The following is a 72,089-nucleotide window of genomic DNA, read 5'->3' as shown; positions in this document are numbered from 1 at the left end:
TGTTATGGATAGGCATAGTTTTCTTTTACTGAGGTTAGGGTCAGAATTAAAGTTTGGGTTAGGCATAGTTATACTGAGGTTAGGATTAGGATTAAGGATAGGTATAGGCTATTTTACTGAAATGTAAAAGGTCTGGTGTCCACTCTGTATTGGTGCCCACACTTCCTTAGTGCCCAGTCTTCCGAGGCCTGGTGCCCACTCTTCTCTAGTGCCCAGTCCCTTTAGTGCCCACGCCCCAGTTCTGGTGATCATGTGCACCACCTACCAGTGCAGTGCCCAATCCAATCTGTCAATTAAATGTGCATACCATATTAAAAACACGAGAAATTGCATTTAAGTCACATATAAAAAAAATATATATATGGAATAGCTGTGTGACAATGAATTAAAAATGTGCAGCTCAATTTGAAAACTTAAATTAATGTGGTAAATAAATATAAAACGTTATTATAATATATACAATAATAGCCTATCATGTATCATTTATGATTGTCTTTGTTTTGTTTCTATTGATGATTATGCTGTTGTTTTCTGTTTTAAGTCAAAAGGGTAGGCATTATACAAGCTAAGGCTTCAGCGAACACATTTTTGGTCTAGCTGTAGTAGTATCAATAATGCAATGTAGATATACTCTGTTACAAGTAGAAGTTCTGTATTCAAAATGTACTTGAGCAAAAGTACAAAAGTATTGGCATCAAACTATACTTAAATTACCAAAAGTAAAAGTAAAAATAGCTGATCTACAAGCTCACAATGAACACTGTGAGCTTGTAGATCTGCTATTTTCAAATGGCCGAAATATATATAGGGCTGAAGTGGTTAGTGTGTTTTGTAATAACAATCAAAATCTACAAAGTAACTATTAACTAAAGCTGTCAAATAATTGTAGTGGATTAAAAGTATAACATTTCCCAGTGAGCCATAGTCGAATATTAGACGTCCGTTTCTTTTAAGACCTAAATTAGCTGGTCTAGAATCGGTCTATAATGTAGACCGAATTTAGCCGACTGAATTTAAAGCATTATTCCATAAATATCGATTAAAAAAAAACAACTGTAAGTTGCATAACTGATCACCAATTGGACAAAAACAATTTGAATAGCCATTGATCATTATACAGTATAGTTTAAATTTAGCCAAGATTTAGACGTTTAAATCAAAACCAAATATAAACGTCTACATTTAGACCAGTTTTAAACAATGACATTTATTTTATTTTTTAGACATGTTTTTGAAAAAGGGTTTTATTAGGACGCTACAAAAATATGTAGGTATTTTTTTACTTTACTGGAGTATTTGCAATTTTCAGTACTTTTACTTCTACTCCATTACATCTCAAAGGCAAATATCATAATTTTACTCCACCACAATTATTTGAAAACTTTATACTAGTTAGGCCTACTTTGTAGATTTTGATTATTATCACTAAAGATACATTAACCACTTCAGCCCTATAAACATTTTCGCCATTTGAAAATAGCAGATCTACAAGCTCACAATGCGTTGCCACGCAACGCATTGTGAGCTTGTAGATCTGCTCAGTGTCCACTCTTCGTTACGTCACCGCACACGCCCATCGCAGGCGGCTTTGCGGGTGAGATCAAAGCCAGCGTTCAGCCCATAGAGGTATAGGTTCAGCAGCCCCGCCTCACCCGGCTCCGTTCCGTGAGCAGAAATTGGACTTCCGGTTTTCGAGCTAGCAGAAATAAGGTTTCTGGCTGCCTTCAAAATAAGATAGTGATTTTTTAATGTTTTTTAAAAGACACAAATCTATTTTAAAAATACATTTATGATGTATGCCTTTGAAATGGCTCATACTAAAACACTTCTAAGTGGCAAGTTTTAAAAAAAAAAGACACAATTGTATATAAAAAATACATTTATGATGTACAGTATGTCTTTTTAAATGGCTTATACTAGATCACTTCTAAGTGCCATGTTGTTCCAGTTTGAAATTGGCTATTGACCCCCATTAAATGTGCACTTAGCACTGTTTTGCACTTTAACTGGATATTGATTTGTGTGTGTTACATATATGTATTGTTTCTCTATTGTTTGTCCATTGTTGTAATAATGCTGACACTAGGCCAGGTCACTCTTGGAAAATGATGATGATATAATATTGTTTATTGCAGAAGCAAATAAACAATGATAAAAGAGACCACAAAATATGCTACAAATAATAATAGTCGATAGTGCAGGTGAGATAAAAAAAAAAAAAGAACAAGGATTTGGGGTTCATAAAGTTGATCTCACCTATTTAAAAACTAAAATACAATACAAATACAAATGTAATCAGAAAAAAAACATTACAAATGTATATTATTTAACAACATATATACAACATGGAAACACAGCATAAAAAAAGATAGAGGACAGAAATATTAGTAGATTTGTAGTTTGTAGCACTTGTGACACACACACGCGTTCAGGGAGACCCCCTCTACAACGCCACACTCTCCGCTAAGCGGGAGAGGTGTAAAAAAAAAGTGTGGCGGACCGTCCAGTGAGGTCAGGGGTCAGAAAAGTGCCATTTTCAGACAGTGGACACTGGACCGGAGACGGCTGGGGATGCCAGCACTTGTGACATACGCACGCGTTCGGGGAGACCCCCTCTACACAGGTCAGGGGTCAGAAAACAGCCATTTTCAGTGCATAGACTCCACAAATTGGACGCTGGACATGAGACAGCTATTTGCCGTGGCACTTGATGGCGTCGTAATGCTACATTTTACACTTGGTTGCATGCTGAAATTAGCCAATCTACTGCTGTGACTTCACGTATCAAATTGAATAAAATACCTTTTAAAAAGTTCTATTGATGTCACCTCCTTATGACTCCATAATAAATCAAACCTACTCATTGGCTTTTTGGAAGAGGATGCAAGTCCCAGGAAGTGCCACAGAATCTCATCAGGAAGTTTTAAAGCATATTCTGTGTATACAGTACTGTTGCGTTGACCAGTTATTGATAGATATGTGTGGATACTCCCACAAAACAGACATGGCTATGGACAAGCCTTGCTTCTACTTCAGTTTCCCAGTTTGACATCAGTATATCCATGTTCCATGAAAATCTGCAACTCTCTTCTACACTATTATTTTGTGTTATTGTGCTTGTCATAATTAGAAACAATTGCTGGCTGTATAGGCTATTAAACGCTGACTCAAGTAACAGTCTTGCTCACTCAGAGTCAAAGTCAAATGACGGTGATAGGTATTACTATATAAACTAATGCGAGAACTGCAGTATATTTAACACAACCCCAATTTGACTCCAGTAAACAACACTGTCATTTAACATTAAAGGGATAGTTCACCCCCAAAATGACTTTTGTGACTTGAATTCATGGAGATTTTTTTAGTTTTTGTCGCATTCCTAAGCCAATAATATGATGACCGGCGGTAGCTAATGGCGTCTCCTACCATTAGCATCTTTACGCCGGTTATCAAATTATTGGCTTAGGAATGCAACAAAAACAAAAAAATCTACATGAATTCAAGGCTTTATGGGGTGTGTAATTGATAGAAAATAAGTCATTTTTTGGGTGAACTATCCCTTTACAATAGTGTATACGTTTTGAAAGTGACTATAGCAGAACCCCACAATTTTTAACATTCACAATTATAAAGAATATAAATAATGAATGAAAATAAACTTTTTAAGTGCATACTTTTAGTGGCATGTCTATTACATGTGTACCAGCTTAATATCAATCAGGTAATGGATGTGGAGCCGTTTCAAAATGTGTGACATTTTCAAAGAGAACTCTGGAACTAATCTGAACAAGAATCAAGAGGGATTTATTTGTCACTTACTCAATACAGGTACAAGCAGTGAAATGTTGGGACCTGTTTCTACAGAGACTGTGCTAACACAACCAATGTCTTTTTAAAATTATAGATAACAGAAATAAAATTAAAGTACAGATGGAATGGCATGCATGATAAACCTCTTAAAACATGTATGATAATCTGTAGCAGCAGTGCCAAATGTGCAAAAATAGAAGACAGCAACGCATTGCAGGCTTGCAGGCTTATGCAAAGGCTAAAATGTAATTAGATACCATGTTATGTAGACAGATGCCAGGCCATTGTTGACCTGGCATCCTATAGTTTGAATAGTTTCAATGTAGAGATTATAGATTTTTTGGGGGGATAGGGAGCTGTTAGACTGATGATTATTGGTTTACATATGATCCTAGATTACTATTTCTATGCATTTGATGTATTACCTTGCTTACTGTAAATCGCTCTGGATTAAGAGCGTCTGCTAAATGCCTAAATGCCTAAATTGTAAATCGCATTGTGAGCTTGTATATCGCCTATTTTAACTATTTTAAAATAGTCCCAGTCCCACACGTACAGTCCCAGTCGGCAAAGTGTCACCTGGTACTACCAGGTGACCAATTGACACTTATTTGCACAATGTGCACTGACAAGTGATTCTGACGTATATCTGCATGCAAATCGTCTATTTTCACTATTTCAAAAATGTTTTAGAGGGGGTCTGAAAATGGCTGTTTTCTGACCCCCCTGACCTCACTGGACGGCCCGCCACTTTTCAAAATACACCTCTCCCGCTTAGTGGAGAGTGTGGCGTTGTATAGGGGGTCTCCCTGAACGCGTGCGTATGTCACATGTGCCCCGGCAAATAGCTGTCTCGTGTCCAGTGCCCAATTTGTGAAGTCCATGCACTGAAAAAGCCCTTTTCTGACCCCTGACCTCACTGGACGGCCCACCACACTTTTTTTTACACCTCTACCGCTTAGCGGAGAGTGTGGCAGTGTAGAGGGGGTCTCCCCGAACGCGTGTGTATGTCACAAGTGCTGGCATCGGCAGCCGTCTCCGGTCCAGTGTCCACTATTGTCTGAAAATGGCAGAAAAGGGCACTTTTCTGACCTCTGACCTCACTGGACGGCCCGCCACACTTTTTTTTACACCTCTCCCGCTTAGTGGAGAGTGTGGCGTTGTAGAGGGGGTCTCCCTGAACGCGTGTGTATGTCACAAGTGCTGGCATCGGCAGCCGTCTCCGGTCCAGTGTCCACTATTGTCTGAAAATGGCAGAAAAGGGCACTTTTCTGACCTCTGACCTCACTGGACGGCCCGCCACACTTTTTTTTTACACCTCTCCCGCTTAGCGGAGAGTGTGGCGTTGTAGAGGGGGTCTCCCCGAACGCGTGTGTATGTCGGCTGTAGTCAGGCCGTTACTCAAGAAACACAACCTTGATCCATTGGTGCTGGGTAATTATAGACCAATCTCTAATCTGCCATTTCTGGGAAAGGTCTTAGAAAAAACTATCTTTCATCAACTGGATGTGTTCCTACAGAACAATAAGGTTCATAACAAATTCCAATCTGGCTTCAGGAAAGGTCATAGCACAGAAACAGCACTTGTAAAAGTAATTAATGATCTTAGGGTGTCCGCTGACAACAAAAATATATCTGTTCTCCTACTCCTTGACTTAACCGCTGCTTTTGACACGATTGATCACAAAATTCTACTACAACGCATGGAGTACTGGATTGGTTTGTCAGGCACAGCCTTGTCTTGGTTTTACTCTTACCTAACAGGCAGAAGCTATTTTGTCAGCCTAGCTAATTTTGACTCAGACAAACATGACATCTGTTCTGGTATTCCACAGGGCTCAATTCTGGGTCCCTTATTGTTCTCCCTGTATATACTACCACTGGGAGAACTCATCGCCGATCACGGAGTGAACTTCCATTTCTATGCTGATGATACCCAGCTGTATCTTTCGGTAGCTCCAGACGACCCCTGCGCTCTAGACCCATTGTTGACCTGTCTGTCCAGTATAAAATGCTGGATGAGTGAGAACTTTCTTAAGCTAAATGAGGATAAAACAGAAATTCTCATAATTGGCTCCAGTGAGCAGAGAGAATTAATAATAAGTAGACTTGGTAACCTGGCTGTAGAAAGTAACACCACAGTAAAGAACCTGGGGGTTATTATCGACTCTGAATTGAATTTTAATGCACACATTAATCATGTCACCAAGATTGCTTTCTTTCATCTTAGAAATATTGCGCGAATTAGAGACTATCTGTCGTTAGACGACGCAAAAACGCTGATCCACGCTTTTGTTTTCTCTCGGCTTGATTACTGCAATGCACTCTACTCTGGCCTGCCTAAGAAAACAACTGACAGATTACAACTTGTTCAAAATGCGGCAGCCAGAATTTTAACTAAAACTAGAATGAGAGAACATATCACTCCAGTTCTAGCTTCACTACACTGGCTCCCGGTTGTTTTTAGGATTGATTTTAAAATTCTTTTAATAGTTTATAAAGCTCTAAATGGTCTGGCACCTTCCTACCTCTATGACTGCCTAGAGAGACATGATCCAAACCGGACCCTCAGGTCTTCAAGTGCTGACCTACTCGAGGTGCCTAAAATGACATATAAAAAATACGGTGAAGCAGCATTCTGCTTTTACGGACCAACAGTGTGGAATAAACTCCCATTACACCTAAAACAGGCAGCCTCTGTCGATAGCTTTAAAGCACAGCTCAAGACCTATTTCTTCACTCTTGCTTTTAGCTGACTCTTTGGTTGATTTTTAAGTCCTCACTGTATTGCCTATTTTAATGTTTTATGCTTTTGCTTTTATTTTATTTTATTTTTTGTTTGCTTTATTGTTAAATTGGTTGTAACTGTAACTGTATTCTTGCTCTGTAAAGCACTTTGCGCTGCATTTCATGTCATGAAAGGTGCTATACAAATAAAGTTTATTATTATTATTATTATTATTATTATTATTATGTCACAAGTGCTGGCATCGCCAGCCGTCTCCGGTCCAGTGTCCAATTTGTATAGGCTATGCAGTCCTTTGAACAGCATTTATCCATTTAGATAATGTTTTAATGTTTTAAAAAACGTTTTTGTTACACAGAAACATAATATGTGTTATATAGCTTCGTTTAAATGCTTAATTTATAGTTTTAATGTGCAAATGAACCGTTTTTCAATGATTTTCAATGGTTTCTTTTTACTCTGAGGATACTCTTATTCTGACGAGATCGTCAACCGGAAGTCTTATTTCTGCTCCGTTATTTCTGCTCACGGAACACAGCTGCCTCACCCCCACACACACACACACACACACACAGAGCGGCAAATATGAAATAGCGTTTATGACGCAGCTCTGTTTAAATGTTTGGAAGTAAAAAAGAGTGTTAAAAAGTTAACTAAACCACTCATAATGTAACATTATTCCACATGGACGTCGAGTAGAGTGTGGGACAAGCTGTTAAAACGCTAAAACAAGACAATTATCTCCGAGCAGGTGAGGGTTTTTTTTATGGAATTGCGAGTCATTTCACAATTGCAACTAGTAGGATGTGTGAAGTGAATATGTAATGTGTGTTTTATTGAGCTGTTTGTGACGCTGACACACATTGAAATGTTATTAGGCAAAACAATGTAAAACATCACAATTACATTTATAATACTTTGTCTAAAAGGCCTTGTTTCCATTGAGGTCCTTGGTATTCATTTCATGACAGGCCTAGTCAGTGCTGGAAAGTAACAGAGTACATGTACTCAAGTACTGTAGGCTACTTTGAGTACAATTTTGAGATTTTTTTTACTTTACTCGAGTATTTCCAATTTGCAGTACGTTTACTTCTACTCCACTACATCTCAGAAATAAATATTGTACTTTTACTCCACTACAATTGTTTGAAAACTTTAGTTACTAGTTACTTTGTAGATTTTGATTATTATTACAAAACCTACAGTAACCTTTTTAACCTACAGTAACCCATTTAGTGTGGCACAGTGGTTGTCTTATTTTCAAGGACCCCCATAACTCTGAGAGTGTACATTTGGTTACATTTTTACACTCTCAGAGTTACACACAAGGGGCCATTTGGGAACCAAAATGGTGTGTTTCTAGTGAGCCAACATGCACAATATCAGCACCCTGACCAGAATGGAACAGAGCCTTCATTAGTATCATTGGTAACACCTGTGAAGGAAGTACGGAAGGGGCCCAATTCATTCCCAATATGGCTGCTGTGCATAGAGCCTATTGCGGTTTGTAGCGGCCTGGTTAAAGGGTGACCAGCCTTCAATTTGGCTAGATATTGAAACTGCACAGTGTGATTGTCCTCTCCGGCATCTCTTGTTTCTTACAGACCCTAAAACAGTGAAGAAACTTTGTAAAACCCCAATTGTTTCCAACACGCTTAGGGCGTGGAGGGTGACGAGGCTCCTGGAGGGCCGAGCCAAAATAACATCACCTCTCACCTCAATTTGGGGGAACCCAGACTTCCCTCCTGGCCTTAATGACCCTGGGTTTAATTCTTGTAAAGGTCTGAGGGTCCTATACTCATGTCGTTTGATCAAATACTAGAAAAATATGGTAAATTTTTTCATATTTTTTACAGGTGAGGGATTTCATTCTCAGGCGCACACAACACTATCAACTAACATAGGTACCTCTCCAATTGAAAGAGCACTGACAATGGATTTTACAAGGGGTTTTATTAGCATTCTCTATGGCCCGTTAAGATCCAATGTGACTGTTAACACCCTGGATACTAAGAGGAACTCAGAGTTACAGACCCATAAGGGTCTGTAACTCTGAGGGTCTGTAACTCTCACACACACACACACACACACACACTATGATCTATGTTAATGTAACTCTGAGTGTGTACAAATTTGGTTCATTTGGTTCCATTTGTACACTCTCAGAGTTACAGACCCATAAGTGTCCATTTGTTCCTAATCTATCATTTAGCTGGGGACCCCCCATTTGAAAACTTGTGAAACAGGACATTCTGCATAATGAGTACTTTCTACTTTTGGGACTTAACCCATTAAGACCTGAAGCCGATTCTACATGTCTCCTAAATCCCTATTCTATAATATTCTGAAAAATGTATGTTTCTATATCAGTGGTGCTCAATCTGTTTCATGTCAAGGACCCCCAAAATGATATGTATTTGGCCACGGACCGCCATCTCAAAATATTTTGTTCCAGGGGGTCCCAGAAGCAAAGATTTCAGTTAAAAATGTTCGCTTTAAAAAAATACATATTCAAAGATTTGCACACATGTTCACGATTTTTCAAAAATAGCAGATCTACAAGCTCATAGCGCGGCACTCAGTGCCGTGCTATGAGCTTTTAGATCTGCTATTTTTGAATAGCCAAATGTAAAATAAAGCTTTTTAGCTCAAATCAAAAAATGGTACAGATGCGTTCCAGGTCTTAAAGGGTTTTAAAGTACATTTTGATACCAACACCACACACACACGGACGGACGGACGGACGGACGGACGTTTGGAAGTGACTGATCAATTGTGTTGCAATGTTTCCTCTGTGTGCATAATGACATTTTTAAAGCAACACACAAGGACTAAAAGGGTTTTAAATATGTTTATTGAGGCTGTTGACCCTGTGAGGAAGTTAAATGATGAGTGGGTCACGTGTCTCTCCTCTGCAGAGCTGGTAGGGTAATCCTGTTGATTGGGAAAGGGCTGTAGAGCGTGGTTCTCAAAGTGCGGGGGGTTCCAGGGGGTCCCCAGCAAAATGTGTTAATATATATTCACAATCTTTTTTTTTGTAACCACTTTAACCTTTTATACTTTGGCTATTCAAAAATAGCAAATATACAAGCTCATAGCACGGCACCGAGTGCCGCACTATGAGCTTGAAGATCTGCTATTTTAGAAAAATCATGAATATTTGTGAAAATCTTTGAATATAATATTTTTTAAAGCAAACTTCTCTCACTCTCACTCTCTGACTCTCTCAGAGAGAGAGAGAGTGCCCAGAAGACTGAGGTTCTCAAGGAGATGGCAGGAGACGCAGCTGGAAGGCTCAACCCGAGGATGCCCTTAGAGATGGAGATCACTCTATCCATGGATTTGTCTGCCTGGGGGGGGATTCCTCCGTGCGGTTGACCCTGGTCTTAGGTGGACCTCCACTGTGGCTCGATTGCTGCTCGATCAGATTTCTGTCGACTACGGTGGTCTCCACTGGTGGTCTCCGCCAAAGACCTTGTCCCGGCGGGGGTTTCCTCTGAAGACACCTCATAGTAGGACCTAATTTTAGGAACTAATGTTTCCTTTTCCTTTGCTGGATGCTGCAGTTGCTTCATGCTGCAGTCTGTTGGATGGTGCTTGTGGCGTATGCATGTTGGATGCTGATTGAGTCGTATGCGTGCTGATGTGGTTAAAGATGTTGCTCTGCTGCTTTTTTTTCCAGGTTGTGGAATCGACAATTGTATATGTATTTATTGTTTTCAGGTTGAATCTACAAGGTAGTTTTTTTCAGGGTGTAGTACGACTATGTTGGTAGTGTAACCCTAACACGTTTCTTTCAGGTTGTAGTATGACTATGTTGGTAGTGTTGTGGCTGTTATTTTGTGTGTGTGTGTGAGAGAGAGAATTTGGATTCAATATATTTTTAGACATAAGCCTCTGTAAATCCAGGCCTGGACCTGGTCATTTCGTTCCGTTCACACTAATCACATGACGCTGCTACATTTTAATCAAGACAATCTACGTTTTTCATTTAAAAGTTTAATTTCTTGCCCGAAGAAGAACAAGATCAAGATCACCATACCATGGTGATCTTGATCAACAACGAGATGCACATTTTGAATGAAAAAATTCTACCCAATGGAGCAACTATTTTTGATTGCTCGCCCACATTTGGAGTTACATCATGGCAAGGTAGCTATACAATCCAAAATCAGAATGTGGTACTTATGATCATATTATTTTATGAACAATCTAATGAGCATTTTTCTTTCTTTCTTGACCCAGATTGGACCAGGTGCTGAAGACGATGAGAGATTATCGCCTCGACATACTAGGCCAGGGGCATTCAACTAGATTAGACAGGGGCCCAAAATTGTTAAATGAATTGAGGTCGGGGGCCACAGGCCTATGAAAACAAAAGAAAACTAGACGCGTCGCAATTCCGGGGAAATTGCAAAGTGTGGTTGCGCTGACGCCGGTCGGACTATCATAATGTCGTCTGGACAGGTTTATCGCAGGGGTCCATAGATCACGTGTACCGATTTGTGTGAGATTTGGAAAAACATTGTAGGAAAAGGAGCAAAAAGTGTGTTTTGAAGAAAATTCAAAATGGCGGAAAATCTATCCTGACGCAAATGGGCGTGGCCTATATGGGGAGCTGCGTAATGACCCAAGGAATCTAGGGAAAAAGAAATTTTGATTTTACGACCTACGGTTCAAGAGTTAAAGGCCAAAAGGTAAAGTGGGCTGTTATAGCGCCACCATGTGGCCGATTGGTGTGATTCTTTTCATAATAATTTCGCAAAAAACTATTAACCTCCCCTCCAAATCTTGTAACTGTAGCCCTTACGGTTTCCGAGAAAAAAATACTTGAATGGGAGTTTTTGCAATTCCCATTAAAGTGGATGGGGAAATTTAATGCACAAATAAATCAATATCAAAAAATCTATCCTGACGCAAATGGGCGTGGCCTATATGGGGAGATGCGTAGTGACCCAAGGAATCCAGGTGAAAAGAAATTTTGATTTTCGGACCTACGGTTCAAGAGTTACAGGCCAAAACGTAAAGGGGGCTGTTATAGCGCCACCATGAGGCCGAATGGTGTGATATCTTTTTCAATAATTTCGGACAATATTATGAATTATCCCTCCAAATCTGATAACTCTAGCTCTTACGGTTTCTGAGAAAAAAATACTTGAATTTGAGTTTTTTCACTTTTACATTAAAGTGGAAGGGGGGAATTTAATGCACTAATAAATCAATATCAATTAAACTATTTAACCAATCTCTTAGCAAAATACAAGCGCACGATTCCCGATTTAGACGGTCATTTTGATATATGGCACAACATTAGGGGATAAAAACTGTGGGAGGAGATGCGTCTGAAAGTATTGCTTATCTAAGTTTATCAATAACAATAGTCTGGTTGCCCTGTTGGGCAACCACACTAATAACCAAATGTTCATGGTTAACCGTTTAACCGGTAACTGTTAAGACATTTGTAACCAGATAATACCAACGGTTAAATGGTTGATATTTATTTTTCATTTAATTGTTAGTGCAAATTCGCCCCCCCTCCCCGACATAAAGTGGTGCCTGGAGGCAGATGCACAGCAACCACTGCAATTCTGCCTTAAGTTAAACACAGGGAAATAAAGTACCATGCGCACTTCAAGAAGCTGACAAGCTGACATAGACCTGAAGGCTGTGGGATTTCCTTTTCAAAACATTTCACAGAATAACACCATGTTTTGCAGTAAAACTATGATCTGAATTCAAATGTTTTCTTCAATCAAAAATCTTGCAGTTTGATAACTGAGGTAATTATGTACTATGCATGATAATGCAGCAGGGCACCAGTCCAAATCAGAGGCAGGACACAAGGTATACATTTTGATAAGTATAGCAATGGTCACAATGGTGCCGGTGTAAGTTTGTAAAGAAAATAATTTTACTATCCCCCACCCCCAACAGTGGATACTGACAAGACTCTGGTCCGCACCAGAGGCCGGACTCCCGAGGGTACATTTTGATTCACTCTACTGATTTATAGTAGTATGGGTGTAAGTAATATATACTTACACCCATACTACTGTGTGCCCCCTAAACAGTTCGACGCAGTCCAGTGCAGACCAAGGCCAGGACCCCACAAGGTAAGTTTGAAAGATTATAGCAGTGATCACAATGTTGACTGTGTAAATAAGACTTTAATTGCCCCCCCCCCCCCCCCCCACAAGGTAGGTGTTCTGAGTACAGAGGTGATCACAAGGGTGATTGTGCAGTCGGCGACTGAAGTTTTCGTCATCAACAGATGATATTCGCAGTACAGAGAAAAATGTTTTACATTTTATTTGATTATATAATAGATCTGTATGTGAAAGCTGTAACATTAAAACATTTTTTTTTTTGCAGATGACAGCAACATCCGGCTTACTAGACTAGCCAGGGATGTTCTCTCACAGAGATCAAACTGTAAGTGTAGATGGCAAGGCTGACAGATTTTGAGATGGCATAGCAAAGATTTAATTTGGATGTATAATTTAATTGTTTTCCACCCAAGTGGACCGTGGCTATAGTTTCAATCAAAGAAACAGGACTATCAAAGATAGATTTGTATTTGCTGTAACAGTGATGACGATGGTGTAATTAAGATGTGCAATTTGATTTGTTTTGCCCTCAACAGGGCATCGCACTCCAAGTCGAAGGAGTCCAAGGCAAAGGACTCAACAAGGTAAAAAAGTATTTAGTTTCACAGTGATATACAGTGTAACTGGTGACTTTGTAAGATGAGTTACTTCCTTTACCCCCTCCCCCAACAGAGACTCCTAGCCCTCTCTCAACAGAGACTCCTAGCCCACCAAATAGACCGTCAGTCTTCAGAAATGGCCAGACCCCACAAGGTACAGATTGACTATAGCAGTAATCTTAAATAGTGATGTCGCAAGTATGAAATGTAATTGGCTTGTCTTTCACCATCAGGAAAGCGTGTTGGAAGTAGAGGGCCAAAAAGTCCCAGGATTACAAAAGGTACATTTTTATCAAGTTTGGCAGTGATCTTACTGGGGCTCCCCCCCAGAGGGGGGAAAATTTTGATCTCGGAAAACAATTCATTTTATGTATTGACAAGCCAAAAGTAAAGCAGCATCACATAGCCAGCCACACCAGACTCTCAACCTTTAATACAACATTTATTGTTTCATTCTATAATTTAACAGCAAAGAAGAAGGTGTACGACTACCCTATGCCCGAGAAAAGTAAGAATGGAAGTATTTTAAGGTTTTAAAATAATTTGAAATAAAGTGGTCATATCTGTTAAGGCAAGTGTTTAGGTTAATATTTTGTTTTTTTACTCAGAGTTTCAGAAGGTCGTTGTGGAGACGTTGTTGGAGATCCTCGATGAATTGAGGACACTCAACAATTGAGAATGTATCTGCTTTAAAAAAAATCTGTTTCAGACTTTTCACCAATGGCCTGATGCGGAAATACAATATGTCCGGTGGTGGGCAGCAAAAAAAGAGGGCGTTCAAGAGTACAAACTTATTTTCCCTCATCCAGGGTAAATAGAACAATTGTCTGTGCTAGTTCTTTGTTGATGCTTCTTCATGTTATAAATGTGTGACTGACATGATGACATACATTAACAAATGACAATTTGTCTGGACTATATGTGGCAATCTCTGTAATGGCTACTGTCAAGTCTGAGAGTAGATATTTGTCATTGTTTTGATTGCAGAAGCTGTTCGGCAGACTTTTGTAGAGGCAACGGAGGCCCAGGTCAGCGCCTCAATAGCCGACCACTTCAAGCAGGCGCCAGCTCGAAGTGGCGGGGGGGGGGTACAAGAGGCCAAGGACAAGGACCCCAAGATGACTATCGATTACTCACCCCTTGAAAATTTGAAGTCTGCACCATACCACCATAATCCTGCATATTTGTGTGTGTGTGTAAAAAATACCTCTTTCAGGACAAAGATATACTGTAGGCCTAACCTTTCAAAGTGGAATGTGGAGATATATTTGATGAGTATTGGTATGGTGAGAAGAAGAATGCCTTTGATTTGTCCCTGGAGGCAGTGTTCAAAGGCATTAACTTACAAGTTATGTTTGCTTTAGCTCCCAGAAGACGCACATACCGCCGTGTTTCTAAATCCTATCTAAAACTTAAGGCAGTTCTAATTCAATTTCAGAGCACAGCATGTTTTCACAGTTTTGGGCAAAGTGCATTTGGGAAGCTGGCTGCTGCTTGCCTGCTATTTACGCAGATGCAGAGTGTGTGTAATAACTGAGTGTGTGGGGAGGGATCATGTGTATGATAGTTAAATATATATGTGTGTGTGCTTGTCTATAGCAAAGTATAGTAAAGTTCAACAAATTGTTATATTTGGTTTGGTTCTTGACTCTTACCTGCACCTCCATTGTTTCACTCAATATGAGTAGAAAAATAAGTTAAGGAATAAAAAAGTTCAATTTTGAAAAAATGTTGAAACATGTTGTGATTGAAATGTAGTTGAGGGATAGTCAAATCTTAACATAAATACATTTATTTATATCCTGTTGTACAGTACAAATGACATTAGTGTTACACTCAAAGCTGTTTAAAATATCCATAAAGATGACAATGTAAATACATTGTCAGAACATCCTGGGACTACATTACCACATTTATCAAGGTAAGGATAACAGGTTAAATTTGTTCCCTTTAGTATTTTTTTTTAAATAGAGAAGCTGGATCTGCATTAATATTGAGGCTTTTAAATGAATATATGTCTTGTAAAGGTAGTCTATCTAATGTAATAAGTTTAGATCTTATTTAAACGTCTGGATTTAATTATAAGTATATTCATATCCTTATAATTAAATAGATGTTTAAATGACGTCTAAATAACGTCTATGGGGTATACATTTGATATAAAAAGAAACGTTTAACAAACGTCTAAATATAGCTTTAGACGTATATTAGCTGTTATTTAGACGTCTAAGAGGTATATATATATAGACGTTGAATAGACGTCTTTTAAAGGCTAGGCTAAACCTATACCGCTAAAAAAAACTTTCACCAGTAGACCAATTATAAACCTGTTTCAGCCTAGCCGTATAGGGGCCATTTAGACGTGTTTTATACGTCTATTAGACCGAAAAATGCTCAGTGGGTTGCCTCTGAGATGTAGTGGTACAAGTAAAAGTAGGCCTACTGAACATTGGAAATACTCCAGTAAAGTAAGAATATCTCAACATTGGACTTAAGTAGGCCTACAGTACTTGAGTAAATGTACGTAGTTACTTTCCACCACTGCTAATGACCGAAATAAACTATTACTAATATTAGCTAGTAGCTACTATGATCTACTACTATGATAGTAGTACTCAGTGGTGGAAAAAGTACTCAAATTCTTTACTTAAGTAAAAGTGCCAATACTGCAATATAAAAATACTCAGTTACAAGTAAAAGTCCAGAATTAAAAATTCACTTGAGTAAAAGTACAAAAGCATTGGCATCAAAATGTACTTAAAGTACCAAAAGTAAAAGTACTAAATATTTGAAAATAGCCGATCTACAAGCTCACAACGCGTCGCGATGCGACGCGTTGTGAGCTTGTAGATCTGCTATTTTCAAATAGCCTATGTATAAAATAGGGCTAAAGTGGTTAATGTATGTTTTATAATGTCATAGTTTATATCTGAGAAGTAACTAGTAACTAAAGTTTTCAACTAAATGTAGTGGAGTAAAAGTACAATATTTGCCTCTGAGATGTAGTGGAGTAGAAGTAAAAGCATTGGAAATTGGAAATACTCAAGTAAAGTACAAATACCTCAAAATTGTACTTAAGTACAGTACTTAAGTAAGTGTACTTAGTTACTTTCCACCACTGGTAGTACTATCATCCTACTATTGCTATTTCTAGAACCTCGGATCGACTCGGACAGACTCGGAGATAATGGGCGTGTCCAGTTGTCATGTGGACGCGCATCACCGCTGTTACTATCGGATGATCCTGCGGGGGGCGGGGCCAAGGAGGAGGAAGGAAATCAGTGTTGCCATGTCCGCTTATTATAAGGGATTTGGGGCTTCTATTTCTGTAAAGTCGCTTGTTAATGTCGGGCGGGTTGCTTTTTTTTCTCTGGCTCGTTTCTAAAGTGCAGTTGCTTATTTGGGCTTGCTTCCTAACGTCGTTTAAACCGTGTTTCTCAAACATTTTCATGTCAAGGACCCCCAATCTATAGATTTGTAGTCGACCGACGAACCTTCTGAAAGATTTTTTTTGGGGGATTTGAAAATATTCCAAAGTTTACAAGTTTAAGAAAATAACAGATCTATAAGCTCACAACGCGCGAGCTTGTAGATCCGCTATTTTGAAATAGCCAATGTTAGTGTTGTTTTCCTAGGCCTGGTTGCTTGTTTCTCTCGCAAAACCTGGCAACACTGGAAGGAACTCGCCCAGTTGACTGACAGAGAACCCGGCGAGCGACGAGCAGCATCACCGTCTCATCTTCTTCTAACTACATCTCTCTAACTAACAGTCCTCAAGCCCCTCTTTTATCACTCCGACCTAGCCAGCATTCGCAAGAGATTATAACGCATATTAGCAGATTACAGCCAGCCAGCAGACATTTTATGAACCCATTTATAGAAACATCATCTATATCAACATATCGAAGATTAAAGCCAAAAAACCCAACGAACGACTGCTGCGGGATGGAGACGGAAATACATGTGCCCGTCGGGTCGCCGGTCATTCGGAAATTCCCCATTTTCGTGGACGAACACAACGTGACGGACGGAGCGATGAAGCTCATAAAAGAGCTGCGACCAGCGTGGGAATCAGCCCAGGTTAAGACCAAGGTAACTTACCGCCGTTGTGTTGACTGTATGTGCTGCTAGCTGCATGTCGTGGTGCTAGTACTGCTGCAGAATACCAGAACGCTCGCCCCAAAACACATTTGCCCCGGGGCAAATCCGGTGACCTGGGAACGGTCTTCATCTGGTATTCCTAACGTAATATCAGTAAAACGGTGCCAAAACCTAACCTTATTTCTAAACTTAACCTCAGTAAAACTATGGCTAACCCTAGCTCCAATCGGAACCTCACCCTCCGCTGTATAGCTCTCGGAGCTACATAGCGGAGGGATAGGTACTATATGGGGCTAGGCTAACCCTAACCATATTTCTAACCTTATCCTCAGTTAAACAAATACAAGAATACTCAAAGCTCTGGGGGGCGAGCGGTCTGCGAAAGAAATGGGGGCGAGCGTGTTTTGGGGCGAGTCTTCCGGTTCCCCTGCTTGTAGGCAGCTAGCAGCAGGCCCATGCAGCTTGGTAGTCTCTCTTTAGCCATCTTTTACAAGTTATTATTGCTCCTTTTCATTTTCCCTTTCTTTCTTTCCCTGCCCGAGATGAAAAGACACAAGTAATAACACCGTTATAACACATTCATCAACATCCATCACGTCAATAACCGGTTGGCCACTGACCTGACGTCTAGAGATGCACACATGCACACATAGTGTCTACTACATTGCAATAAGCTCATGGGATCATCATCATCATAAAGATCAATTTTTTAACCAAATAATTGAATGCATTTGATCTGAGTCTGACACATTGATGCCATAAGGCTCTAGTCTGTAGTAAAGGGAACGACATCTTGCTGCTTTACTGGCTAATGTTAGTTGACAAGCTGGAGACTTCAGTTTTGAAGCGTGTAGCTAGCTTGATGTGGACAGCTTGCTATGTGGCACTGACTCCATCCTGTATACACGTATTCATCATGTCTCTCTTCATCCTTTACCATGATAGATTCAGTGTGTGCACCCTTTGATGCTAATTTAACACTTTTTTCATTTTATTCTATTTAGATCAGATGCCATTCTCCCCAGACATTCTTAATTTTTGTGTGTGTGTGTGTGTGTGTGTGTGTGTGTGTGTGTGTGTGTGTGTGTGTGTGTGTGTGTGTGTGTGTGTGTGTGTGTGTGTGTGTGTGTGTGTGTGTGTGTGTGTGTGTGTGTGTTATTTTTCTTTTTTAAATGGACGGACCAGTGGTATAACTACATTCTTGCAAAACCTACAGATAGGGGCACTTATGTTTAGGTAAGGGTCACGGTGGATGAATCAGAGGAAGACGGTAATAATTCTGTTTGTAGAATAAACAGGTGATGCATATGAGTCACTTGACTTTACTGGGGTTAGTGTTGTGTACCCGACCAGCCAAGTGTTTGTTTTGAAAGTGGCTTGAATTGGCATACGACCTCCAGGGGGTCCCCTGCAAATTGTGTTAATAGAGCATCAAAATCATTTAGAAACATTGTAACAACACAAATCTTGTATGGGGCCCCTGGCACAACATATTTTCAGATACCACTGATATAAACCATTGGTGTTGACATGTATGTAGTGCAGGTGTTCAAATTGTGTGTGTGAGTACTGCAGTTAAATTAGATCTCTGTGTCGACATCAGGGGAACCCCCCACTGCCTGACCCCATGCACACAAGTCTGTGTTTTGGTAAACAGACTTATTAAGGATGCAGCCAGTCAGGGAAAGGGAAATACATAATTGATCCCCACCTAAATGGATCAGGTGATTCAGGTTTCATGGCCAGGTAGGAAAGACCCTTTAGCGTGACCATGTCTCTTGAGACATGATTACACCATGATTGTTTACTATAACACGCCGACACGGTGGTAACATGGCAATGCCAGCTGTACTGTATATTTACATACCAGTGGTTAGGTTAATCCCTACAGTAAAATCCTCTGTGTTCATTTATTCATGTGTGCACCCACAGCGTTAAATGAACACAGGATTTAACTGTGTAGAGCTCCCCTGTGTGACCCAGACCCCTCCTGTGAACGTGACAATGTTTACCTCTTTCTCTCCGGGCCAGACCAGCAGGGCTTTTCTCAATGAGTGCCACCCGTACTGGCTTTGTCCTTAGTTGCCTTTGTCTAATAAAACACGTACAGTACATAGACCGGCACAGCTGCACCCTGCCCTGTGCCCTTTGGCCAGCTCACAGAACAGTGGAGGATAGAGGACTTAGCAACAGGTTGTTTGGTTGAAGATGGGAAGGATGTTTTGTGGGGAGAGAGGTGGACTGACTGTAGAATAGTAGTAGGGCACTGTTGACAGAATCACCTGACCTGCCCAGCCACCTGGACAGGAAGAGTTTAACTGTAAATACATTCTCCCCCAGCTTCCAAACATCCTGGACTCGCACACACATGTGAGAAGGTGGCAGGTGCCAATAGCAACAAAGTAACCATCTCATTTTTCTTTCTCATGCTTGAGCTTGAGACAGAAGCACTGAGCTCTGCCCAGCCAGGCTCACTTTGGTTGAGAGTAGAAATTAGAGGGAAACTCTAACAACCCTGGTGCTCACTCATTGACAATACATATGATGCCATCATCACTGATCCCTTGCAGGCAGGCAGTATAGAGATGACTGTTGTTTACCTCTGTCGGGTGTCCGAGCTTATCGCTGCCTGTTGACGTATTGATCAGTGGTCTTAGTGGTGTATTGTGTGGCGGGTAGACGGATCAATCATGGGGTGTCAAAGGCATGTTTGTGCTTGCATATGTTCGGTCAAAACAGGGATGCCTGTGTGTGCCCATCTTTGTGGCGAAATGCGTGTGGAATGCCAGTAATGTGTGGGTGGGCGGCCGGTCTATGGGGAGAGACAGGCAGTGTGTATGTTATTATTGTGCTCAGTGCAGTGGGATGGACTGCCCTATTGGTTAGTGGTATACACTGACTGATGATGCTGGTACTAGGGTGCAGTTGCTTATTTCCTTAGTGATTTCATATTCTATCGTCGATTATCGTCGCAATATGTCACAATATTGATATTGAGGTATTTGGTCAAAAATATTGTGTTATTTGATTGTGACCATATCACCCAGCCCTACAGTAATTCCACCAACCTCCTCTTTTCTCCTGTCTCACTGACTGATAAAAACGGTGGTCTGGTGGCCTTGACTCAATACAGTACAGTACGTGTCACAAGGCTATTCATGTCTAACCAGATTTCAGTTAAGTGCACAAAATCAAGCTTATAAATGACTAGCCTATAAAATCATTAATTAAATTAGTTTTCCAGAGATCTAACATTTAACAGAGCTAGGTTCGTAGTACTAGCTATATCTAAACAGATGGTGGATGACTGAGAATAGGGTCAAGGTGGTCTTTATTGTCTTGTGTACAGGTATATAAGAGTACATGGTATGTGCAAATGCATATATACAACACAAAGCATAAAAAAGAGAGGAAGGAATTGTTACAAAGAACAGTTTTGACCATTGTCTTAGCACTTAAGGTGTGGTCCGTTATATTATGTTTTCAACCTAGAACTGCTAGGTTGATAACCTACTGTAGTAGTTCTTACTTCTAGGTTATCCACATCTAATCTAAACATATTGCTAGAAAATTAGAAGTTGGCAAAGAGTTGGCAGTATGAAGGCACTGTGTTTAGTCTTTCACTAGTCACAGCAAGAATGGGAAGAGTTACAGGAACTGAAATAGGATCTTTTGGTGGTGATGGGGAACCAACAGGATATGTCCTGGGTCCAAGCTAAATTGTGGAGAATGCTGTTGCAGCAGGGAACCTGAAAATATCAGTTATTGTGTTTTGTGTATCATTTATAGTGCTGTCAGCAATCATGTTGCCATTAGGCTCTAGGGGTATAGGTCTTAGTGGTTTCTGGAGACTTATAGAGGAGAGCCATAGGTGGGCGGGGGGGAATTTGTAGAAGATGTTTAGGCCCTTTTGAGTGCTGTGGAGCTTCTGGGCTGGGTAGGACAGAAGAGTGGGGAGCGGCTTGTAGAGGACACTTCTGCAGTGGAAAGTTCATGAGGCGGGAATTGATGGTGTCTTTGGGGAGATACTAGCCTGAGTGAGTCAGAAATGGATGTGACGTTGTACATTTTCAAGTACAAATCAGGCCGTTTTAATGCTAGTAAAGTGTGGCATTGTCTGCAGTAGTCACACTACCAGAACCATCTCATGGCCATTTGCACTGATATATGACATGTTATTTTCTGACCCAGGAAACACAGCAGATAATTGTTATACAACAATCCCTCCTGCTAGATTTTGGACTTTAATGATAATCATGCTGCTAATTCTGAACAGAAGTCAAGGTCATTGCCACTGTATGGCCAAAAACCAAAACACCCACCATTGTTGTTTTTCTCTCCCTCTCCCAGCTCTTCACCGATGGGACCACCAACAAGCTGGTAGGCTGCTACACTGAGGACAGTCCAGAGGATGTGGTTCTGGTGCGCGTGTATGGGAATAAGACAGAGCTCATTGTGGACCGTGATAATGAGCTCAAGAGCTTCCAGGTAGCAAAAACATACCACAAAGGAACAATACAAAGCCACTAATTGTATATCTGTTCTTGAGATAATTGTTTATCTCCCAAAATCACGAAGGCTAATTTGACCTTTGGGATACACAAATAAGTCGATGTGTCCAACGCTAACTATTGTGGTGTGTGTGTGTGTGTGTGAGATGTGTCTTGCAAAAATGTATGATGTCACGTGCCATTTAAATTGTCAATGTATTTTTGGTTTTACCCTCACCATTTATGGCCTTTTCTTTTGCTCTTTATGTGGACATAAATAAATAACCCTCCGGGTGTGTGTGTTCCTATAGGTGTTGCACGCCAATGGTTGTGCTCCCCGCCTGTACTGCACCTTTCAGAATGGCATCTGCTACGAGTTCATGCAGGGCGACGCCCTGGGGCCGCAGGATGTCAGGGACCCCACGCTGCTCAGGTCAGAATATGATACAGTTCTGGGCTGGTTGCTTCCCAGATATGGCACAGTACAGTCATGGGGGGGGTATATTATGAAGGGGTAAAATCCCAAGCTATCAATCCTTAGCTATCAGAAAGGTGTTGCTTGAAAGTGTGTATATAACACGTACACACTCCTTACAGTGGAAACACCCGACTCTGTGTCAAGTTTATTTAAGATCCACTTACTTGAGATCCTCGGGCTCTTTCCAGGAAACCTGTGAGACATTATTTATTTCCCACATCTTACCTTGGAGATACGTGTCAAGATCTTGTATCAGAGCTCCTCAGTCGGATAGAAATGGGTAGAAAGAAATGTAACACACACAGACAATGAGTAACCACGATGGTAACTTTATTTAGATGCTTTTGTTAGCTGTGAATGAACCTGATAGACTGACATTGTTGTTGGGAATGAGACAACTGATTGTGTGTGTGTGTCTGTGCCTGTCTGTCTCTTTGCAGACTTATCGCCCGAGAGATGGCTCGTATCCATGCCATTCATGCACATAATGGCTGCATCCCCAAACCCAACCTATGGATCAAGATGCGTAAATACTTCTCCCTGGTGGCCACTGAGTTCACTGAGCAGGCCTCCAATGCCAGGTAAGATGTAGGCTTTTCACACACACAAGACGTCATGAAACATAATTTGCCTGACAGTTTACATGAAATGAACTATGTCGGACCCTGATATCACCATACAGCATTGTTGATTTCCCTTTAATTAATTATTTGTTTAAGGTTCAGATGTTCCGTTTTTATCCAAACCAATGAAGTGCGAGGCTATTGTAGTGTAATGAACTTTGTTAATAAGTCAGGCACGCACCTTTTCATTTCCGTTTCTATTTCCCATCAGTGTCAGCTAAAATATATACTTTATACACAGGTTAAGCTCTGTAAAATTATATTAAAATGAAAATATTTAAAAAATATTTCCCTAAAGACTTTGCGGTCAGAATTCAGAGATTGTTAGTCTTTGTTACACCAGCGTTGTTCCTGTGAAGTAGTTTTGTACTTATTGTGGATTTATAAAGATTGCTATGTCTATTTACAGACAAGGCTATACTGTAAAGTGACCACTGCCTTGTGTTGCCTCACAGGTAAATAGGAATACCTCTACAAATACTTAAATAACCTATAAACTGCTTCTCAAGAACAAGAACAGTGTTGGGGTAATAATAAACAGGGGTGCACATAACTGGTGCGCAGGTGCGCATGCGCACCCAAAATAAAAAATGCGCACCACATCAGGCGACGCGAGGCGCTTTTGCGCACCAACAGCTGGGACAGGAATTTCCAAGCTTTTATTTTTTTTAGCAAAAATAAAAAATAAAAGCCTGGAGATCGAGGCTAGGAATTTACTTCCTGAAGCCACTCACACAATCACTCTAAAGCACCCGTCGGCCCCATGTACAGCCATTAGGCACAGGGGTAGAGATATGACTCGCGTCGCCTCGCATCGCCTCGCATTGCCTCGCTGCGTGCACGCAGCCAGCAGCGGCTGTTAGAGGCACTCGTCACCGATGATGAACGCACCGTAATGGTGCAAAATATGCCGTGAACGTCCCAATCTGGCGGATAAAATCAGCGCAGCAGCACAGGGCACCAACCTTGGGGGCTTTATCTAACAGCGTGAGGAAAAAAAACGGCGAAAATCGGCGAAATTTAGAAGCAGAGCGTCCTTTTTTTTTCTCGCCCCCCCCCCCCCCCCCGTTGACAAAACTGTCCGGTGGGCACCGTGCTGAACCCCCCCCCCCCCCCCCCCCCCCCCGTTGACAAAACGGGACGGGCGCCATGCGCACCAAGTCACATGTCCAGGTGCTCTTCTGCGTACCAGACCTAAAAAGTTATGTGCACCCCTGATAATAAAGCCTAGTTCAGAACAAAGATTTGCAAATAGCAAAGAGTTGAAACTTGCAAACGGAATCACAACAGAATTCCCACAACTGTGCTTTTCAACATTATAAACCTGGACGGGCCACATCAAGTGACGGTGACACGCTGAGATGTGCGACCTCCAGCACCTGATAGCACAACCTTTCCTCCTGTATCTATTTGGCTATATATTGTCCGGAGTTGGCTCGCTCTCTTTTGCTCTCTCTGTCTCCCTCTGTCACACATGCACACACAACTTGAGATGACAGCTGTGGGTAGATTTGATACATTTACAACAATAGCTTACCGATTTAATTTCACAAAATACAAACTCAAACCATTTATGTACTGTTTAGTTAGACTCGGTCTATTCATTTACGTTGGTGAATTCATTTTTATCCGATGCCACTGTAGGGTAGGTCAGTTGGGTGAGGTTAATTGAAAGGAAAAGAAAAAACACGCACCCACGCATCACTACACTGTGTGTGCCTATGTACTGCACGTATGTTTGCCTAGACAGAGAGAGGAGGTGTGTATTGTAGAGCGAGAGAGGCCACAACCTTTCTTTTCTATTGTTTAATTGCATTAACGGTATGTTCGGGAACACACTGTGCTATGTGAGAGCGTGCAGGAAAATGTTGATGCATACGTTACAACTGACGGTTTGTATTAGCAATAGCAACGTGTTTGTGTTATTAGAAATCATTTCAACCTTTTGGAATGTATTCTGGGGGAGAAGTTCTTTCCTAAGAAAGGAATATTGACAACTTACTCATCTGCCTAAAAGTAGGGACAACTCTGAGACTGTTCAATCACGTAGGACTGATTTCTTACTCTGAGAAGTTTATAAATGCAGGCCGTGATATTAATTTGTTTTATTTTTTCCTTTTGTCCTAAAGTCTCTCGTGGCTAGTGCTTAGTAGGTGTTTTATGGCATATAATTCGAGAGGAGCTTTTTGGCTATCAAAGTTATCATGTCTTATACCATACAATTATTGACGTCAAATAATAATTTGCCTTCAAAGATCACCACTGTATCATAAAATAAACAATACGATACTGTAGGTTAACCAACATTATTTTCTCTCCAAACAACAGACCAATCGACTGAGAGGGTTCGCCGCCAACACTATTTTAGTCTAGTTTCTGACTTTGACATCTTTTGTCCTCAAACATTGACCATTTCTTCCTGACCTGAGGTGGCTGCTGAAGACAGCAGACATCTTTATTTGGCCGGATGTTAGGTGAAGTCCAGCGTGAGCATTATATAACCGTCACCATAACAGCAGACTAGATTAGGGAGGCTGAGCTATGTGGCAGGCCGGCAGATGTTTGCATAGCCAGGTTTACCAGGTCAACCTAACTCTGCTCCCTGGTAACACAGACAGCTAGAGGGCTGGACACTGAACACCTGTTGGACATCAAGGTATCTAGACACACTCGAAGAGGCCAGGGCAGGGAAGACTTTAATATGATGACCGTGAATAATTCCAAAAATTGTAGCTCAGTCATCGTGCCCTCTCTTTTCATTTTAGGCACTTATTAGTTCTGTTAACCCATTCAATCCAGGAACGCATCTGTGTCATTTTTAGCTATAGGCTATAACCATTATTTTATACTTTGGCTAGTCAGAAATAGCAGATATACAAGTTCACATATATATGAGCTTGTAGATCAGCAAAAAAAAATCAATCGTGAACATTTTTGCACCGTTTTAAACAACATTTTTAACTCAAATCTTTGCTTCTGGGGTCCCTGGAACAAAAAAAAATCATGTCAAGGACCCCCAAAATTGTATGTTTTTACTATTTGAAACGGACACCCCATCTCAATATATTTTGTTCCAGCGACAAAATAGCTGCTATTTTTGAATAGCCAGTATAAAATCTAAAATGACACAGATGCGTTCCCGGATTGAGTGGGCTAATAACTTCAAGTATATAGCTGTCAGAGATGGAAGACATGACATGCAGTGAGCTGGAAGAGAAGGCAGCAGGTGAAAGAGAGCCAGCCAGGTGGAAATAACAGAGACTCTAGGGAAACGGGTGCATGAAATCCCTTGGCGTATAATTTCTCCCGTCTCCCTCTCTCTTCCTCGCCTCCTGGTCAGGCTCATTCTGGATTAGTTCCATAAGCCCATTACCTGTAGGAGACTGGCCCCTGCTCATTGGTGTGCACTACTAACCAGTGTGATTGGTTGAGACACTCCACAAGAGACTTGACCCTTTCCCCACTGCCAGTGAATATAGCAACCAGGGGAAGAACACCGCCTAGAGTACTGTAACTAGCACTATGAGCTTCTCCCCAGTGTCTCTGCCCCGCTGAGACTGTGAGCTGTCTGTGCATGTTGGAGCTCAGTTGTTTTCGCAAACTCTCATATGTCTTCAACACAATAGGCTCTATGCACAGCAGCCATTTTGGAGAAAAATTGGGCCTCTTCTTACTTCCTTCACAGGTGTTACCAATGATACTAATGAAGGCTCTGTTCCATTCTGGTCAAACAGAGTCAGGGTGCTGATATTGTGCATGTTGGCTCACTAGAAACACTAGTGGGTCCCTCATGGTTCCTTGAGGGGGTGTAACTCTGAGAGTTATGGGGGTACTTGAAATTAAAAAGTCTGAGAACCACTGTGCTGCACTAAATGGAACAGAGCCTTCATTAGTATCATTGGTAACACCTGTGAAGGAAGCAAGGAAGGGGCCCAATTTCTGTCCAATATGGCTGCTGTGCATAGAGCCTATTATGTGTGAACTATACATCGGGCGGTGCTAACTCGATGTAGCAAAGAGCGCACATCAGGCGTGGATTTTCACTGTTTTAGGACAGATCATGGCCAGGCAGCAATGTCATCAAATAGAACAATGATTTTAAGTCTACAAAATAATTACTTGTACTTAGTGGTTAAGGATTTTTTTTTTAATACATAACAATATGTAATAATAATAATAATAAATACAAGAGCTGTTTATTTCATGAAATAGGCTGAACTGATGGGCATGGCAGCCAATGGACTCCATGAAATTCCTGTGCTGGTACATTCTATTTCCATTTTTCACATATTAAAGAATTATATTGCACTGTGCACAAACCTCAAGCACAATCCTCATTCTGTTCTTCTTTCCTCTTGATTTTACTGTTTGAAGGTCCACAGATCAAGTCCGGGTCTTCTTCCTAATTCCTTACTAGGTTTTGTGATGTTATATATTGGCATATTTGTTTATGTGCTAAAAGAGTGACATTGAGACAATTTTTACTGCGTAATGTAAGTCAATGACGGACTATTTTTGATGATCAGTTTCTAATCTAGCAACGGAGCAAGTTATCTTGCCCATATTTGGAGTTACGTCACAGCAAGGTTACCAAAAAACAACAACAACCCAAACCTCTACAAAAGTGTCATTGCGCTTTAATGGTTAATGATGATTTCATTTTAATACATAGTATGGAATAAATAAAAAGAGCTGTTAATATCATAAAATATGGTCACACTGAGGGTTGGCCTCCATAACATTTAAGTTTCACATATTGAAACAATGTATACACACCACAAACTTGAAGTTATTTTTCGAAAGTACCATATTAGTGCTTGTTCCAAAAAAAAAAAGAAGTACTTAATCTCAGTCTAGTTAAAAAATATATATATTTGTCGGTTATTTTGTAATCATTCATTGTCAACGAGGCTTGGTTATCACTACAATCTGGATCAGGGAGGTGTGTTCTGTGTCTTGCTCAAGGACATGAAGTGAGGAGGAGGCAGTGATTAAACCGGGAACTTTACAGTTCAGAGAACTTCACTGTTCCAAGAAAGCCTCACCTCCGGAGCCAATGCTTCCCCGATATAGTGCAGAATGCTCGCCATGTTTTATTGGTTGGAATCTTTTGAAAATATTCACCCATAAAATGTTCTGTTGATACTCAAAACCAGAGATGGTTGTTCTCTTATAGCCCAAAATACAAGTAGTAAAACTATCACAGCTGTTCCACGCCTGCTACAAAGACAGCCAAAGCCTTATTCACACACACACACACACACACACACACACACACACACACACACACACACACACACACACACACACACACACACACACACACACACACACACACACATAGTTGTCACAACATCCAGGAGATGAACAACTGACACATGGGCCTATTTCCATCTCACCCTCTCCTTGACTTTGTCCAGGATTCAGCAGGAGGTGCCGAGCAAGGCTGTGCTGGAGCAGGAGATGGTGTGGATGAAGGAGCACTTGTCTACGCTGGGCTCCCCTGTGGTGCTGTGCCACAATGACCTCCTCTGCAAGAACATAATCCACAACAGCAAGGAGGGTAGGTACTGGTACAACTCCCTTCAAAGAAAAACCTCCCAATGTTTGATCCCAGTGAGGGCAGTGCTAGCCAAGGGGTTGTTGGGGAAGTGTGCAATAGTATGTGACTGGTTGAAGTCCCTGGACTGTCAGGGATCAGCCTCTCCTCTCTTGTCTACCAGTAAATACTGTCAAGGAACCCATGAGTATAAGGCTGTCGACCAATACAGCTGTTCAGTCGCCTGCCACAGAGGACTATAATAGTTCTACTGGCTGGCTGCCTGATGCGCAAGCGTGTTTTATTACTTTATTTATGTCCCTACGTGTCTTACTCTGTCCTCTTGCTGTCTTCCCAGGCCATGTTCGGTTCATAGACTATGAGTACTCCAGCTACAACTACCAGGCGTTTGACATCGGGAACCACTTCAACGAGTTTGCAGGTTTGTGGAGGCATTGGGGCTTATCAAGACTCAAGAGGGGTTTATTTGTCACTCACTCATACAAGTACAAGCAGTGAAATGTCAGTGTGACATGGTCCGCCAGACTGTGCAACAACAGCAATACAATATACACAAGATAATAATAAGAAATAAGAATAGTACTACTAGACTGTAATGACATTTTATAAATAAAATAACATAAGAACTAAGAAAAACAACATAAATTAAACAGTGTACTACAGTACTTTGTGTGTGGGGTTAGGTTAAGTTAGGAGGGTTTGAGGTTTGGGAACGTGTGTGGTAATAATGGCTTCATATTTTCAACAGGAGTGCACATACTGTATATGTTTGTGTGTTTGTCTAGGTATGAGTGAGTTAGACTACGGGCTGTACCCGAGCCGTGAAATGCAGATGGAGTGGCTGCGAGTGTACCTGCAGGCCTACAAACTGATCACCAAAAAAACAGATGAGGTTAGCCCCCGGGAGCTTGAGACGCTCTACGTACAGGTCAACAAGTTTGCCCTGGTGAGTGATAGGGCTTTCATGAAATCTTAATGGATGCCTAATTGACATACAATAGTTGCAATTCATTATTTAACTCTGTTTTTGGCTTTGCACATTGGAACATATCAAAACAAATTACATTTCTTCCTTTTAGTCTTTGTAAGCAAAAACATCACAGGGCAGATATGACAAATAACTTAAATAATGTATATAAAGCCTATTACTGAAATATGCAAGGAAATGACTGACAATCAAAATACTAATTTACTATGGCTAAAACGGCCACAAAAAAGGCCACATCCTTAATAATTGTATACTTTCAAACAATTAAAAAATAGCTAAAGTAGCTGATCAAAGCTACTCATGATGCATTGTGAGCTTGTACGTCGGCTAATTTCTGTATTTTGGAAAATGGAAAAACATTTTTCAGTTTTTGCCCTAAATGCCAAAATAGGGATGCCAGGTTCAAAGCGGTAAAAAAGAGTGGACAGTTACGAGGAAATAATGATATTTGAGCTAATTGTGATTAGCTCAAATAATTGTGATCAGGCGATTATGTACTAATTGTGACAGGCCTAGTGAGCAGACGCACGCACGCATGCACACACAATGTTGTACACGTCAGTCGCCATGCAGTCTGATCTTTTATTTGTCTCTTCAGGCTTCCCACTTCTTCTGGGGCTTCTGGGCTCTCATCCAGGCCAAGTACTCCACCATTGACTTTGACTTCCTGGGGTAAGTTTGGCTCAAGTGTTTGCATTTCATACTGTACATGAACTGTGCATGGTTCTGCCTGACCCCCTCTTGGCAGAGTATTACATAAGGATAGGTAATACTGTTAGCTGAATATGATCTGTCAGCATGGGTTAAATAGGGTGTGATGAGAGACTGAAACTCATAGCCAACATATCTCCCTGTGAACGTCCATCCTGCCACACACACACACACACACACACACACACACACACACTCTCACCTGGCTAACTCTTTTACCTGGTGTGTGCGTGTGTGTTTGTGCTTGGTGACTGACATAGCCTTAATGCTTTTCTGTGGGGACAACTGACACTGACTGCTGGCTCTCCCCGTGTAGCCCCCTACAGTGGGCCTGTCTGCTCCATTGTTTGACTTGCTACTGGATATAGAAAGGCTCACTTTAATTTATTTGAGCATAATCATAATGCATGCCAAGCTCTTTTCCTCACCTAAATCACAGCTTCCTTTCTGTCTGTTCTCTCTCCATGTCACTTTCTCTCATGTCATGGCTTTCCGACAGGTATGCTGTGCTGCGTTTTAACCAGTACTTCAAGACCAAGCCCGCGGTGTTGGCCCTACAGATCCCGGAATGAAAATGAAGGGAGGAAGAGGGACAAACTAAGGAGGGCCCCCATCACCTGCAGCTGACGGCAGGAGCAGATGCACTTTGAGCTGAGGAGCTGGGAGGCTGGGGTGATTTGTTGGGGGGGTTGGGGGGGGTAAAAAAAACACTTTTAGTTTCTATGATAGGGCTTTAATATGGGGCATTCTTTAGGGGTGCAAGAAGGACTGAACCATTACATGGTTAATTCCTTCAGACCCCTGTGACAACAAGCGCAATTACTATGTCATTCCTCTTCATCTCAGTCCACCTGTTGCCTTGCAACTTTAGCAAGGCAAGCTTCTTCATTTCACCACAGATTGTGTGTAGGTGTGCGCGCGCATGTGTTTGTGTGCGTGTGCTGATCTGCATTTTATTTATTTTTTTCGAAACCACTGACTGATCCAGTGTCGAACATTAAAATACCCTATATGGGTATTTCTAGTGAATGAAGGCATAGTGACTGCAGAATAATGTCCAAGGCCCCGGCTCACAGAACTGATGTGATCGTTGCTGGAGTCGGTACACATGACCTGGTTCTAGTGTCTGTCAGTCCGGCACCTAATGGTCCAAAAACACTGACAATGAAAGTGAACATGGGGACCCGAATACTAACACACTGATATTTGAAGGCTAGTGTTTGCTGATGTGCGTGTACAAAATTCTACTGCTGCTCAGAGTATTTTGTGTGTGTATACCTATACCTCTACATATAATTCTCCATTTTTTTAAATCTTTTGAAGACCTCTTCCCCCATATGTGTCCAATGCATGCAGTACAACATCAGAAGGGGTCAGGGGGGGGGAAACATTCCCTTTTAGTTGAGGTATTTTTTGTAAGTGCTGAGCAGTGCAGGCTTGATGTAGCTCAAACAAAATGTGTGAGTCTGTGTTTGTGGATTTGTGTCTAGCTCTGCCCTCATCGCTTAAGCCATTTTCCACCTTCTTGGCTTTTATGGTTACAGCGAGCCGCTCGGTTAAACTTTCCGCCCCTCTTGCTCCCCTGGCCACTTGGAAAATCCCAACCCCGTCACCCTGCAACGCTTTTTACTAACCCCCCCACAATCCCTCTCTGCTCTCTCTCGCCCTTCATCCTCCTCTTCCTCCCTGCATTGCCCTCACCTTGATTTCCTTCCAGGCCATGTTTTGTGCACATCTCTCTCCATTTGTTGAGAATGAGGTAATGACAGACGGACATTCCATGAGACACCTACATGGATTCATAAGCCTTTGGCAGTATACCAGAGTTGGAGCCAAGTCTTTTTTTACATAATCACACGTTGCAAAGTTGTGTCTAGGGTCAAACTAAGTTTGGCTTTTAGCGAATGAGTTATAATGTCGGGCTGTGTGAAATGGTTATAAGATCACTTATTACTAGGATGTAGCGAGACAGTAGCAGGCATGTGACATGGTAAGTTCCCACTGAGCCCCCAGCATCGCCATGTTTTCATCCACACCTTGACCACTGGGTTATACCTTACAGGACTTATGATTGGCTCTCGCTCCTTGTTCCCATCTATGGTGTGGTACTGTAACTGATGTTAAAAAACAACAAGATTCACAGCCTCTTGGCGTGTAGGTCGTGTTGATTTTGGAACAGCGTGTTCAGGCCCCCTTTATTCTGCCAGCAGGGGGCGACACTTATCTCTGACCTTTGTCCTCGGCAGTGGCTCTCAGGTTACTGACTAGTTTAATAATTCACCAGTATGCTCAGTAGTGAGCATCAGTCTTTCAGAACAGGCTGAGACAGACTAGTGTCATGCAGCCAGTAGGAGGCAGGACAAGTCCAGAGGTGTTTTATGTGCTTACTGGGAGTTTAGTGCAGACCTCTTTAAAAAATGTTTTATATATACATATATATGTATATACATATATGTATATATATATATATTCTCGTTTGAAGCTATGATCAGAGCCTTTACTGAATATGAGCTGTATCCTGTTTAAGGTCCATGTGAGCCCAAATGAGAGCAATGTTTACTCATAAGGCCTATTGTACATGTACTGTACAGATGTACAGTACATACTTGATTGTGAATGGGTTTTGAAGGCACACTTATAATGCCTGTTCTATCACACACTTCTTACTGCAGCAGTGAGTGTCCCGGCAACCTAACATGGCTTTCAGATGTCACTAACCTGCACTGATGGGGTGAAACCTGCACCTCGACAGGTGAAGGATTTTCCTTGATGGTTATTCAGTATGAGTCAATGACAATGAGCAGCTGTTGAATAGGAGTGATATTTGAAATCAAATACCAATCTTGGCCAAGATATACACACTGAAGCACAGATAGAGTGCACATAACCACCACTTTAGCTGTCTTTAGGTACTTAAATCATATAATAATTCCTTCCTAATCTGGGAAGTTGGTTGTCAAAATTGTACTTCTTGCTACTAAGTGTGGTTACACCAGTGATGGTAGATTTGCAGGTGTACGCTGAATTAGTAAACTTGCTGCTTGAACGCACAATCGTGGAAGGATTAAAACCTGCATCAGAGGATCTTTTGCACTCCAGGTATATAGAATGAAGTACTAGATAGTAGAAATTTTACTATTGGTGGAGAGAGGTATTATGGCACTAAAGTCAGCCATCAGTGATAGGTAGGTTTTTGAAATTACACCCTATAGGGTGATTTATACATAGTTGTGCAATGCAATGTGTTGTGAGCTTGTAGGTCAGCAACACCAGCGCACAACTAAGTATAAATCAAGCTTATTATACATTAGGCACTTTTCTGTCCACCCTCACAAGAGGTTAAAGCCTAGAACCAAATGTAGAGTTTTTAGGTCAACAGAAAATGGACACATCCCTTGAAACTGAGGTTGCCTAAAGCATTGCACTCAATGTCTACACGACATTCAGCGAAGTTACTGAACATTTTGAATCCCTGCTTTAAAAGGCAAAATATGTAAATGACCTTGCACATGCAGGACGATGTTTTTTTATGCTCTTTGCTCCAGACCAACCTAAGTCAATACTATTCTTTGCTGGCCATTAGTATGTTTGTATTTATAGCGTATTTTTTAAGCCCTTTGCAACAGGGGGGTATTTATTGAGTGAATTTGGCACTGCATTTCTCTTAATCTTCCTTTTCGTTGTTGCTTTTCTATTCCATCGAATTACCAAAATGGCTAGCTAAAGTTTGCTTTGCAGTTCATTTGAGATTAACTGTTATTTTTGTGTGCGTGTGAATGTATTAACTGACATAACTTTTAAAATGTACATACGGTATAACTTTGATTTATTTCCTCCTTTCTTATACCTATATTTACTTTTTTGTACATGCATTGACTTGAATCTTGAAGAGAACTGTCCATTGGAGACTGTTTAAATGGGACCCATCATTTCAAAGATGAGTGTGTGTGTATGTGTGTGTGTTTGTGCGCATGCGGACATCTGTGTTGGCTGGCGTGCAGATGCATGAAGTCATCCACTCCTGAGGGGGGGGGGGGGCACCGTGAGAGACGAGTGGGGAGTGTAAATACTGTAAGAAATACTGTGAAATGCGACTGTACAGCCATCCTTCACGCCTGTGTAGGACTGGCAAGAAGAGTTAATAAACATTTGTCAGTAAAAATGTCCATTAAAATGATGTCTAAAAAAACAAGTGAAATTGTGTTTTTCTACTTTGTGAGTCCACAGTTGGTTGAGCTCTTGAGGAAATATGCAATATTCTCAGTGTTAATTTGACTGTTAAGTGCAAATGTAACCAAATGGACCCGTCATGATTTTACAGTGTGTTCAATGTAGTTCCGTTAATCCTTCAGGTTGCAGTAGTGTTGTGTAGGTCCATTGTTTTTGGACGGCGGTTGAGTTTGTGTGGGATCAACTGCTGTTCACACTCTGCTTTCCTCCCATCTGTCTCTCTGCCACCTGACCTGGCTCTTTGGCCCTGAGAGGCGGAAGGAAGGAAGTAGAAATCCACTGCTGGGGGTGGGGGGCATCCTGACGCACGCACGCACACACACACACACACACCTGAACCTCCAGCTGACTCCAACATCCTGGAGACTTAAGCCTCAGTTATACTTAGTTGCGTGTGGGTGTCATGCACCAAACATACTGTAGCGGATCGATTAAATAACAAGCTCACAATTAAATAAATTATTCACTATGGGATCATTTTCAGAGTGTAGACATTTTCATAATGTTTTTGTTGAGGATGTAGTCTACTGTATCATTTGGATTTGTGCTTTCACACACTTTTTGATAAGTACAGGTATAGCATTTGGACTTTGTGCAGAATTTGTAGCCATGCCACAACTTATATCCAAGACAAGAGGAGAGAATGTCCTCGTGGTCAATGCCATACAAATCTAAAAGTGCAAACATCACTCTGTATTAAAAGATAATGCCACACTAAGAAACTGTCTAAAGCATGTCAGTGTTGTCTATTTAGTCTTACACAATCATGAAATCTTAATACGCTTAATTGACATACAAATAGTTGCAATTAATTTAATTTGTTTTTGGCTTTGAACATATAATACAAATGACATTTGTTTGCCTTTAATCTTTGTAAGCAAAAAAATTCACAGGGCAGATATGAGAAATAACTTAAATAATGTATAGCCTATTACTGAACTATGCAAGGATATTGCTTAAATCTATTAGAATAGCACGATCAGCTTTGGTTTAAGTTGCACTTTGGTAGCACTCATTCGAATTTTAATGACTAAAATGTTTAGTTTTGAAATATGCCTGTAGTTATGTAGACCTAATAAGGGATAACATTGCATTATTATTGCAGGGGGCTAATACTGTAAGTCCGTCTATAAGCAATCTCCACGAGGCTTGGTGGTTTGCCAGATTCACTGAGCCATACAGTTTTAGGTAATTTTGTGGGGATTGGTTTAAAACTTTATGGATTTGAACAAATGGCATAGTAAACCTAATGTGTCTCAACCATGGCTGCTTGTTTTGGGAAAGCTGGAGACTTAAGGGAGAAATCTGTTATTTATTTAAAAGTATTTTCTGAAATTCTGTCAGTGTTGTCTCCTGCCATCATCAAAAAACATTTAGCCCAACAAATGCTTTCAACAGGTAGCTTTGCCCCCACATCACGGTACTGTTGACTTCAGTACAAAGAATCAACAGAAGAATAGAGGCTGCAGTGTTTCTGTAACCTCAGTATTTGGTCACCTTGTTCTCTTCGCAGCCCCATAATGGGACCAACTTGAATATACAGTAGCCAAAATAACTCACTCGCCAAATGCCATTAACACAACCAATTTATTGTCGTCCAAAACGGGGAGGGGGGAAAAACTTGGAAAACATACAGAAAATGTACACCTTTAAATTACACAGGCTCATATAAACAAAATAAAGTCTCTATCTATATTTACATCAGCAGGTGTGACAACGGGTGACTCCTCAGCATGGTTTTCCACTAGGGTAAGATACTATTTACCTCTGAGAACTCATCTCTATACACAAACCCTGGTATCTTTACTCCAACATTTCCCCACGTTGAAACTGGTACAGTTAGTTGAAAAAAGGTGAACTGACAGTCCAAAGGGCATTTACAGCAGTGTGACAATATGTTTTGCTATTACAAGGACCCATCTCCACCCTACCCAGTCATCTGAGCCCATCTCCATCGCTGCATCCATCACAAAGTGCTTTCCAACTACTGATAAACGGCCTCTTCTCCAGCATGATTGAAACGTATTGACGAACCAGTGCGGATCTCCATCATGTTGACGAAACAAGGAAAATAAAACATGAGGAAGCAGGGTGTAGGGGGTGTTAACACTTCAGGAGATAATAATCACACCCAACGGTTTCAGAGGAAGCAGCGGGACACACAGACGCACGGTGCTCAACATGACCGCAGTCAAACACTCAAAGAAGCACACACAGAGGTATATATTAAAAAAAAAAAAAAAAAGTGGCAAGGCTGAGCGCAACCACACACACACACACACACATTAGCATGTACACAGCCCAAGTATGGATGTAATATGAGAGCGAGAAGTGAGTCTCAAGGTTTGTTTTATAAAGTTGCAAGTGCAAGAAAAATGAACCATGACTATCGGGGCTGGCTCACCGGAAAACAAGTTTATTTTTTTAAACCAAACTTTTTTCTCTCTCTCTCGCTTTTAATTTGCACAGAGGCATGCCATGCTGCTTTCACCCGTCCAAGTGCTATCAGATCAAAAGACAGGACGTGCAGATGAGGACAGGCAGCCTCACTCTTCGGTAAAATGCACAATTGAGTGTGCTTTGAAAATAGAAAGCATATTCGGTGTCACTGCAGATGTTAGGACAGATGCTTTTGTGAGTGTGTGCACAGGGAATCTCTTCTGAATACCAACCCCATACTGTATGTCAGATTTATTAAGGTAGGTCTGCAATTTCTTAGTAGAGTGTGGACAGCTTGAACAGCAGGGGGCAGCACCCTCACACTGATAAACAACCAAATCTATTGTATCAGTACTGTTGCTGCTACAGCTGTAGATTGGCCTTTTGACAGGCGGATGCTGGGTTTGTATAGAACGAGGGGGAAAATATTCTCCAAAATACACATTTTACTGCGCTCATGTTTCATACCTATGACCTGAAACCCCAACCTAAGGTTTGCTATGACAATTAAAAATTTCCTGGACTAATAACATCGCAAAAGGTGCTTTTCGCAGACAGTGACAAAATGTGTGATGATGAGTGTCAGGGGAAGAAGGCGTTAAGGGATAAATCTACTGTGTTATAAACAAAAACAGCTTATGATGTCAGAGAGGGGAAATTCATTACAAGAGCTTGCTTGTATGTGTGTGTGTTGAAGGGAGTGCTAAACTGGAGATTGTACTAATTTACAAGGGAGTGAGTAGCATGTCTCTTCAACCACCAAATGTCTTCACTCTCGTCATAGAGAAGGGCAGAGTTTTCCATTGTGTGGATACTGTTTTCACAGTCCTAATGTTTGTATTTCTCTCTGATGATGGCCAGTCTATGAAGAGCACACTCCACCTCCCTCACCTATCTCTCCCTCCTCTGTCCTCTCAGAGATCTCTTGATTTCATACCCCTCTCTCTCTCTCTCTCTCTCTTTCTCCTCTCTCTCCCTCTCTTCAGTCGGTCAGGAGCACCAGCTCTCCCTCGCTCCGCTCTCCTCCATCACTCTCCTCTCCTTCGCTGTACGGGGCTCTCTCTCTCGTCTCCCGTTCCCGCTCTCTGGGCAGGGGAGTGGGCGTGGCTTGACCCTCAGCGCGTCGCGGAGGCGGGGCTTGGGGCATGTAATGCTCCAGCAGCGCAGGGTGAAACGGCATGGTCGCCATGGAGACTGACGCGGTGCCACTCGGGTACTGGCCGTCGCCGGGCGCATAGTGCATCTGCTGAGGCTCCGACTGGCTAAAAGACGGGAAACATTTCACAATAAATATCTCTACTTTGACTTACAGGAAAGCCGGAAAACCTTGTATGGTTCATGAACATAAACTTACAAATAAACCCACAATAAATATTTCAGTATTAGGTAGGTAAAAAAAAGGCACCACCTTCTTACATTAAACCCTATGAGAAATGACTAGAAATGCCAAGGCACATATCGGAGCGCTTTAAAAGGTGGAAATAGTTTAATTCTTTAGAAATGCACTTATGACGTGGACTGCTATTTATCAGCTGTACAATCACGACTGTACACAAATGCCAAGAGGATGTTCTCCCTATGCCCCCGCTATTTAAACCTATTATTACTTAATAAAATTACATTCTATTTGTATAATATTTTTATTAAATTCCCTGTGGAGTTGTATTTTCTTAAAGTCAGGACTATTAAATGACTATCCTTTTTTGTCAGGGCTGGTGTGGTAGACTTTAATGGTTTGTTAATATATCGCAATTAATGAATGAGCAAGTTGTGGACCAGCAGTGTGACTCATAGGCAACGCAAAGCTGGATTACCAGCGTATGTGGTATGCGCCTGGACCGCTAGGCCAGCGGGCGCCCCACAGTTGCTCAATCTTGAGCATCCACAACTACATGTATTTGTTTAAAACTTGGTTTTCAATATTCGATAAGTTCCATAGAGTGATACTGAAGTATATTTCAGTCAATCATCACGCGACAATCACCTCTTCATAAAAAGACGAAAATGTTAGTGTGAACATGCCTTTATACTGTATATTTTTACTTCATTTAGAATGTTCTACCAGTTGATATGCAAATGTTCTTTAGTTAAGGTTCATGGGGAAAAAACAAAAGGCCAAATTGTTATTTCACCCCATTTTAACAACTCCAAACTACAGACCTGCTGCTACATGTTCAATACATTTCTACAGCTGAGCTAAAATGGAAAGCCCATTTTGGGGCAAGCGATATATTTCTCTTTCACTGATCTACATATATGGGTATATCAGTCGGATCGGTGGTGCAACGTAGGTGTGAGGGCTGCGTAGCAGCCCGAACCTCTAGTAAAAAAAAATAGCAGATCTACAAGTTCACAACGTGTCACAATGCACACACTGTGAGCTCGTAGATCGGCTATTTTCAAATAGCCAAAGTATAAAATAGGGTTAAAGTGGTAAAACGGCTCCTCATTTTGCTGGGACCCCCAGAACCCCAGGAAGGACCCTGGGGGGCCCGGGCACCACGTTGAGAACCACTGGTGTAAACTACGGAGAGCAGCAAAGTAAACTAGCCTGGGGTGGCTGGGGGTGATGGGGTGGAGTGTGCTCTTCCTCAAAGAAAGAGAGAGAGAGAGAGACTGATAAACAGTGCTTGCTGCAGCATTTATATCTCCAGTTTGTTTGACTTCTCCAGAAAAAAAGCAGCTTAGACAGTCGAGTGCAGTTTGTTTACTGTGGATAGGCTGAGCACTCTGGCTGTTATAGGAATGGAATTGTTCATCCCTTGTTTTGTCTGTCAGGGACACATTGTGTTGAATTATCTCCCCAAACTCTTGTGCCAGCCTTATTTATTGTGTCTCTAGTCTATACACGCACACAAACACAGGTGTGCTCTTTCAGTGTTTGTTACCTGTGAGCATAGGTAGCTCTCTGCTCCTGCCTGCGGTTCTTCATCATGGCCTTGTACTCGCCCACCCGGAGTCTGCGGCCCTCCACTATGCACGTCCTCTTGGGCCGTGGCTTGTACTTGTAGTCTGGGTATCGCTCCAGATGCTGCCTGCTGAGCCGCGCCTGCTCCTCATAGTAGGGCTGCTTCTCCTGGTTGGACATGGACTTCCACCTGGAGCCTGGAGACAAAGGCAGGAGAGAAAACATACACAAGATAAGAAGGCAGCGCTCATAAAGAAATGCATTAGGGTTAGCTGAATGGTTAAAGAGGCCGCTTCGAACACAGAAGGTCCTAGGTATGATTCTCGGCCGCAGCTATGTCAAGGTTTCCACGAGCAAGACAAACCTTTACTGCTCCCCCCGAGCGCTCATTAGAACTATCAGACCAGCAGGTGAAGCTAAAAAATAAATAAATCCAGAGTTCTCTCTTTTTTTAAACTCTGTGCTTTTTTAAACACTTCATTGACTGGGAAGGTGCTTGAAATCTTAGCATTGTGTCGAGATAAAGTGTGTTTATGTGTGAGGGAGGGATGGGGTGGGGAGACTCCACAATGGAAAGGAATGCGAGTGTTTGGTCAAAGGAAAGGGGTGCGGGCCCGTGTGCAATGTGTACGCACGACTATAAGGGAAAGCAGGTGGGTGATCATTCCCTCCCATGGCAAACTGTACCACCAGAGGCACAAAGAGGCAACTGAAGTTGTGTGGTGTACATACAGTATATTGAGTATAATGGGAGCTCACCCAGTATGAAGGAGTGTGGAGTACATAGGGGGAGCTCACCTAGTAAGAAGGAGTGTGGAGTACAGAGGGGAGCTCACCCAGTATCTTGCTGATGGAGGAGTTGTGCATGTCGGGGAATGCCTGGAGGATCCTCCTGCGTTCGTCCTTGGCCCAAACCATGAAGGCATTCATCGGCCTCTTGATGTGACCAGTGGAGGGTGGGGCCCGGGCTTCAGCGTACCCTCCGACACCAGGGGCCGACAGGGGGCCTACAGAGACCGAGGGAACATGGTCAGGGGATCCACACATCCAAACTACCTGCACCGTCGTGTTGGTGCCGCTTGTTATGGTTCCAGCGGTTGTTTTATTGCCACTTCCACACCTACCCTCAGAATCACTGCTGAGGTGGTCCTCAGTGGAGCGCATGTTTTGTCTCTCCTCACAGCGCTCCGGGTGGGATATCCGCTCGCTGTGAAGCACGTCCTTATATTCCTGCGGTGGAAAGACCATTAGATGCGTCAGTTAAAGTGCACACATGTTCGCACCCACATAGATTCTCACACACACATGAAATAAGAACAGAAATGATTTGAATGTGAGGGCAGTAAAAGATGTCGCCTGCTGCAGTAAATGCGTTCTGCCAGCGCTATTTAAGGTAAAGGAGCTGCGTGCCTGCCATATCAGCTACAGTTTTAAATTCAGAGCCGTAAATGCAAAGAAAGGAAATAATGAAGCCACACAGGAGGAGAAGAATGGTGTTTATTGTCCAAGAGAGGAGAGGGGAAGAAAGGAAGAGGCAGGGAGGAGAGAATAGGAGGGTGTAAAGGAACAGAACAGAGGGGAGGCATGCAGAGTGTCACAACCTTTGAACATGAAAAAGCACCACATAATCAAACGACGGCGTCTGGCTCCTTCACACGTGTTCTAAACACTGTATTACTTACTTAAACGGATACCAAAACAGATCGAACGAATGGATTTGTGTCATTGAATATATGACGCAGCAGGAGTGTAAAATCTGATATTTGGAGCAGAGGCTGGATAGAGCAGTGTAAGGAGGACAGCGTGCAACTGTGTGTACAGTATTACTGTGGACAAAGACAGAGGGGCAGGTGGCTCAGCTCAATGCCACGCAGAGACCTTTGTGGCTTTGTGAGTCGGCAACAGCTGTTGCTCTGCAGCGTGTGGCCGCCTCTGAGGCTTGTGGCCATTAAAAAAAATAATTAATACACTGAAGCAAAACAATAGTGAAAAAAAATTATGTTCTGGGACACGGCATAATTAGAATGTTTAATGTTTAGTCTTTGGTACATTTACGTTTGCAGTAATGCAAAACAAAACATGTCCTAACCACAAAGCTTCCACGGTGTAGTCTGTTGGCGTGGCAGAGAATAGAACTTCCTATTGATGGTTTCGAGTTGCTTCAAGTTGCAAGTTGTCTGTAGTAGTGCATGTGTGTGTGCGTGTGAGTTCTCTGACTGAGACATTCTTTAGTCTGTTGCTATCATAGCAGGAACACAGCTTCATGTAATCCTAAACCTGACTCTGACCTTTGACAAGACCCCCTGCATATCTCTCTCTCTCTCTGTCTCCCTCTTTCTATGAAGAAAAACATCCTAGAGTAGAAGACCAGGCCTGAGATGGACATTGGCTCACCATCTTGCTACTACTGTCTCTCTCTCGCTCCCTGTCTCTTCCTCCGTTCCGGTGGCTTCTCAGGAGTTGCTGCGCATCATGGATGGCCTGACTGACCACATCTCCCTCTCCTAGAAAGCCTGGAGAAGAGAAAAAAGGGGAGGGGTACAAATTTAAGTATTGATGAATAGGAACACAGATCTTTGCCATCAGAATGCCGGCTACTATACCCAAACTTTCTTAGACCAGCCCGCCCCGATGCCTGCCAAGCTAGTTTCTAAAAATGGATTTTGAGTGTAGGCAGGTACAGCAGGTAGAACTCACTCAGGGCTGACCGTTGGGGGCTGTGCGGCAGCCCTCCGTCTCTTTGGATGCCTCTGTAGGTCAGCTCAAAGCTCTGCGGGCTGGGTATCTTCCCCAGGTCCAGACCCTTGGGCTTGGAGGTCAGGTTTAAGGGCTGACTGGCTTCCTACAGTAAAACACAATCCCACACAGAGCGGCAGATGATCAAGGTGGGGCAAGTGTCACAAGCATGCATGCACACACACATTCTCTCTCTCGCATGTGTAAACACACACGCATGCACGCACAATGACAAAGAGCAGGGCGTGTATGTATTCTGACTATGCGTGGCGGATTTGGCATGTCAGAGCGTATCTGTCACACCTTTGTAGTCTTTATCACTTTTGTCTTGGTATTCAGGCCTTTTCCCTTCTCTTCCTTTTGTTTATTTAAGTTGTGTTGGCTTACCTCCACTTGAGAACTAGCAGGGCAAACAGCGCGCGCGCGCGCGCACGCACGCACGCACGCACGCACGCACGCACGCACGCACGCACGCACGCACGCACGCACGCACGCACGCACGCACACACACACACACACACACACACACACACACACACACACACACACACACACACACACACACACACACACACACACACACACACACACACACACACACACACACACACACACACACACACACACACACACACACACACACACACACACACACACACACACACACACACACATTGTAATAAGGGTGTGGTGTATTAGGTGGGGTTTTTGACTGTCCCAGTTACCAGAAAGTGTTGCTTCTCTGCTCTTTGCTTAGCAGAGGGCCACTCCAAACATATGGAAACACCTTATTCTAGACCCACCGCAACACTGCCCTGCACAGCAACCCCCCCTACACACAGCAGTATTACTCACTGGTCCAGTAGACCAGTGGTTCTCAAACTTTTTCATGTCAAGGACCCCAAATTAATATGTATTTGGCCACGGACCCCCATCTGAAAAGATCCCAGGGACACCCATGCAAGATTTGTGTTGTTAAAATGTTTATTTTTTTTACTTATAATTTTTATCCCACGATTTTGTAACCCACATTTTTTCACCCAGTGCCAATTGCCTATGTAATCCTGGGCACTACCTACCCTCTGCCAGCCTAGGGAGAGCCCAAGCTGAAGCTCATGCCTCCTTCAATGCATGAGGAGCAAGCAGGCCGCTTCTTATCACCCGACAGGGGGGAGTTTCCCTGGTTGGACGTAGCGCGTGGAAGGAACACGTTATTCCAACCAGTTCCCTTCTCCTCCATCAGGCGCCCCGGCTGACCAGGGGGAGGCAGTATAGTGACCAGGATTACTACATGTTTTTGTGAGGGTATTAACTACCCTAGGAGACACGGGGAGAACATGCAAACTCCACACAGAGTAGGCCCTTTCACCAACCCCACCTAGGGTATGGGCGCCGATGACATGGAGGAGAGAACACGCCCCCAGCGCCCACAGCGTCCCTGGCGGGAATCGAACCCAGGACCTTCTAGCTGTGAGGCGACAGCGCTACCGACTGCGCCACCGTGCCCCTTGTTAAAATGTTTAAAAACAACAAAGAAATGTTAAGTAGCACACAACATGACGAGTTGTGAGCTTGTAGATGTATATAGTGTTAAAGTGGTTAAACTGCATTTTGCTGGGGATCCCCTGGAACCCCCTAAAGGACCCCATGGTGTCCCCGGACCCAACTTTGAGAAACACTGCTATAGACCACTGCCGATTGAAAGCGATAGCTGTACTCCAGGCAAATCATCTTGACCCCTGTGGTAGGAATTTGCATATTTAAAGACCTCAGGAAAGGAGTTTGTTTAAACTAGCTCGATATTTGGATAACTGAAAAATGTTAGAGGTTTAAACACATGGCAACTTTCAAAACAAACAAAAACACTGGAAGCGACTGGCGTACCTGACGAAAAGAACCACTGCTTCTCTTGACGGAGTTGGAGTGAGGGCTGGACAGCAGCTGCATGGGATAGTCCACTGCTACATGAGAGAAAGAGAGAGAGAGAGAGTGAGAGACAGACATATGAATTTTCTTGATAAAGCAACATCATTAAAGCACACCACGCTCACACACAACACAACTAATAGTGTCAGCACTTCAGATTGATACCACTCTCTTTGGAGTCACCACTCAAGAACCACTCCCACAGTTGCACTGCTAACGCTATGGCAAGCAAACATGCTTGTATTGTTTTGTGCATTCTTGTGCATTCTTGTGCATCCTTCTAATATTTCCTAAGGTGAAAATATTTTCTTCTCTTTTTTTCCCTTAATAGAAAGAGAAAAGCCAAAGGCTCACATGGCAAGGCAATAAAACATTAAGCAAAAAGAAACATCATAATAGGATACATGGATAACCAAACTACAAGCTCACAATGCGTCACATCCTCAACGCTTTGTGGGCTTGTAGATCAGCTACTTTTAGCGACTGACGCCGTCAAGCGACAGAGCATAAAATAAGCATTAATCTCTCCCAAGTGCTACATAGCTGCCTTCCTGACACATTCCACACAACCTGAAGTTCTGTGTACACTTTCATGTCACCAAACTCCTTCGCAAATGCTCAACTTGTACACACACCTCCTGTTTTCACTCACTAAGTATCTTTGCCAAAAATTGCCAACCTACAAGCTCGCAACGCAACCCATTGTGAGCTTGATCATCTATTTTTGGAAAATGTTTACCCCAAAATAGGGACACTGTCCCGGAGTACTGTTCAATGGTTAAATTCTGCTTGCAATGTTTCAAAATATGGTGTCTTTTAGGACTAAATGGATATAAAACAAGGTTGCCTCTGACGACAGCTTGTAACGCATAAAAGCTAGGTTGCACAAAGCTACCTTATGGCTAGACAATGCCAGTGCTTCTACAGCCCACAAACTAAAATATGTGAGGGAGTGCGTGTCTTATTTGGGAGGTTCTATCCACCACACAGTTCACCTGAAGCTTACATTCCTGACTCAGTAAAGGCTCTTTTCTTAAACAGACCTTGAGTTAAGGTACTATATGTGCAGCTACTAAAACCACTCAAACATTCTGGAGAGCTGACATATTGCGGGACAAAGATGGCATACAGACAACAATGTGGCGAGCAACAGCATTTTGACAAAAGAAAGGTAGCCTTCAACGGTTGTGGTCCTCATATAGAACTAACTCAAGTTTGTGCACTCAATGACTCAAATACAAGTGGAGGAAGAATGCAGGATGTACATGGCAACAGCATTCTATCTAAAATTGCGACGACCCTCAAGCATACCACTGAACCCAAAGGTGCTGTTCTCTGGGGCTGCAACAGTTACGTTAAAACTAATCGATTTAATTCATTATAAAAAAATATCAATAACTGATCATTTAATAAAATAATCGATTAAGAATCGAACCCTATTTTGGGCACGTCATTATAGGCGAAAAGGTAAAAGAAATAACTTCTAAGAACTTCAAAAATAGTGAAAAAATACCATTGTTTGGCATATTATAAAATGATGCAGTGTATAAGTGTTTAATAGATTTGTTGATATACAAAATAATATATATACATATATATAATATATGTAAATGTACTTCTCAACTATTCCATTAATCGAAAAAGCAATTTACTTTAAGTAAATAATCAATAGTTGCAGCCCTACTGTTCTCTGAGCTCTTTTCACTGGGCTTCATCATGCATGTTCAATGGTAACTTATTTTCTCCCCTTGTTCAGATGCCCTTGATGGCAAAGATAAGTGATGAAAGACATGGCAAAGCTCTAATTGACTGCTGAGGAATAGTCTTGAATAATAATAGAAAATGGCAAACCATGACAAAACGTTAACCAAAACAAAAACTAGACCAAAGCAAAAACTACACACAAAAAAAAGACAAAAAATGCATGAATCTCAGCTTGATGGGTAAATTGCTCTCATATCCTGTATGGTTAGTGTATTTGCCGTACTTGCTACTACTCTCTCTCCGCTTGAAATATGGAGATACAAGGTTTCTGCCTGACAGTAATATTATGACAGAATAATGAATAGGCTATGTGTAAAATCTATCAAAAAAATCACATCCTATTTGTATAATTTGCACTCATTTTGTTATTTTACAGGAAGGAACACTATCTCTGTGAGTAAACGTCGAATCATGATAGCCATGAGTCTTTTCAAGGCAAATTCAAATTCAAAGCATTTATTTTTTATTTGCAATGATAGAGGATGACGTGTGACTGACCTGGCTTGCAGGGGATTGGCTGGAGTGGCAGGGTCATCTGGGAGTCAGAGTTCACCGATAGGGGCTGCGTATTATGGTGGAAAGCCGGAATCATTACGTAGGGCATGTTCACCTGCTGGGACAGGGGGAAAGACATGATATGTCACTCACAACACCTTCTTTACAGTACAGCACATACAGTATGTTCAACCTCATTGGTCTGCAACACAGAACTGACCTTAAATGTAACAGAACTCAGTGCACGGGATGCATGTATGAGAATTTCCTGGCTCATATATGCAAGGGAAATTAATTAGCGTACTCTCCACACTCTTTTTGCTTTTTCAGAACAAATGACTGTTGTCAATGAAAAGTATGTCTTTCACAGTAGGCTGTACCCCCAAAGTTATGTTCATATTTTAGCACATAAACATCTGTCTCTGATGAATAAAGAATAATCACATTCCCAGTGATAAAATAACTTACTACACCATTGAAAAATGTCACAGTATCCACAATTGGCAGCAGTGTTAAACTGTGATGTTGAAATGTCTGACTTGAAAAGTAAAGTAACATGCATATTTTTATTCCTTGGCAACACTGTTCAGAAAAAGCAGATCAAACTAAAGCCTGTCTTCAGCAGCAACCTGTCTCTGAAACATTTGGTTGTGAATCTAAATAAAATGTCTATGCTGCTATTGGCCACATGTGCGCACACGTTTCTTAACGTGAATAATCACTGGCTTGGCAGCTGAATGCATTTGAGTCATCCAAACATTTCACTAGTTTCACCGGCCTCCCTACCCACAGGCATTCAGAACAACCATGTTACACTGTACACTGATGGGACAGTTACAACAAGACTGTCAGAAGATCCAGATTTAGTATATTTCAAAATGTGGAGAACTGCTGCTGTGTGAGTGCAACATACCGTAGCTAAACCAATTGTTCAGGCTGGTACCAGTGTAATGCGGAATATCAGATGACAGGCCTAGAGAGTAGCAAGACAAGACAACTGTATCTGCACTCAAGATGAGTCAAGATCAACTTGAAACACAGGGAGGACACTTGGATGGCTCAGAGGTAAAGTACCTGTCCACCACCTGAGTCTAGTGGTTCAAATCCACAGCGCTGCATCCGCTCAGTCTATAAGGGCGGGGAGGGCGTTCTTTGTCCCTGCTCGAGCTTGATAACATAATGTCCATGAAGATTATCCTCTGCTGTGGAGCTTTTTTTTTACATAGTGAAAGTCTACTCTTCCCTCTAATTGTGCTACTAAATTACTTAAAAGTCATGTCTCTTAGGGTTAGAACATTCACTCAACAACAAAACATTCCAGAAAGACCAATGATGAAAATTAATTGAGAATCAAATCAGGTATTAAAGCCCCCCTCCAATATTTTGTTTTCCAGTGCTTGACTCTAGAATACAGTCGAAGTTCAAAACTTCAAGTTCCGCTTGAAGTGCTTTTTGACTAAAAGGGACGCTGTGATGGGCTAGTTGGTTGTCAAATCTAGGCTAAACCATTTTTAATTTTATTTTTAGCTGAAGGTGAAAGAGAGTAGTCTTCCACCTCAATAGTATCTGAGACATCATGCTTACTTTCACTTGAACTTTACAAATGAAAATCCGCCCGTGTATTACAGTATCTACCATCATTACCCATGATTAACCAAAATGATAGTCTCCCTAAAAAAATCCATCAGACGACTGCAGTTGATTCAGAACGCTGCTGCTCGACTCCTTACTAATACCAAGAAAGTGGAGCATATCATTCCAATTCTTAAATCCTTACACTGGCTCCCTGTGTGTCAAAGAAATGATTTCAAAATACTAATGTTGGTCTATAAAGCGTTAAATGGTTTAGGGCCAAAATACATTTGATGATACACATGATCTTTTACGATATCATGAACCATCCAGACCTCTCATGTGATCTGGGAAAGGTCTGCTTTCTGTCCCTACAACCGAAAATAAACCTGGGGAAGCAGCATTTAGTTTTTATGCACCACATATCTGGAACAAACTCCCAAAAAACTGCAAGTCTGCTGCCACTCTTATTTCTTTTAAGACACAACTAAAGACCTTTCTGTTTTCCGCTGTCTTAAATTGAGTTATTTGTATTTATTTTTATCCTGTGTCTATACATTTTTACTTATTTTGTTTTATGCATCCGAATGTCAATTGATAATTGTATTAGTGTTTAGTTTCCTTTGCTTGATGTTCTGTGTAAAGCACATTGAATTTCCTTATTGTAGAAATGTGCCATACAAATAGAATTGCCTTGCCTTGCCTAAAAGTCGGAACTGAAACCGTAATATATGTAATATATTCAACTATTGCATAGATATCAAGTTAAATTACATCAGCTGATTGTGCGAAGTTTGTCTTTCATACTATCATGTAGTAACATTTCAAAATCAATCCCTCGCTTCAACTGTCATGTCAAGTCCAAATAAAATTCTGGGATACGTGTTTTAACTATGTCTAAACGTTTAGTTGTACATAGGAGATGTAACGTGTGCCAGTGTAGTGAAAGTAAGCAAGTGACAGATTGTAGACATACTTATGTCTGGGTAAGTGAATTAGAGTTTTAGGGAGAATCATAATGGAACTGCAGCAATAGTCTACCTCCCAGCTTGTCACATCCAGCCACTGAGATGCCTGTCTCTTCATGCAAAACATTTAGATTTTTGCTCCCCACATATGTGACTGGACGCAGTTTACTCATTTAGATTAATTGGAAACATTTGAATTTTTCATAAGAAAGTAGAGGATCAGATCTACAAAATTAAATGTACAAATGAAATTGGATCATGAAATGAGTCTTTAAAATATCTTCACATAATGTAAAGTAGCTAATATGTCCAGGCTGAACTGACCTGTATCTGTTGTTGCAGCAGGTTGATTTTATGTTGCTGTTGGATGAGTTGTTGTTGCTGCTTGGCTATCTGAAACACATCGATATGTTCACTGTAGGTGTAGGACCACAACATGAAATACCACATTACAAACACCATGTCTCAGCAACCATGTCAACGTGCACACAGTCACGCACACAAATACCTATTTTCCACCAAAATGTGCGCGTATATGCATGTTTAAACGTGGGAAAACCTGTTAAACATAGGCAATTGACTTCCTATTGCCAGTAGGCCTTTCTGTTTTGTTTTTTTCTCCATTATTTCTGCATGGTGCATCATGTTCAACTCCCCCTTGCAGTCAGAACTGCAGACTCACTCCCCATTTTCCACCGCAGTCTAAAAACTCACCTCTTCTGACTCCACCTCACCCCCTAGCACTCTTCTCCCCTTATATCCATTCTCGTCACCTTTTTGGTAGATGCTAGTTTAGTTAAACTATGCAGATCGATGATGATTATTTATTCCCGTGGCTTTCTTATTTAGATTGTCTTGCTTGAACGCAAATGTTAAGAATGTTATTTATATAGCATGTTGTTTAGAGTCAAACAACAAGCTATCTAAATAAAAAAGTCAGTCTAAACTTTAGACAGTTCCTAGTTTGATGCTGCCCTGGTATCTTTAGTTTCTTTGAAGCACTACACTGTTCTCTTTGCACTCTATTTATGTGACAATGCATCACCTGTTGTGATTTATTCTGATTTCACATTTGTAATTTGCTCTGGACAAGAGTGCTAAATTGTAATAGTAAATTGATGTCACAAATGCACCGGAAAAGGGGAGAAGATTTGCTTGTCTGCCCGGGTGTCATGTTTTTTGACAGATTTATTCTTTTAAATCCTTAGTAATAATAATCACAAAAAGTTTTTTTTTGATGGGGCCAAATACATGTCATTTTGAGGGTCCTTGACATGAAAAGGTTTGAGCACCACTGACATATATCGCAACATATGTTTTTTCTAAGAACTGTTAAAACAACACTGAGGGTGATTTTTCACAGTGTATACACTAGACTAAAGCTTGGCGTCACCTGTTCCTGCTGCTGTCGAGCCAGCTCCATCTGCTGCTGCTGTTTCTCCAGGAGCAGCGCGGCCATGTTCCTCTGCTCAGAGTGGGCCCCCAGTAGCTGTTCCCTCAGACCGCTCAGCTGGTTGATCATTAGCAGCAGCTGGAGCTCCTTCTCCGCAAGAGCCTCCGGCGTACCTGGAAGGACAGACGGACACAAACTTAGCGTCACCATCGGGTGCGGAAACCTTGAATGTCAGGAATGGCGAGAATTGGCAGAAACCTGTGTTCCGATGGGGCCAATGTAGTTATTGTTTAGTCACAAGCTCTTGTTAATACTTTTGATTGGTTCGATATTTATCAAATCAACAGACACACTTAACCACATTTCACTCAAAAATAGCAAAAATAGCCGACCAACACATTGCGATGTGACACGTTGTGAGCTTGTAAATCGGCCATTGTTGCTATTGTTTGTGTGACACTCTTGTATGACAAAGTAGGACATTAATTTATGGGGGGAAAAGTAAAAACTTGAAATATGGAGACAAGGTTTCTGCCCCTTTAACGATATAAAGCTGCGTTTTAAAGCTGCAGCAGCCAACTTTGGAGAAATTAAAAGAAAAAGAAAAAAGTAAAGTGGGTGAAAAGATGGGGTTCCATTGATTTCCCATCAAAAGTCTGTGACAAAACATGTGACGGTCAGACGAAATGGCTATGGAAGAATAACAGCAAACAGACATGAGGGTATAGAAACAAAGTTGCAGAGAGGAGGTGGAGGTGAAGGAGCACTGACCTTTCAGTTGACCTGACCCCGCAGCACTCTTATCCAGAAGTTTCTCCCTCCAGTCGGCATTCAGCAGTTTCTCAATGGTGGGCATCACTGTTAACACAGCAGAACACAGCAGACGCTCAACACAACCATGAAGCAGATGATGTGAAAAATCTGGCCAAAATATGATGCATAAACTAAACTCTGCCTGTGTCTCTCCCTAATGGCACCGATTCAAGATGCTGTGAAGAAGTTGGTCATAAGATAACACATCTGACACAAAGGCTACTTTCCCGAGCCCCACTTCTGTCTCCCTAATGGTGTTGATTGAAACAGACGTTTTGAGGTCCCGGAGAGCAGAGTCTTGTTTATGTGTCTGAGAGGAGGTTTGAGTGTTTTGAGTGGATCGATATTTGGGGTACTTGGAGTACATTCCAAGGTCAGGTGGCGAGGTGTGGATGTGAGGAGCAAAGACTCTTAAACAACAGATGTTGAGGAGAGGTCCCAGGTGAAATTCAAGGTGAAAGTTTTGAGGGCAGAGAGTCTGAGAGCAGCCTTTTTACTCCATGTGTGAAGCATCGAGTGAAATGAGAAAATAAATGTAAGAAAGAAAAAGCCTTCCCTCCTGAGGTGCACTTAGGGGCCAAAACAACACCTCCACTCTTCCAGACGGACAGTCCTTTCTGTTGGTTATGGGTGAACTGCATTGTGCAATGTTGAACAGAGGCAGAGTGCAACTCACTTAAACAAAAGTATAGATGGATTTCTTAATTGTTTACAAAGAATTACTGGTTACATTCTCAGCATAGATTTGCATTGTTTTTTATTAAGTTCCTGTTGACTAATAAAATGCAATTTCAGAGTTGGATATGTTTGTTTGTCTTTAATTTTTATAAAATATAGCCTAACATTATGTAAAATATAAGTTAGTCATCAGGTCTCTGAATTAAATTATCCCACTAAGTTTGCAATTCAAATAAACGTTTAGCTAGCAGAATCACAAAAAGGGTTGTATGGCTTACCTCTCTACTATGCATTTGGCTCAATCTACCTGTTTTGTTGGTCATTGAGCATCTATCCTCTGATTTGACAATAGCAGGAACATGGTGGTTAGTATCACTAAGGTAACTATTGGTGCTTTGAAATTAAATGAATGAATCAATGTTGAACTACAGTATTTCTTCCAGACGCCTATTTTTTGATCAACTAGTTAAAGGGACTACACCATGAATTTTAAGTTTTTCTTCTTTTTTGTGTGTTTTGGTCTCCCCTACCTCTCTTCTATCCCCAAAAATATTTTATTTATTATATTTTATTTATTTATTTTTTATTTATTTGTATTTCCACACAGAACCAGGAGATAACATGCATACAAACTGGCTCAATAAAGTGCTTTATAAGCCAGAGAGAAGTAGCCTGGGATCCAGCCTGCTTCGCTACGTTCGGCAGACTTTTTTTTCTCTCTTCGCTTTTCAGTCTGGAAAGCCTCCTATCTCCAAGGGAGGCGGGACATGGCATACGGCTGGAATCGTGCCGTGGCTTCTGATTGGTCTGTGGTGCGGGGCGGGACAAAAAAAACGGTGTGATCGTTGTGATTCGTCATTCGTTTGAACAACATCCAATCAGCAACGACGCTGCCTAACGTAACATATGTAGTTCCAGTGTAGTTCTGCAAAACGAGTCAATAGGAGGCTTTCCAGACTGAAAAGCGAAGAGAGAAAAAAGTCCGCCGAACGTAGCGAAGCAGGCTGGATCCCAGGCTAAGAGAGAAGTTAGTTGGAATGAGTATATCTGAGGCTTTATTTAGGCTCAAACCTTTTGAAAAACGTTTGAGGGACATAAACAATATGATATTAAATATTATTATTATTTTTTAAATTCATGGTGTAGATCCTTTAACTTGACATTGTCATATTGCATTTTAATTTAATGTAATTTACCTACATGCAGACTACAATGCGTTTAGTCTCCGAATGGATAAAATTGGTATCCCAACCTGAAAATTTAGCTAATTTCAGTTTAATAGAGAGCTTTAATGAACTCGCCCCTATTGCACATATAGACGAGTGTGGTGGCCGCCGCTAAGCGATTAGCAACCCCAGGGGAAGGGGGTACTATGTGGGGAGTATGAGTGTCAACGGAAACACAAATGAAAAGTGTGTAAAGAGTTGGGTAAACATCAGTAAAGGCGAGGCAAGCAGATACTATACATTGAAAAGTGACATAAGTCAATATAAAAATGAAATGACAAGGCTACTTTATAAAACGCCACATTCGAATTTGACAGCTACTGTAAACATACTGTACAAGATATGAGGCACACTATACACTATGTTCAAATTGGTTCTCAGTAGGGAAATGACCAGATCCCTATTGATTATTCCTCACCAGGAATGGATTTTACGTAGATATGTCTGAGTGATCAGCAATCATATCATATGGATACTGTATACCTCATAGAGAAGCCCAGTGTTTATCCAAAGGAAAATCTGCATGCATACAAATTCTTAGATGCATATAATTAATTATGTACTTTATGACTCTCATACCTGCCATGAAGAGTGTTGCTTTCTGGCCCCTAGTTGCACTCTGTGATTATGTTTCACAGAAAGTAGAGAGGCCCCCCCCAATTTAGTAATTACTAATTCCCCCTGTATATCCCCCTCTGTTGGCCTAAGGGGGAGTAAACAACCACATGCCTCCAATACACATGGAGTCACCATGACGCTTCTTTTCACCTGACAGCAGTGGTGGAAAGTAACCAAGTACATGTAATCAAGCACTGTACTTAAGTTCAATTTTGAGGGACTTTTACTATACTGGAGTATTTCCAATTTTCAATACTTTATACTTCACTACATCTCAGAGGCAAATATTATGCTTGTACTTCACAACAATTAATTGAAAACGTTAGTTACTAGTTACTTTGTAGATTTTAATTATTATTACAAAACATACATTAACGTCTTCAGCCCTATTTAAACTATGCCAAATTAAAAATAGCCGATCTACAAGCTCATAACGCGTCGCATCGCGACGCGTTGTGAGCTTGTAGATATGCTATTTTCAAAAGCTTTTAATAAATGTTATACATGGAACCTTGTGAAACGGGACATTCTGCATAATGAGAACTTTACCAGACTTTTACTTGTAACAGAGAATTTGCCGTATTGACATTTCTACTTAAGTAAAAAAGCAAATGGAGTACTTTTTCCACCACTGCCTGACAGTGAGGAGTTTCATTGGGACAGCATAACACTTGCTTCATGCTATCCCCAGTTCCCCTCCATGCTGAACAGGCACCCCGACCAACCAGTACAAGTCGTTAGTACAAAAAGGCAATCCCCTGCCGGCTTCCTGACCGTGAACACTGCCAACACTGTGTTTGCTGGGAGCGCCCAGCCAAGCCGGAGGCATCGCTGCCAGGAATCGAACCTGGCCTTCTGCGCGGTTGTGGGCGAGCGTTTTACCTCTACGCAACTCTGTATGCGTGATTGCAAGTGTGTGTGTGTGTGTGTGTGTGTATGTGTGTGTGTGTGTGTGTGTGTGTGTGTGTGTGTGTGTGTGTGTGTGTGTGTGTGTGTGTGTGTGTGAGCAACAGTGAGGAAGAGAGAGTAAAGTCAAGAGACTTGGATAAATAAATGCATCTGAGAGGCTGAAAGTATAGTGAGGGTAAGATAGATAGAAAACGGGAGTAAGCACTCAGACAGACTGCCTCCTGCCTGTACCTTCGATGAAGGCAGGCTGATGTCCCTCTGGTCGTTCGTGGGTCCTGGACCCCTTCAGTCCCACAGGACTCTGCCTGAGAGGAAGGTCTTTGCCCGGTGAGCCCTCCTGTCAAAAAAGCGAGACAAAAGAGACACAGTCACCCTCAGACAGTGGTGGACAAAGTACTCAACCAAGTCAAAGTCAAAGTAACTATATTACTCAACTACAAGTGAAAGTTGCTCAGTCAAATTTGTACTTGATTTAAAGTTCTGGAGTACATGCTTTTAAAAAAATACTTAAATGGCATGTTACCAAAGGCCCAATTTTAATATAGGATTGGAATTACAAATTACATATGAACATTTTTAATGATACATGTTTATCGCATATGACTGCAGAGATAATATTCATGATTTATGCTGAGTTTTGAGGAGTTTCTTGAGGAGTACTGGCAAAAAGAGTGTTGTGAAGAAATAGTGAAATGAGCATGGCCTACGTGGGGAGTTGCATCGATTCAAGGGTTCAATAGTTATAAGCCAAAACGGCCCATTTGAAAAAAAAATGGACGTCTTCCTTGGCTTACTGGCAGTGTGCACAAAAAGTTTGACACTGATCATGTCCAACGATTCCCAAGATTAGCTGTGCACAGACAGACACACACACGCACGTAAACAAGGCAAAAACATAATCTCCGCCTCTTGGCCAAATAATTGTCCCATCTACGTCCAAATTATTCAGGTTTTCATTCAAACCCAACACCACTGTTCACACTAAGAAAAATTACATAGTAATAGTCGTGTTGGTTTGGAGTAGAATTATGTATGCTTGCACCTCCATGTCACATGACCGACTACTAATGCCCTCCCCCCCACCATCTCTGGACCACGTCCCATCTAAATTCTCTTACCGAAGGGGAGCGTGAAAGAGGCGGGGTCAGTTGACGGGCCTCCACCGGCTGACATCCCGGCCAATCGTGCGACGGAGACGTCTTAGTCACTTCGGTGCAAGTGATGACTCCGCCCCCTTCGCCAGACTCCTCCTCCTGCAGCTTGACACCCACCATGCTGACATCCCCGTTGGCATGGAGATGCAGCGCTGGGGAGCTGGGCTCAACCATTCTGCGGAAGGAGAGAGAGAGGAGAAGTTCAAGGCGTGAACGTGTGAAGTATAATAGGCCTACGGGTGCTGTAGCTGCAGTACTGTACAGGGCATCGCATGTGAGGGTCCTATTTGTCAAATCATTTTAAAAGGATGAGAGGAAGGTAGATGCCACGGTCATGGGGGTCAAATCACAAGCATGCCTGTTGCCAGCTGCAGACATTTCTGCAAGTTAGTGCTTATAATGAAAGTGCACGCGGGTGTGTGCGTGTGTGTATGCGTGCATGCACCTTTAGGTTTGCCAGAGTGAGTGAATAAACGAGGGTTACAGAGGAGGGACACAGACAATGCCTCAGAGAGCTAGGGCTGTGAAAGAGGGAGAGAGTGAAGGACAGGTTGAAACACAGTGAACTTGAACAAATCAACTTGGTCTGCGAGTGTGTGTGTGTGTGTGTGTGTGTGTGTGTGTGTGTGTGTGTGTGTGTGTGTGTGTAGGTTGTGAAGGTGTGTGTGTGTGTGTGTAGGTTGTGAAGGTGTGTGTGTGTGTGTGTGTGTGTGTGTGTGTGTGTGTGTGTGTGTGTGTGTGTGTGTGTGTGTGTGTGTGTGTGTGTGTGTGTGTGTGTGTGTGTGTGTGTGTGTGTGTGTTTTCCAAGCTCCGCTTGCAGAAGGAAAGAAAAACACGGCAGACAGCAGAACAAAACAAACAGAACACACAAGGGCAGAAAGTGCACATATATATAAAGAGGGAGAAAAAAGCCATTGTTAGAGGCGGGGAACAAAGGAAGCCAGGACAATGGGGGAGAGGCTGACAAAAGCCGCGGGCCGCAGGAAACAGCCCGGATAACAATGCCAGCGGAATGTGCCGACCAACTCGGGAACATGGGGAAAAAAATATGCGGAACGCCACCATTCTACAGAGCGCATAATAATTAGAGCCCCCCCAACACACACACACTACATCCCACCAATCTCACCCCTCCCTGCCCGCATTCTGTGTTTCAATACAAAGCCACCTGCCTGCCAGGGTCCAAGGCTCTAAACACGTGTGTGTGTGTGTGTGTGTGTGTGTGTGTGTGTGTGTGTGTGTGTGTGTGTGTGTGTGTGTGTGTGTGTGTGCAACTATAAAAGCAAAAAATCCATTTCATAAAGCTTATAGTAACTGAATAGCGCAGCACTGCATTTTGCCTATGACTCAGGAGGGAAACAACAGGGCTGAAACATTGTACAGCACCTGTTTGATTACTGTTGACTTCGAACGTGTGTGTGTGTGTGTGTGTGTGTGTGTGTGTGTGTGTGTGTGTGTGTGTGCGTGCGTGCGTGCGTGCGTGCGTGCGTGCGTGCGTGCGTGCGTGCGTGCGTGCGTGCGTGCGTGCGTGCGTGCGTGCGTGCGTGCGTGCGTGCGTGCGTGCGTGCGTGTACTGAGAAGTTCTCGTTCCTCCAGAATTTTTAGAGACGTACAGCTGAGAGGCGGTGAGAACAGAGGATGGAGAGCTGTTGAGTCCACAGTGCACTAGTCATTGTCAGCGACGGTGAGAGGTTGATTGTCAAACAGTGGGGGCCGGGCCTGGCAGCAGTAATAGCAACATGCTATCCCACTGGAGTTTATTCCTGGGGCTCAACATCCACGCAGACTGGATTTTAAAGCTGCCACAGGTGGCTTTCACACGCCTCTCTGCGGATACAGCTTTTGTGGGTGTGTGTGTGTGTGTGTGTGTGTGTGTGTGTGTGTGTGTGTGTGTGTGTGTGTGTGTGTGTGTGTGTGTGTGTGTGAGTGAGTCACCCAATGCAGAGGCATGCCTAGAATCTCTCTGACCCGCAGAGCTGTTGACAGCATGGAATGCATCAGGTATGTGCGTTTATGCATCTGCGTGTGCATGTGCATGTTAACAGCAAAGGGCTGACTTTGGTCAGAATACACACACTAGTGTCTTACAGTGTAGCAATCTAAACCAGTTACAGATGAGAGCATCTACGCAGAACATGTCTATGTGTTGTGTATGGAGCTTGAAAGAAATGATTTGAATACCTCCACCGATATGGTGCATATGTATCACAAGAAGATATTCCGCGACCACCTACAATGGTGAGTAATTTATATGTATGATATTTGCCGCCCGTGGCTCCCACTGTCAAAGCCATGACAACAAAACGGACCCCAGACCAGCTGTTGACAGATACAACAATTGGGCTGCTATGTCCCACCATACCCAACCTGACAGCCACATACATCTGCTCCATTACGTTGGACTGACATCTCCATCTCCACTTCATTCAGAAAGGTGAACCTGTTTAGAATCTTATATTTCCAAGTAAAGTCCTCAAAAAGTGGTAAATGGGCCCAACTGAGGGGAGAGGAGTGACTGAGTATGGAAGCGGATGGAGGGAACATGTCTATGCACACTGATAAGATCTCCTTCTTTCCTTTGAGCACCGACAACAGTGAAACCTTACACTTCCCACGACACAAGAAACACTTCACACAAAAGCTTCAGTTACCTAACAAGTTGTAACGCGTAAAAACCCAACATTTCACCCCGGGGGATTGGCAATGCAAATCCCCTTCTGTTGTTCTTCTTTTCTTTCTCTTTCTCTCTGTCTATCTCTCCTTTCTTAACCCTCCCGACAGGAGCAGTTTGTTGGGTTTTACGTCGTCTTTGTCACTTTCCAAATATTGCCCGGGGGAGAATAGCACATAAAAGACAGACAGAGAGAGAGAGAGAGACCGAATGAGAGGGGAGGGTGGGGGTGTCAGGAGCTGGTCTGTGCCAGTTCAGAGTGGCAGGATAAAGTGGTCGACATCTAAAGCGATTAATATTTTTGAGGAAAAAAACAAATAAAAACGTTATCTTCATAAACCAGAAGACTGACAGCTGTAATGACATTGTCAGAGACAGAATTTGCTCGGATTCAACCCACAGTGATACATACATAAAATGGAAGACAGCAAATCTGAAAAGTATCTAAATTGTATCTTTTAACCAGTCTTCATCACCTCACGTCCTTGACTGAAGAAACAATTTCAACATACTTCTCATTGATTTAATCATTTGGTTTGCTGAGTGGCAAAGGAAGTAGATATTAGGTTTCAATCCTGCCGTGCAGACATGTGAAGACAAGTGCAGCACCATGTATAAACAAATGTTTAGGGAAGTGTTAGCAGTATTTGCTTAGTGATGTTTGACAATGTGCATCATGTACCAACGGGTATCTGATGGTGCACAGGATTGGCCCGAGCTGGTGAAATTTGTGCCAAAACAGCAGATTGGGCGGGCACAACCCATTGAATTTACCGTCAACGCAAAACTGTTTGCGATCTCTAAAAAGACAATCATTTGCACTAACTTAACTCCAAATAACAACATTTTAACAAAAGGAATCTCAACTACATACAAGAGAAAATAAATTCCATTGAATCAAAAGGCGATTCGCATTACTGCCATCATTATTACACCCCTAAAAAAGACTTTAAGGCTACGGCACCCACTGAGGGAGCTCCTCTGGGCTCTGAACTGACCTGAGAGTAGTGTCCGCCATACAGGTCCACTGCCGCTCCCTCTCAGGAGGTCATATTCTACACCAGGACTAACTCGTTCTCTCCTGAAGTCTGTCTTCTCTACTGTCTGTTATATGAATCCTCCCCCCCATAACCCCCCCCCCCATCTCTCTCTCAAGAGGCTGAGACAAAGGGCCTCTTCAAGCCCCACCAAATGAGGGCCTCATTTGCATAATTAGCATGTTGTTGCAGGTGACCCTCACTCCCAGCACCAATAACGATTGAGTAGCTCCGCTCGCCCCAACAGGTGTGATGGTGACATGATAACGCTATTCAGCACGGCTGCCCGCCCCGCTGTCATCCTAGCACCTTGTAACAAAGTCAGCTTTATACCTGATTAGGATTTCCTGACACCTGCCTCACACAATGACATAGGAAAGTACATAGCGTGGCTTTGGTGTAGTAGCACACATGGTAAAATCCAGTGTTGATTCAACTCTGAAGGTGAAAAGATTTAACAGGGTTTTTTTTTTACCAGATGTTAGTGTGGGGAGGTAGGTAGCTGAATTTGTGTGCGTAATTGACAAAATCATGAAATTGAGAACCCCATTGGTCTTGTTGGTGGTGCTACGGTGAAGCTAGCACAGAGAATGGGTTGAAAACTGCTACCATTTAATATAGCCTACTTTTTAATATAAGTAAGAATGATAGCTAGTATAGAGCCATACCAGCTGGTCAGTCTGTGCAAGTGCAAGCCAATAGCTGGTCACAGCTTATCACATATTATGTTGGCCTACCTGTTCAATTTGCTTGTTCAAAGCATTTCTTATCCTTTCACAACAATTACAAGAATCCCTCTGCCTCTCCACTCAGTACGCAGTGGATTACAAAGCAAGCAACAAGCTCACAGGAAAACATCTTATATTCTTCAGCTGCAATCACACAGCAGCTAGTATAACCACTCTGCCAATCACTCAGTCAGTCGGTCTGTCTGTATGTCCAAAATGTTCAAGCTCAAACCTAGAGCTGGCCGCAGATGATTACGGATGTGCTTGCTGTTTCTCTATTGTAGTTCAGTTTGAGAAGGGGTAACTTTTGACGGAAATACAATGGAATAAACGTCCCAGTGAGTTGTTCACAAGATGTGCATGACACATCAATGCGACGTCAGCTGTATACACATGATGTGCTTAGAGTCAGGTCACGTAGGCCTTCATCCTTTCCATGGAAGGCATTATTGTAGACACTGCTTTTACAGAAAAGTGAACTCAGCAGACTGTAGTCTGTCATAACCGTGTGTGTGTGTGTGTGTGTGTGTGTGTGTGTGTGTGTGTGTGTGTGTGTGTGTGTGTGTGTGTGTGTGTGTGTGTGTGTGTGTGTGTGTGTGTGTGTGTGTGTGTGTGTGTGTGTTGCGGCCTGGGTCTCTTTCATAAGATCTTTTATAGGAACAATTGATAAGAAACTATCATGCATGCATGCACACATGTGCACAGAGCAACACACAAAGGTTTCTTGCATTACTGACTGGGCCTCATTAGAGAATATGCTCTCAGGGACCGAAGTACAAAAGCTTCAGTCTCTTCCTCGCTCCTTCCCTTCTCTTCCTCTGTTCTCTTGGCCTTTTGATGTCAAGGGTGTACCGAACGAAAGAGGTACAATATGGTCTAAATTCTCTAAAACTCATCAGGAATACACATGCATGCATTATTCACAGAAAACAAGAAAAAACCTGTGAAAACAGCCTGTGTGTTTGTCTGCAAGTCCTAAAAAGCACGCAGGGAGCTACAAGTCTTGGTAAGGTGCTGTTCTGTATGGTCGTTGTTCTGTTCACCACACAAAGAGCATTGTTGGGAACTCCCGTGCTGCGATTGAGTGATCAAGACATCACAAAGGCATTTCTCTTATGGTGATACCCAACAGACGCACTCCCACTGCATGTATCGAATACAAGAACGCTCACCCCAAAAGACGCTCGCCCTGGGTCAAATCCGGCGACCTCATGGCAGTCACCACCAGGTATTCCTAAACGTAACCTCAGTGAAACTATGCCTAAACCTAACCTTATTCCTAAACTTAACCTCAATAAAAGGAATACAAGAATACAAGAACCGCTGTGGGCGACCTGTCCATGAAGAAAATGGGGGCGAGCGTTCCGGTTACCCACTTACATACATACTCACGCAAATCGGTACACATTATCTCTGGAGTCATGTGATCAAGATGCATCAGTCAGATTGTTCAGATTCCGTTTAAATTGCGGGCGCTGGGTTGGCAACACTTTTCTACTTATTCAGATGGGGGTCCATGGCCAAATACATCAATTTGGGTGTCCTTGACATGAAAAGGCTTGAGAACCACTGTTTCAAGCTGTCCATCTGTATTCAGGACCTAATTTAGACATGTGAATGCAATTAAGTCTTTAGAACAGAAAACTAGCAGTACTCCAGGTCCCCAGGACCAGAGATGACAACAACAGCTATGAGAATGAAAATATTTCACACACAGACACGTACACGTACACACACACTGTATCATCTGTCCAAGCCTTACTTTCTATTATTTCTCTCTCTCTCTCTCTCTCTCTCTCTCTCTCACTCTCTCTCTCAGATGTTCTCCCTCCCTTCAGTGGGCTTTCTAAATAAGATGTATAAATAGGCTGATGACACAACTGCTCCCTTCACAAAGAGAGAACAGGGAGAGAAAAGAGAGGAGAACAGGACGCTGGCTTTAGTAGCGGGCCCTTTCTTCTCCTGCTTTTCAGAAACGCAGGTTAAAAAGCAGCCTCTTTCTTTTCAGGCCTCTCTCATCATCCGTCTCTCTCTCTCTCTCTCCCTCTCTCGCTCTCTCTCTCTGAAACAGGTCGCGCATTGTGGCGGCTAGCGAAAGGCTACTGTGGCATTTATCAGAGAGCCGGGGAGAAGGAGGAGGGGAACCTAGGACAAAACACATAGCCCAATAAAGAGATAGAACAAGGGAGGGGGAAGAAAGGATGTGTATGAAGACCACTTTTTTTTTCCTCCAGAAAGACCCCCCCCATCCCCTGCTCCTTCGGGCGAGCTCAGACAAAGGGGGGCCAGACTTGCACAATGTGCTCTCTGCTTCAGCCCGGCACACTTTAGATCCTCGGCCCATTCACAGCTCCTGCTCGAGAGTGCACACGTGTTCACACAATATTGTGTGTGTGTGTGTGTGTGTGTGTGTGTGTGTGTGTGTGTGTGTGTGGCGGGGGTCTGTTTGCCGAGGGTCTTATAGACTGAGGGGGCCAGGGCTCCAAGGCGTTGCTATGGAAACGCATTTGAGCAGTGAGGAGCACAACAGGTGATTCTAAAGAAGGCCTGCTCGTCTCAGCATTGACAGTGTGTGTGTGTGTGTGTGTGTGTGTGTGTGTGTGTGTGTGTGTGTGTGTGTGTGTGTGTGTGTGTGTGTGTGTGTGTGTGTGTGTGTGTGTGTGTGTGTGTGTGTGTGTGCGTGCGTGCGTGCGTGCGTGCGTGCGTGTACGGCTATAGTTGCCTGTGTGTGCGTGCGTGCGTGCGTGCGTGGCTATAGTTGCCTGTGTTACAAAGAACTCGACTAAATATCTTAATCAGTTCCAATGAACAGAGAGTATAACTAAATAGTTGGGCTGACCACAGTAGTGTAGTGACACAACATCTCATCCTCATGGCATGTGTCTATAGACCCGTTCCATCTGGGTGCCAACCAGAAACGTCTAAACAAGACATGCCAGTCTTCTGATGACGTCTTAGCCTTAGGGCATGTCAAGAACTTCACTCAAAAACGATCAACTGAAGCATCCCAACTTCTACCCCGCCAGGAACCCAGTAGGGATGTGCGCAGCTAGGCAACTAGTCTATTAAACGGTAGTGCCCCTACTAAGCGTTTTACTAATTCATTATTTAGCATAATTGTAAAACCCAGTGTTTTGAAATAGTCGCTCCGAAATCAATCATGCTGATTTGTAATGTGGTTGCTGCCTCACGATTAGAACCTACATTTGGGGGAAAAAATACTATCTTCCCAACGTAAATATTAAATACAACCAACATGCATAGATAATGGAGATGCTGGTGTACAGGTCCATTCAGTGAAGTTAACCATGGTTTTCCCTCTTTGGATTTCATGTGAGGATTGTGGAGCCTAATCTATGCATCATCACAAAATACCCCACTTTTCTGTGGCATTTAAAAAGATTGAATATTATATGAAGTATTTCCAAATGGCTCTATATTCTTTAATAGTACGGCTATGGCAAGAATTAAAAATACACTTAAGCGTTGCGGCAACGATGCGTTCGTCAGGGTGACTGGTCTTGGTCTTGACCCCTTTTTTGCCATTTAATTTTGTCACCCATTTGTACCAAAGAGAACCTTTCTCTCTTTCTTTCATATGGCTCTTAAATTAATTGGCCTTATAGATCAAATTTGCTCAATTTGAGCTGTTTTCTGACTGTTCCCTTAATTGTTGGACTACCAGTAGTCATTTAATTGGTTACATCATTTAAATGTCACTGTGCACATTGTTAGAACCCAGTGATTCGTATCTAAAACCTCTCTCTGATAACTTGAGTGGTAACCACATGAAACCTAGCGTCCCTATTCCGGGGCGAACATTTGCCAAAAATACGGGATCTACAAGCTCACAAGTTCACAACGCGATGCGTTGTGAGTTTGAAGATCGGCTATTTTCAGCGAAGTGATTTGTTGTAGAGGGAAAAGAGGAGGAGACCAAGTATAGAGCCCTGGGGGACCCCAGTCAATGAAGTATATATAGTTTGAGTGGTTAACTGTTGAGGGATGACATGAGATTACACACAGCCCAACACAATTGTTTAATTTATTTTCCCAGAAACCTCACTCAGAAACGAACTCCACTTAATTTTGTTTTCTTTTTGGTTATTTATTTATCAGTGTATTTAAAAAATATGTATTATTATTACTCATCATTTTAGTAATATTATGATTTATGTAATGTTGGGGGGGGGTTGCGCCTATGTTAACTGAAAAAGAAAAACATTCTGTTTCTATATATATGTAATTTCCAACTTGCTCTGAATAAAAATCTATCAAATACATAAAAATACAAATAATCACCAACCCCACCACCACCACTCACCCATTTGGAATGAAAGTATGCGAATAAGGAAGGCATACAGTAGTTACACAAATTACAATTTTTGAGAAGCAACCAGATCCTTTGGCTTGGAGGATTACAAGTTTGTCGTTCTGATTCTGTAAGTCGATTCACTCAGATGTCATGTATCAAACAACCACTTCTTATTTCTACCAATGCATGACAGCAGTTAGGCAGTAGCCTATTAAGACGACTCTAAATAAATTGCAAGTAAACATGACATTGATAACTATATAGATACTACAGAAGACTATAGTAAAATCCCACATATGCGACACAGCACAAGTTACGGGGGTGAAGATTCATCTGCAATCATATTACACCTCAGCTAAAATAAAATAAACGAGTGGAAAGCATCAAACGGTGAACATTTGGACAGAGGTCTTTGTGTGAATATACAGTACAGAGGTGCAGCCAAAGGCTGTCAACAGCATGCCAAACCGCGGCGGTATTACTGGACAGCAAATAAGAGGAAGTAAAGCAAATAACGAATTTTAGGGTTTGCAACCGACACATCTCGTGTCCCCTTCAGCGGTCATCCAACACAAGACAGTGGCTATACAACGCCACGCATCCATTTATATCCCTGATTTATGGCTGTTCCACTGCCATGTAGATCAATTTGAGTTATTTAATAAAAGGTTAACTTAGGAACTTACTTTGGAACTTATTACTTTAAATGCAGTCACCTGAGGGAGGGAAGCGTGTGAAATCCTTCCCAGCGATTATCTCATTTAGAATCTCAGGCTGATTTTCAATATGTGGGAGAGACACATCCAAGCTGGCACAGATGAGAGAAGTGCACAGCATGCATTCTTCTACCCCACCCCCCCCCCCCCCTGGTTAATTTACATTAGGCCTCATTATTTAAATAGAGGTGTTGGAGATAACAGAGTACAGAGTACAGTGATGGAGAGATAACTTGGACCGTCAGACAAGACATGATAGCATAGCACACTCTTTTCAGGAAATAATCACACAAGATATCATTATTGTCTTTAACATGCCAAAAATTTAAAAAGTTGACATTTTCCATTTACTTCCTCCCTCTGAGGAGGTGTCCGCAACTAGGTTGAAGCCCTCTATTTCGCCAAATCAATAGTAGTAGATGTGTCACAAGGACCATAATGTTATGTAAAGTCATTCTAAAGTTCAGTTATTGTGTGTACCTAATTTTCTTTGCTTCAAAGTTAGATTTATTCAATCCTGATAAATGAATCAATCGAAAATAAATGATGATATGCCCAATCGTATCTAATGGCTTTGTTTGTAAATCTCATAGTTCAAGTAACTGCAGTGTGGAGGCTTGTTTTCTAATCCCTCCACTATTAAGTTAAATATTGTTCCCAAAGTTGTAAAGCAAACAACCAGCTTTTACAAAGTGGACACATAATGCTTCTACTGTCGCTTTAGATTTCACAGATTTTCAAAAGAAATGCAAATCATGCCACAGGACTGCTGCGGCATAAACAAATGGTCTCTCTGGTCATTTGCAACTGACTGACCACACATGCACGTACGTTTGCTAGCGTGAGCACGCACGCACACACACACACACACACACACACACACACACACACACACACACACACACACACACACACACACACACACACACACACACACACACACACACACACACACACACACACACACACACACACACACACACACACACACACACACACGGGTCTAATAAGGGAAGTCTTGTGATGAAGAATTGAGTTAAAAGGGTACCAATGAAAACAGTGCTGTGTTGTTTGCTTGGCAAAAAGTATGTAAATTAACCAGGAAACTAGTATGTTTTTATTTGTGCGAACGGAGTTGATCTATCAATAGAGCGGTTGTGAATTCTCTCGATCTGTAGGAAAATAAACAAATTCACTGGACAGAGCGTGGCAACAGGCCGATAAATGCCTTGGATTGAGTCGAACAAACAAAAAACATCTGTCTTTCTGCCTCTGTCTGAGTCCCATAGCCATCCATATCTTCCCTCGTGGTTATAAATTAATGTCGCTCATTTCAAGGAAAGCAAAACTTTCAAAAGTGTTATCATAGTAGCGTGTGGAGTAAAATCTGAAATGGTAAAATGTGTGTACATCTGGTCAATTTGCATATTAATCATTTATTCAGCAAATAATTATTCATTAGCCTGTACATAATCTTGGATTATTATTATACACCGACTTGGCACATTTGAAATGCTATTTTATACACAGCATAACAGTACATTATACACAATGTCCATATGCTGTATCTCTGGACATATACTGTATACTATTCTGTAGGTACTTTGTAATAGAGTAAAATAATATTTGTGCTACTTTGCACTCTGCACAATCTGTACATTCATTTTGGAACTGCACAGATTAATATTGCAGAAACTGCTGTTTTTTCTATTCCATATTATGTCATTGAACGTTTTGAGTTTGGACTTTTAATTATTAAAATAGCAGATTTGATGCATTGTGAGCTTGCAGATCAGCTGCTTTCAGTGTTATACAATGGATTATAACTAAGCCATATCCAACAACCGTCTGCTGTAATGAACAAATTTGCCATTGGGGATCATTAATGTTTTATCTTATCTCATGAACCGCTTTTAAGACGCAGAATTAGTGATGCATTTTCTGTGATGAGAACCTGCGTGGGAATGGACATAAGACTTAAAAGGTTAAATTCCACTGTCTGAGCGATTTTACGCAAACAATAGAACATGCAGACAACTCATTCTCCTCAACAAAAGATTCACCTTTAACTGTATTTAATGAAACACACCTTGGTCCTGTATGAGCTTGTATTCTGTCACGGCGCGCCATCTCATTGTGCGCTTGCACGCCTGCTTTTCACACACACACACACACACACACACACACACACACACACACACACACACACACAGAAACAGAAAGAACAGAAAAGTCCATACTTGTGTGGTCTACAAAGGGCCCAGAACCCGCTCAGTATTGTCATAAGTGAGGCAGTGCAGTGTTCAGAGACACTTCAGTTCTTTCTTGTTCAGACTGATTCACAGGCCTTGATAAATAGGCTGATACACAGCAGAAAACACAGACAAGGATTGGTGCTCTGTACTGTATGTATCCTTTGATGCAAATTCATACCTGTAGAATTGTACAGGTTGTAAAGCCTGGCTTGGCTAAAACCAGTATAGCACAGAAAGTATTGAGACCCTGAAACTGTGATTTAGTCTCAGCTGACCAACCATTACATTGAAAAGGAATATAATAGAAAAGATTTGCCTCTATGTTTAAATTATATTAGGGTTAGGGTTACAATAATTGTCATTTTACATCAGATGCTATTGAGATAAACGCTGCAATATATTTAGTATATTTCACATGGAAAGAGTACGAATATCTTGTCTGAGTGATCAATCAACTCAACCAATTACGCTACTGAATCAGTTTTAACAAGCAAGAGGTGGACAAGCTCTGAGTAAGCAGGGCTCTTACCTTAAAATGTGCGAAGATGCTTACAGGACAGTGTATTTGACTTTGTCCTCTGCGTTCTATGTGTCTAGATGTTGTCTTTCTTCTGTGTCCTCTTTCTGCTTGTGTCTCTCAGAGGACAGCCCGTCGGCAGTATTAGACCTCCACTTTGTCACCCCCGCCCACAAGGAAAGAGATAGCGTGCGTGCGTGCTTGTGTGCATTCGTGCGTGCGTGCGTGCATGCAGGTCTACATTTGTGTGAACAAAACATTTCTTCCAATGTAACAGTCATGTTTCTTCCACTACGTAACAGGTGAAACACTGTGTCAAAAGTGCCATGAAGAGAAACCATGAAGAGATGGCTGGGTGGTAGAAATTGAGGGTTCTCGATTACAGACAACTACGTTACAGATGATAGAATCTGCTCTGAAAGAATCAGAGCAAACTTATGGCGACGATAAGATACGATCACAGCTTTATTGATCCCCGAGGGAGATTTTCTTTGGTTACTGCAGCCAGGAATAGGAAGGTGATAGGACTACAACAGAACGAAAGGTTTAGCTGCACAATATGAAGTACACAAGGCTAAGCAAAACGATAATAGACAAACCATTGAAATCTCAACTTTCAAAAACAGAAGATTGTGCAGTACACCACTTAGCATCTCTCCTTAGCATCTCCTTCTCACCTTGCATCCTCCAGCACATTTTACTATCACATCTTTATCTTGAACTCTTCTTCTATCTCATCAGTAAGAAGGGATGTCTCACTGGTAAAAGGACAAAATATCAAGTGTGTCCTGTCCAACCACACCTGAGACAGCATACTTTAACATTTCCTTTCAGGACTTCTCCCTGGCTCATAAAAGATTACAGAAGTGCTCTGTAGCAGAGGACATTTTATTTACCGAGTGCTAAATAAACTCTCAGGGAATCTGTCTCTGTGACACAGCGGCAGAGATACGCTATTAACAACTTATAGAGTGTCACTGTGTGTGTGCTGATGCAACACAGTACAGGGACAACAGGATCTCCCACACAGTGCAAAGAGATGGTGCAACGCACAACACAAAGTAGGCCACACAAAACAAATGACCCTACATTCTTGTGCAGTTTTCCAACAACTAGGAGTATGTTCAAACAGGACACACAGCCTTGGTTGCTGATGTCAAATGAAGTGTTGTGAGTGAGCAACAATTGAATGATGCTGTGTCAAAAGAAAACAAGCAGGCACACAGAAAGAAACGAGAGAAAGTTACACAGAGCTGTATAGACAAGTACTACAAGACTGTGCCAAAACAATAAAAGCAAGGCTGCCAACAGTTGAGCATTGTCTGTCAGTGACCAAACTATGTTTTCCTCAAGTACTTTTCCAGTTAAGAGTCCTTGATTTGGTTTCACGGTGGACACCAAAGAATAATTTAATGTTTAAGGATGGCATATTCTCCCTATCATATTGCGTGATTACATACACACACTAAGCTAAAGGAGAGCCGGAGGAACATGCGTAAACATGTGCACACATGTGTGTGTGTGCGTGCGCGTGTGTGCACACACACACACACACACACACACACACACACACACACACACACAATTCTCCATTGTGGTTTGTGTCTGTGGAGTCTCAGTTCAATAGGATACTGAGAACAATGTCCAGAGCCATATAGGAGGTCAGGGGGAGAGAAGAAAAGCTTTGTCCTGCCCTGCTGCCCTTATGGACATGTCTGATGTATAGGAAATTGTGCACAACACACACACACACACACACACACACACACACACACACACACACACACACACACACACACACACACACACACACACACACACACACACACACACATCTGTCAATAAAATCCTGACACATGTACAACTACAACACATTCAGACACACACACACACACACAAAGCTGTCAATACACGTGCACACGCGTACAAATTAGAAAGCAAAGGGGTAAAACGTACGACTGATAACACACAAAGCACACCAAGTCTCACTGAGGTATGACGGCAAGAGAACAATGTGGCATTTCAACTGTCACTACGGCTCCTGGTGCACCTGAACAAGAAAGCAGGACAGAATGACAGAAAGAAGGAGTGGGAAAACAGAAAGAAAGACAGAGACAAAGAAAGAGAGAGGGAGGAAGAGGGAGAGAGAGAGAACCCAGGTCACCTCTCCCCCTCGATGAACCCATTCACCTAGAAAGACAAAGCTCCAGAGAAGATAGAGAGAAAGAGATGGGGGGGTTGAGAGGTTAAAACGTCAAGGCACTCCTTGAGATTATATGCACACATAGCCCTCCATGTAGGTGCATGCAGGTGTGCTCGCGCGCGTGTGTGCATGCGTGCGTGCGTGCGTGCGTGTGTGTGCATGTGCATGAATGTGTGATATAGAGTGAGTGAGACAGAAAGACAATATATGACTGTGTGAGACTGGACAGAAGCCACTAGCCAGGTGAGCAATGTAGATCAGTGGTTCTCAAACTTTTTCATCTCAAGGACCCCCAAAATTATATGTATTTATTTGGCCACGGACACCCATCTCAAAATATTTTGTTCCAGCGACCCCCAGAAGCAAAGATTTGAGTTACAAATGCTTGCTTAAAAAAATATATATATATATATTCAAAAGGTTTGCAAAAATGTTCACGATTTAAAAAAATTGCAGATCTACAAGCTCATAGCACTTATATGCCGCGCTATGAGCTTGTATATCTGCTATTTTTGAATAGCCAAAGTATAAAAGGTTAAACTTATTGTGATGCTATATTACCCGCCCCCCCCCCAAGACCCAACTTTGAGAACCAATGGTGTACATCATTGTGGCGGAATGGAGACACGGACAGGTGGACATGGAAGTCATAGGCCTCTTCATGTTGCTCTGGTCCTTCTCCCTGCCTCTCAGCTCCACACACTCCACATGGGAACATGAACATCACCCACTAATCAGTGAGATTTGTTCAGCCTGATTCATACCCTGATTTATTATTGTTGGCACAAGTTGCACTTACGTCAACGTATGGGTTTGCCGTTATATGCCCACCATGTGTGAGTGACTGTATGTATGTATGTATGTATGTATGTATGTATGTATGTATGTATGTATGTATGTATGTATGTATGTATGTATGTATGTATGTGTGTGTGTGTGTGTGTGTGTGTGTGTGTGTGTGTGTGTGTGTGTGTGTGTGTGTGTGTGTGTGTGTGTGTGTGTGTGTGTGTGTGTGTGTGTGTGTGTGTGTGTGTGTGTGTGTGTGTGTGTGTGTGTGTGTGTGTGTGTCTGAAAAAATGTGCACAATATAGTTCACAACTGTGCATGCACTCACAGTTCTGACACCCATTAATAGGGCCAATTTTAGCATCCTTCTCAGCTACCCAACAAAGACACACCAAATGAAAGAAAGAAAGAAAGAAAGAAAGAAAGAAAGAAAGAAAGAAAGAAAGAAAGAAAGAAGGGATGTAACAAAAAGAGAGGGGGGGAAGAAAGGAAGAAAAGCGGGTTAGGAAAGAAAAGAGATTGACAGAGAGAAAGGTCAGGGACTCCCCACTGAGGACAGCTTTGTATGCAGCCAGTCACTGTAAAGACACACAGAAGAAGACGCGCACGTTCACGCACACGCGCAGGCGGTGTCAAAATCCAGAAATTCGCCTGTTCAATAACTAACTCCCCACTGTTTGACAATGGCCTGCTGACTTCTCTGGGCCACATGCATTGTCTCCGCATTGTCATCTGTTGGCTGTCAATCAGCCAGTCAACTTTGCAATGTAAGAAGTAGGCTATGATCCAAAAAGACAAAAGTAAGAGACGCTATTTCTC

The 72,089-nt window shown here is 42.1% G+C and overlaps 2 protein-coding genes across 2 annotated transcripts; one reads left to right on the top strand and one right to left on the bottom strand.

Annotated features, from left to right (window-relative positions):
* The first annotated feature begins 16,976 nt into the window (after positions 1-16,976).
* On the top strand, positions 16,977-34,379 carry etnk2 (ethanolamine kinase 2). Its single transcript, XM_084062793.1, has 9 exons — positions 16,977-17,354; positions 21,714-21,851; positions 22,165-22,286; positions 22,772-22,912; positions 28,375-28,517; positions 28,852-28,935; positions 29,300-29,460; positions 30,101-30,174; positions 30,713-34,379. Exons 1-9 carry the CDS (start codon positions 17,127-17,129, stop codon positions 30,783-30,785), a joined length of 1,164 nt encoding a protein of 387 aa, XP_083918919.1. The 5' UTR covers positions 16,977-17,126; the 3' UTR covers positions 30,786-34,379.
* Positions 34,380-36,011: 1,632 nt separating this feature from the next.
* sox13 (SRY-box transcription factor 13) lies at positions 36,012-68,387 on the bottom strand. Its single transcript, XM_084063607.1, has 15 exons — positions 68,294-68,387; positions 67,599-67,659; positions 56,007-56,217; positions 55,120-55,225; positions 51,416-51,502; positions 50,645-50,817; positions 49,576-49,644; positions 46,715-46,829; positions 44,411-44,487; positions 42,488-42,632; positions 42,185-42,303; positions 40,915-41,020; positions 40,627-40,797; positions 39,771-39,987; positions 36,012-38,144 (listed from the first exon to the last, which is right to left on the bottom strand). The coding sequence occupies exons 2-15, from the start codon at positions 67,637-67,639 to the stop codon at positions 37,865-37,867; spliced, it is 1,917 nt and encodes a 638-aa protein (XP_083919733.1). The 5' UTR covers positions 67,640-67,659; positions 68,294-68,387; the 3' UTR covers positions 36,012-37,864.
* Positions 68,388-72,089: the final 3,702 nt, after the last annotated feature.

This window comes from Gymnoscopelus microlampas (genome assembly GCF_963454915.1).
Source record: "Gymnoscopelus microlampas genome assembly, chromosome: 7".
Taxonomy (NCBI): Eukaryota; Metazoa; Chordata; class Actinopteri; order Myctophiformes; family Myctophidae; genus Gymnoscopelus; species Gymnoscopelus microlampas.
The sequence above is the reverse complement of the archived record's forward strand: the minus strand, read 5'-3'. Positions and strand labels throughout refer to the sequence as shown.

What these genes read in the sequence shown, in the direction of transcription:
- sox13 (XM_084063607.1), bottom strand. Translation starts at nt 67,639, where the DNA reads ATGGCGCGCCGTGACAGAATACAAGCTCATACAGGACCAAG. An exon ending in TGCTGCAACAACAGATACAG is followed by an intron (nt 46,830 to 49,575) that starts GTCAGTTCAGCC and finishes CCCCTGTCCCAG; the next exon opens with CAGGTGAACATGCCCTACGT. An exon ending in AGAGCTACCTATGCTCACAG is followed by an intron (nt 38,145 to 39,770) that starts GTAACAAACACT and finishes CCCGTCTTTTAG; the next exon opens with CCAGTCGGAGCCTCAGCAGA.
- etnk2 (XM_084062793.1), top strand. Translation starts at nt 17,127, where the DNA reads ATGAACCCATTTATAGAAACATCATCTATATCAACATATCGAAGATTA. An exon ending in GAGCAGGCCTCCAATGCCAG is followed by an intron (nt 22,913 to 28,374) that starts GTAAGATGTAGG and finishes GACTTTGTCCAG; the next exon opens with GATTCAGCAGGAGGTGCCGA. An exon ending in AATCCACAACAGCAAGGAGG is followed by an intron (nt 28,518 to 28,851) that starts GTAGGTACTGGT and finishes CTGTCTTCCCAG; the next exon opens with GCCATGTTCGGTTCATAGAC.